The sequence below is a fragment of the Neoarius graeffei genome, chromosome 25 (assembly GCF_027579695.1).
Source record: "Neoarius graeffei isolate fNeoGra1 chromosome 25, fNeoGra1.pri, whole genome shotgun sequence".
NCBI lineage: Eukaryota > Metazoa > Chordata > Actinopteri > Siluriformes > Ariidae > Neoarius > Neoarius graeffei.
This window is the reverse complement of record NC_083593.1, coordinates 8529847-8590794: the sequence shown is the minus strand read 5'-3', so window position 1 is coordinate 8590794 and position 60948 is coordinate 8529847. Positions and strand designations below refer to the sequence as shown.

Genomic DNA, 60948 nt, shown 5'->3' with positions numbered 1-60948 from the left:
CTTGTGTGAAAATCTGATGATGTTTTAGGTCACATTTATGCAGAAATGTAGAAAATTCTAAAGGGTTCACAAACTTTCAAGCACCTTTTCAACATGGCGGCAAGCGGTACAGGACTAGCTTATGAACCAAGAAAGAAGTGGTTTTCACCTACGGAAAGCTGACTCTCACCTTTTAAACGAGTCATGTTATGTATATTATTATAATATGTATATTATAGCCTAATACAAAATATTCTGTGGCTGTCCAAAGAACGCCAGCAATGATCTAGATACTGGCTACTCTCATTGTGGCTACAGCCAAATTTCCAAAAACTGTGTGGCATTCAATGTGTTAAGAAAATCTCTACTTGTCATGATCAGGAAATATTCAGCATTATTTACCTTTTGATAACTCATATTCCTGCTGCAGCTGATGAACAAGGCAATCTATAATTGTTTTAGCCAAATAACAGGCCTGATTCTGAATCTGGTCCACCATCTTTAATTTGTCAACAACAACAAAAGCATGTGAACACAACACACTGGTAAATACCACTTCCCAACTGGAAAATATCATCTTCCCATAGCACATGAACGCAGCAAAAGTTCATCTCATCTCGGCAACTCATTCATTCTCATCTCATTATCTCTAGCCGCTTTATCCTTCTACAGGGTCGCAGGCAAGCTGGAGCCTATCCCAGCTGACTACGGGCGAAAGGCGGGGTACACCCTGGACAAGTCGCCAGGTCATCACAGGGCCGACACATAGACACAGACAACCATTCACACTCACATTCACACCTACGGTCAATTTAGGCCCAATCCCAATTCTAATTTCTACCCCTACCCCTCCCCCTTCCCCTCCGCCTTCCCCTTGGCCCTTCCCCTTGAAACTGAGCTACAAGGGATAGGGCTTGAAATTCAACCCTTACGTATTGGGATAGCCCTTCAACGATCGCATACGTCATCGCGTACCTCCGTCAGCGTTTACGTTAGCAAAACGCAACCAAATGCGTCACTGGCTGCGACCAGCCGCTACAGTCAGAGCCAGAAATCTCTGCTGGCAGGGTGTGATTTGTTAACTAACACCACTGAATGGGATATCTTTGGCGCTTCGTGCACCACATCCGACAGAATGAGGTGTCAGAACACTCATGTAAACAATAAAAGCGAGAATAACAGAACAAAACGTACGCAGTCAAGCAACCGAAAACAATACTCACTCCCAAAGCTTTTTAGCAGCAGCTTGGATTTCAGAAATCGCTGCTCATTCTCAGCTCGAAAGCGAATCAAGCGGCGTGTTTCCTCTGGATAACAACTTAAAACACGTAAATAATGGAGAAAATACATTTATGACAATCTTTCGCCGCGGGAACCGCCATCTTTATGAAATCCGCATGAAATCTCGCTGAAATCCGCATGGCATTGTGGGAAATCACTCAAACCCCTTCGTTCGGAGTCTGCTCCAGGAAAATCTCCGTTTGGAGGGGTACAGAAGCCCTCCCCCTTCCCCTACCCCTCCGCGTTAACTGGGATTGGGATACCCCTACCCCTTCACGTGAACGCGCAAAATGGAGGGGAAGGGCCAAGGGGTGAAATGGGATTCAGCCTTAGAGTCACCAGTTAACCTAACCTGCATGTCTTTGGGCTGTGGGGGAAACCGGAGCACCCAGAGGAAACCCACGCGGACACGGGGAGAACATGCAAACTCCACACAGAAAGGCCCTCGCCGGCCACTGGCTTCGAACCCAGGACCTTCTTGCTGTAAGGCGACAGCGCTAACCACTACACCACCGTGGTTTAAAATTTGGTCTCCCAGTGAAGCTGGTTTGGCATTGACCAAATGTGAAAATACAATAGGAAAGAAGAATAAAAACCAAAATAAATAAGCCCTCAGGGGCCCCAAGCAGTTCCCTGTTTACAAGCTGCGCGTCTGAACACAACACTGAGCCGAATTAAACACATTTATAGCCGAGCAGAATGGCCACAACTTTGAGTTCACTCAGAAGAGTCGTTCAAAAAGAATCGATTCTTTGGCGAGGACTCTAGCGTGTGAGCGCGCGTGGACGCACGCACGAGCCGCAGATAGGATGGCTGCGCTCTCGTGAGCCGTTAGCGCTTAAAAAAAAAAAAAACTCTGTCCCGAGAAACAGAACGGAGTGAAGCGGCGAAGGGAAAGGCGGACAAAAAGGAGAGAGAGAGAGAAACGTTCATTTCGCTACACTCATTATGCCGGCGGAGGTAAAAGAGGTGAGTTTGTTGTTTTTTTTTTCCCTCCGTTTGTTTCCCTTTCAGCTGTTTTTTCCTTCGACCTTTTTTTTTTTTTTTTCCCCTCACGCGCCGCATCGCAGCTGCTGCACATTTAAATAAGGAGCCAGCGCGCGCATCGCCGCTCTCTGGATTTTTCTCTGACACGCACGCACGCACGCACGCACGCGCGCGCTCGCGCACCTATACATTCAGATAGCCGCGCAGGGATTTGCACAATGTTCCGGAGCACGAGCTGCAGAGGCGCCTGTGCGCGAGAGCGAGATCCTCTGTAAGGAACCGCACATGCGTGCGCGCGCGCGCTCGCGCTCCAGGCTCTCCCAAGCGGAAGCCGATGCAAATATGCGGGTTTAGCGCGTGATTAACTGTCCTCGGGCTGCAGGGCGTGTGCGCGCGCACAGGAGATGCTTTTAGCTTTATGCTGAGGCGGTGCTCAGCTCTGTTGGGGTGGAGGAGGAGGAGGAGGAGGGGGGTCTGTTGGGATGATGGTTCCTGCTAAGACTAGCAGGCAATACTGCAGAGACACAAGTGTGTCCATGAACAACTGACAGCATGCAGAAAAACTTCTGACCTCATACTTAAGGAAGAAGCAGAAGACGAGATGAGCAAACATCTGGCTCATGCATCAGTTCAGGTCCTGGCTTAGACTTGAGGTGATGCAATCAGTCAGTTTTATTCATCTCAGATTTGTCATCAGCGAACGATTAATCTGCCAGACTCTGGTTTCTGACAAGACGGCGTTCCTCTGGCGTGCCCTTGAGCGGGTCGTGCCCATTAGGAACCTTGTCGTGAAACTGTTTTGTTTGATGGAGAGAAAGAGAGAAAAGGATGAGGTGATGATGGAGTTAGTGCTGCATTTACTGTTACAGTGTGTCACAAGATTGCAGGGGAGGGGGTGACAAGTGGCGCCATAAACGTGTCACATTTTGGAGTGTTCCAAAGCTTATGCAGAGGAGGATCGGGAGTTAATTCTGCAACGCGGGACTGCAGGATCACTGAGCATGCCATGGGCATGAAAGCATGCTGGCTGTACAGGGCTCTAATGCAAATCGCATGTGACAAGCTCTGACACTTCGGCTTCTTGCCTTCAGCTATTCTGTTTCAGACTTGTGTGTTTGCGTCGGATTGTGAGCGTGGACGTCCCAAGTCGGTATATCAGTTGGACAAGAATTTCCGAACAGCTTGATATTAAAGGAATTTTAAAAAACAAAGCAAGTTTTATCACTGCATTTGTAACACATGCATGACAATACTGTAACTCAAAACCTTTGTAGTAGAAGTATGTTTGGATCATGTCCGAATGTACAAGATGATTTCAAAGCTACAGCCATTGCACCGTATCATTAAAGGTTGTAAAGTAATTCCAGTCACACTTTCCTTGAAGGTTGTTTTGCGTGTTCATATTAGCCATTTATAAGCACACCTTTGTCCCTCATGCCATCAGACTGTACAACTCCTCTCTGGGGAGGGGTAACAGGAGGACCGAGGACGGGAAGGAGCAGTAGCCTAGCCTAACAATAAGCAATACCGGACAATGTGCAATAAACCCTGTTCTACAGGGTCGCAGGCGAGCTGGAGCCTATCCCAGCTGACTACGGGCGAAAGGCGGGGTACACCCTGGACAAGTCGCCAGGTCATCACAGGGACAACACATAGACACAGACAACCACTCACATTCACACCTACGGTCAATTTAGAGTCACCAGTTAACCTAACCTGCATGTCTTTGGACTGTGGGGGAAACCGGAGCACCCGGAGGAAACCCACGCGGACACGGGGAGAACATGCAAACTCCGCACAGAAAGGCCCTCGCCGGCCACGGGGCTCGAACCCGAACCTTCTTGCTGTGAGGCGACAGCGCTAACCCGCTAACCACTACACCACCATGCCGCCAATGTACAATATAAAGTGCAATATCTCTCCTGCTGCCCCTTTCCCTTTTTTCCCTCCTCTCTCTCCCTCCTTCCTCTTTTCCCCATATCTTATTCTTTTTATATTTGTATATGTAAATAATTTATTTTAATTTATCTAGAAGTTTTGTCTCTATTTCTTTTTTCTGTTTATCTGTAATGATGCTGCTGGAATCTTAATTTCCATGAGGGAACCCTCCCAAAGGGATCAATAAAGTTTTATCTAATCTAAATCTAATCTCACATATTTGTCTCGCTAAAACGAATATAAACTGAGCAGATTTAAACTTTTTTAATACTTGACTGAAGTAGTCATGAAAGTGTTGTTGAAAAATACTTGTTTTGCAAAAGCAGGATTCAACAACAGCCCTTTGACTTTTCTAAGCAAAATGCTGTGTGCGAATTCATTACAGATGCATTACAAATGAGTTGAAAAATGTAATTCGGTTCAGTTTGATATATTTTTTTTTTCTGTAGCACTTATAATAAGAGTCGTTATAACAAAGGAGATTTCCGGATTTCTTAACAGAAATCTAGACGTAGATTTATATTCATAAAGAGGCGAAAGTGGCAAGGAAAAACTCCCTGAGAACTCATGAGTAAGAAACCTTGAATCTCAAAAGAGAACACATCCTCTTCTCGGTGACGCTGGATAGTGGGATTATAAATTCACTCATCTACAAGTGTATTCTGTAAAGTGAAGCAGTACTTAATGTGTTCAGAGACGTTGCGAGCACCGGGATGAGCACGGTGAGAGTTGTGCGTAAGCTGTTTTTGGGACGGATCCACACGGGACCATCTACAGCAGCAGGTGAACCGTGAGTGTAGAACTCATGAGCTCAAGCAAAATTAGAGCATCAGGATGCATCAGGCAGGTTGAGCAAGACGAGGCACAGTAATAGAAGTGTGTCAGGATCAGGCAGTGGCACCACAGGAGTACAGGTACACGTGCGTTCCTTTAATGAGACCGCCTGTGGTGTTGATTTTCATGGAATGATGATTTGCATCATTGATGCCATATCAGTCTGTGGATCGTCAAGTCGCATTGCTTAGCGTAATACAGTATGATGATGATGGCTTGTTTCAGAGCTTGGTATGATCGAAGAGAAAGAGGATCTCATTGGCATGCTTAGTGCGCTATTGAAGAGCCGATGCTTGTTTCCAGAGCAATCAGCCGTTTGTTGCCACACTGTCATGCTGATAGTCCAGCCGTCCTTTTTATAAATGCATGGCTGCCTCCCTTAACTGTCTCATCATGGACTGTAATTTAAAAGAAATTGCTTTATGATTTGAAGATAAAGCAACTGTACTAGAAGCTACAAACAGCCCGACAGTGCAGTAATTACTCTAATAGGTGTGAGAGATCTGACTGCAGCCTAGGAACAGGCATCGAAATTGGTAGAACATCATGGATACTACTACTCTTATGGATCCTGCTTATCAGCCGAGCTACTCGAATTATTTCTTTTTCCATTAGTCTGCAAGAAAACAAAACAACCATTCATTATCTAATACTGAATGAAGCCTGTGTTTACATGCAGTGATTCTGATTGCAGCTCCCAAGTGAAGTGTTTGTATGTATCTTAAACAGGATACTCTTCATTTATATCCACGCTACATGTAATCTGATAAAAGGTATGGATGGGCATGCATCGAGAGAGGCTTTAGTGTCAGCATTAACATAAAAAATGCATGAGTCCAGTCAGCACATTCAGCCTTTTTAATTAAACTGCTTGTGTTTTTTAACAAGATTTAAATCACTTCCATTTTAGTAAGAGTGTGATTTGTATACAGACCGCATGACGATAAGTTCTTTGGTTGTTGAAAATAACATAAAATGCACACAACATTAAAAGCAACTGTCTGGAATGTGTGTATATATACTGCACGGCCACTTCAACAGGGACACTCATCCACCTGCTCTTTGTTTTACGCCGTTATCTCATCAGCCAATCCCGTGACAGCAGCACAATGCATCAAATCGTGCAGATACAAGTCAAGAGCTTCAGTTAACGTTCACGTCAAACATCAGAACGGGAAAAATCGTGATCTCTCAAATTGTGACTTTCACTGTGGCATGGGTGTTGGTTTGAGCCTGAGTATTTCAGAAACTACTGATCTCCTGGGGTTTTCACACACGACAGTCTCTAGAGTTTACGCAGGATGGTGCGGAAAACAAAAAAACATCGAGTGAGCGACAGGTCTGTGGGTGGAAACGAACGCCTTGTTGGTAAGAGAGGTCAGAGGAAAATGGACAGATTGGTTTGAGCTTTTTTGCCAGGAAGGATACAGTAATTCATAGCGACTCTTTACAACCGTGGTGAGCAGAAAAGCATCTCAGCATGCAACAGAAAAGCACGCTCCTGCAGCCAAGAATCTTAGAATCAAAAACAAGTTCGTATTAAACTGGCCAGTGAGTAGGGTTGCCACCATTCAGAAATGAAAATAAGGGACGCCCACCACGGCTCCTTGGGGCCATGACCACCACGGGCACGACTCCCATGGAGTGGGGTGCCCGCAGCAGTGGTATGTTTTATTTTGTAGGTGTTTTTTAGTAAAGGGGTGATCAAGAAAGCTAATAATATAACACACTAATAAAATAAAAATTTTAATCTAGGAAATGTATTTATTTATTTGTTACTATTATACCGTACGCCACTGAAAACCCTCGCCGACAGACTTTACAGTTTGCTCTATAGTCGTCTCCACTCACGCTGTCCAGCCAAGGATGTGCCTCTTCCCACTCGCGTTTGTATTTTTGTAAGCGTTTACGCTTTTGAGGACGTGGTGGAGTCCCGGGTGCAGCAGACATTTTTAAAAGGCCCCGGGTTTTTTGAGCAGTGCCGGTGTGTGTTGTCTGTCTCTAGGCAACCGTGACAGCGCCACACGCAGTGACGCAGGCAGCCAGGCACAGACGCACAGAGCATGACACAGAGTGGAGGGGTTTGTGTCCTGGGTAGATCCCGCAACGTAGTATTTCCTGTTTTATTTTGTTCATTATTGTTAGATTTAGTGTTGATATGTGTGAGACAGACATGTGTATTGGACATTTATGAAAATACAGAACAAATCATGTCCCGTATCGGTTCAATACGGGACACAAGATTTAATTGCCAAATAAAGGATGATTACATATTTTACGGGATGGGTGGCAATCCTACCAGTGAGCCACGTAGAAAGACCCTCACCGGCCGCTGGGCTCAAACCCAGGACCTTCTTGCTGTGAGGCAACAGTGCTAACCACTACACCACCGTGCTGCCCTAAATTCAAATCCATAATGTGTGGTATTTTTTTTTTTTAAATATATACAACCCCGATTCCAAAAAAAGTTGGGACAAAGTACAAATTGTAAATAAAAACGGAATGCAATAATTTACAAATCTCAAAAACTGATATTGTATTCACAATAGAACATAGACAACATATCAAATGTCGAAAGTGAGACATTTTGAAATTTCATGACAGCAACACATCTCAAAAAAGTTGGGACGGGGCAATAATGGCCCTTTTCCACTACCCTTTTTCAGCTCACTTCAGCTCGCTTCAGCTCACTTCAGCCCGACACGGCTCGCGTTTCGACTACCAAAAACCAGCACGACTCAGCTCGCTTCAGCCCTGCTTAGCCCCTAAAACTCGCACGGTTTTGGAGTGGGGCTGAAGCGAGCCAAGCCGTGCCGAGTGAGGTTGGGGGCGTGAGGAGACACTCCCCTGTGCACTGATTGGTGAGGAGGAGTGTCCTCACATGCCCACACACGCCCCGCGAGCACGCTGGGATCTGTAAACACCGCAAACCCGGAAGAAGAATAATTACGAATTACGAGAATTTCTGAAGCCTTATGCGCCTCGCCTCATCTATACGCTCTTGCCAGTATCTGTCCGCGTTGTCGGTGACAACAAGCCACAGCACCAAGACCAGCAACACTAACGACTCCATGTCCTCCATGTTTATTGTTTACTATTCGGGTCGTGAGACTACCGCTTAAAAGCTCACTGAATCAGTGACATACAGAGCATCGTGGACGAGTTCGCGGAGCGCAAGGCTCGTCGTATGCCCTTCAAATAATGCGCGCAGTAGGCTATTGATGTTTTATTATGAGCCATGTACAGTATGTCGCCTAATGTTTTTTTGTTTCTGAGTTACATGTTTGTTTGAAGGACTTAATGTACAAAATAACATAGTTGCACCCCGTAGTGTTGAAATTGGTAAACACAGTGCATTCAGTGAGGTTTGCACCGCCCTCCTTTTATTTCTGACTCTTCCTGTCACCATTGCAACCTCTGAGCGCTCATTCGTATGCCCTTCAGATAATGTGCGCAGTATAGGCTATTGATGTTTTATTATGAGCCATGTACAGTATCCTAATGTTTTTTGTTTCTGAGTTACATGTTCGTTTGAAGGACTTGATGTACTAAATAACATAGTTGCACCCGGTAGTGTTGAAATTGGTAAACACCGCAGTTGCGGACATTTTGTAGCCTAAAATGATGTTATGATAAGCTTTAATAAAGGGCCCGGTCATTTGCCCCGCCCCTGGCCCGGCTCTGACTTGTTCCGCCACTGTCACTGATGTCACTGTTTGCGCTGCTTAACGACATCACGTGACGTCCACCCACTTTCGCTAACTCCACCCAATGTGTCCACCCACTTCCAGCCAGCACGGTTCAGCGCGGTTGTAGTCGAAATGCAACTCCAACAGCCCCGCTCAGCCCGACTCAGCTCGACTCAGCTCGACTCAGCACGGCACGGCTCAGCCGCGTTTGTAGTGGAAAAGCGGCATAAGAGGCTGGAAAAGTTAAAGGTACAAAAAAGGAACAGCTGGAGGACCAAATTGCAACTCATTAGGTCAATTGGCAATAGGTCATTAACATGACTGGGTATAAAAAGAGCATCTTGGAGTGGCAGCGGCTCTCAGAAGTAAAGATGGGAAGAGGATCACCAATCCCCCTAATTCTGCGCCGACAAATAGTGGAGCAATATCAGAAAGGAGTTCGACAGTGTAAAATTGCAAAGAGTTTGAACATATCATCATCTACAGTGTATAATATCATCAAAAGATTCAGAGAATCTGGAAGAATCTCTGTGCGCAAGGGTCAAGGCCAGAAAACCATACCGGGTGCCCGTGATCTTCGGGCCCTTAGACGGCACTGCATCACATACAGGCATGCTTCTGTATTGGAAATCACAAAATGGGCTCAGGAATATTTCCAGAGAACATTATCTGTGAACACAATTCACCGCGCCATCCGCCGTTGCCAGCTAAAACTGTATAGTTCAAAGAAGAAGCCGTATCTAAACATGATCCAGAAGCGCAGACGTCTTCTCTGGGCCAAGGCTCATTTAAAATGGACTGTGGCAAAGTGGAAAATTGTTCTGTGGTCAGACGAATCAAAATTTGAAGTTCTTTATGGAAATCAGGGACGCCGTGTCATTCGGACTAAAGAGGAGAAGGACGACCCAAGTTGTTATCAGCGCTCAGTTCAGAAGCCTGCATCTCTGATGGTATGGGGTTGCATTAGTGCGTGTGGCATGGGCAGCTTACACATCTGGAAAGACACCATCAATGCTGAAAGGTATATCCAGGTTCTAGAGCAACATATGTCCCATCCAGACGACGTCTCTTTCAGGGAAGACCTTGCATTTTCCAACATGACAATGCCAAACCACATACTGCATCAATTACAGCATCATGGCTGCGTAGAAGAAGGGTCCGGGTACTGAACTGGCCAGCCTGCAGTCCAGATCTTTCACCCATAGAAAACATTTGGCGCATCATAAAACGGAAGATGCGACAAAAAAGACCTAAGACAGTTGAGCAACTAGAATCCTACATTAGACAAGAATGGGTTAACATTCCTATCCCTAAACTTGAGCAACTTGTCTCCTCAGTCCCCAGACGTTTACAGACTGTTGTAAAGAGAAAAGGGGATGTCTCACAGTGGGAAACATGGCCTTGTCCCAACTTTTTTGAGATGTGTTGTTGTCATGAAATTTAAAATCACCTAATTTTTCTCTTTAAATGATACATTTTCTCAGTTTAAACATTTGATATGTCATCTATGTTCTATTCTGAATAAAATATATGGAATTTTGAAACTTCCATATCATTGCATTCCGCTTTTATTTACAATTTGTACTTTGTCCCAACTGTTTTGGAATCGGGGTTGTATTCAGGATGGTTTTATTGCACAAGGAATGCCTTGTGACTCAAGCGCAGATTTCAATCATGAAAGTAATCAAACGTTTGCATGATGATTCTTCTTCTATTTAACAGATCATTAAAAAGGTTACCAGTGTCATTCAGTCAGATGGAAATTTCATTCAGATTGACCTCAGTTGGTTTACTCTATTTCTATATATATATATATATATATATATATATTTTTTTTAATTCTGATTGAGCTGTTTAATCAAGGCGTTTAGAATGCATCCGTAGCTCATGAATTATCTTCACTTCACCCCACTGTAAATCTGTTACTGGCCCAGTGAAATTAAATATTGAGATTTTTTTTTTTTTTTTAACTTGAGATTATTTCTTAGCTTTTATTTAATAGCCTATTTACAATGTCAGTATTATCCGAGCAAACTCTGTATCTATTGTTCTGGTAGTTACAGTACGTCCACAAGGTATTTTGTAACATTGCCAGTATTACCTCCAGTAATAGCAACATTAGCAGTAAAGGTTTTATTGCATTCGTGGCAAGAACATTGTCATCATGAACTCAACTTTAATGTAACCCTACTTTCGACTGCTTTGTTCTTTCCACCATTAGTGAGTGTGTAGGCGAATATCTCTCAGGTTGTTCTGTGATAGTGTATGCGTCTGAGTGCTCCGAGCACACAGAGAGAGAGAGAGAGAATATAAAAACATCATGTTTGCATTTCCATAAATTCCAATATCTTCCGTTTCTGCAGACAGAGATGTTATGACCGGCTGTATTGATCTGTACCTGTGAAGCAGCAGACACTTGGATATCCGTAATAGTTAATCCAGGGAAATGAGGCTATAATAGCCAAGTCTTAATAGCTGGAGTAGCTGCTGAATCTGCCTGTGCATTTAGTAGTAATTAAAAAAAAAGGTCATTGTAGACACAGAATTAAACACCTTTACGTTAGACTGTACTTATAAACTGGGTCGTTTCTATATTGACTGTTTTCCTGTTCAGTTTGTGGACTTTCTCAAGGACTGGCTTTACACATATACTCAATATATTTAAAGTTTGTTGTGTCTAGAAAGTTCCAGCTGAAAGAATCTCATCTCATGCATTATTCACCAGTGTACTGCAAGAAAGCCGTACTTTTTTTTTTTTTAATAATTTTTTTTTTTTTTTAAAGAATCGTACAGTGAGATGAGATGAGAATAATTTCACAACTTGCCTTGGGTCCTTTTTTTTTTTTTTTTTTTTTTTTACAAATTTATCATCATATACTCAGCGACATTTTAATTATCCGAGACTCCTTTCTTGCTTCCATCCATGTAAAGAGAAAGATAAAGCATCAAACTATCCTCTTTAAAGAGTAATCCGTATCTGCAGGCTCACGTTGGCTTTTTGGTCTGCTAAGGTCAGCGTTTTACTAGGGTTTACTTCTGTTCCTCTGGTCAGCGTCTTTTATTACTAATGCCCTTTCTACTGATCTTTTTTTTTTCTCACCGGACCAAAGGAGCAGAGCCCAGAAGATCCTGTAGCTTTGCCTTCAAAGAAACCGACCAAAGAGCCAACCGAAGAGGTGCCGTCTGCAGAAGACATACCAGACACGCCGTCCTCTGACCTGAGCACGGTCACGTCCACCAATGGAAGCTCACAGAACACAGAGACTAACGTAGGTCACTTGGCTGAGTGGTGGGTTAATGGAAGAGTTGCGATGATGGAGGTTGAGGAAAGCTTTATGTATGTTGTCCTGTGGTGACATTCCATTAGCTTAATCACTTTCTGCTGACTGAAAAGTAATAGGTGATATATACACTCACTGGACACTTTATAAGGGACACCCATACACCTGCTGTTTTATGCAGTTCTGTAATCAGCCAATCCCTTGACGGCATGTAATGCATAAACATATCATGCAGTTACAAATCAAGAGCTTCAGTTAACGTTCACTTCAAACATCAGAATGGGAAAAATCGTGATCTTTTTTTTTTTTTTTGTCACATAGGGAAGAATCCTGGGGCGGCACGGTGGTGTAGTGGTTAGCGCTGTCGCCTCACAGCAAGAAGGTCCGGGTTCGAGCCCCGTGGCCGGCGAGGGCCTTTCTGTGTGGAGTTTGCATGTTGTCTGCGTGGGGGTGCTCCGGTTTCCACCGCAGTCCAAAGACATGCAGTTTAGGTTAACTGGTGACTCTAAATTGAGTGTGAATGGTTGTCTATGTGTCAGCCCTGTGATGACCTGGCGACTTGTCCAGGGTGTACCCGGCCTTTCGCCCGTAGTCAGCTGGGATAGGCTCCAGCTTCCCTGCGACCCTGTAGAACAGGATAAAGCGGCTAGAGAGAATGAGATGAGATGTTTTAAACGACGCTATACTTCAACTCATTTCGATATTTTTAGTCTCCTTGAAAAGTGTGACCATCGAATGTTTAATAAGTTTAATGTCACAGATCATCCACTATTCAGCTTGCTGCCTAAGGTAAAAGAATTTTCTGTGCGCCTAAGGAACAGATCCAGCGTTATGCCTAGAATAAGCACAGAGCGTTTTAGGAATAGTTTTTTTTAATAGATTGATTTTCAGGGCGGCACGGTGGTGTAGTGGTTAGCGCTGTCGCCTCACAGCAAGAAGGTCCTGGGTTCGAGCCCCCGGGCCGGCGAGGGCCTTTCTGTGCGGAGTTTGCATGTTCTCCCCGTGTCCGCGTGGGTTTCCTCCGGGTGCTCCGGTTTCCCCCACAGTCCAAAGACATGCAGGTTAGGTTAACTGGTGACTCTAAATTGACCGTAGGTGTGAATGGTTGTCTGTGTCTATGTGTCAGCCCTGTGATGACCTGGCGACTTGTCCAGGGTGTACCCCGCCTTTCGCCCGTAGTCAGCTGGGATAGGCTCCAGCTTGCCTGCGACCCTGTAGAAGGATAAAGCGGCTAGAGATAATGAGATGAGATGAGATTGATTTTCAAGTACAAGTTGATGTAGGTTTTACATTAGGCATTCTGTCATTTATATTGTTACACTTGATATGTATTTTTTATCTAGTGAATAAAGACATATTTAAAAAAAAAACGCCTTGTTGATAAGAGAGGTCAGAGGAAAATGGCCAGATTGATTCAAGCTGCCAGGAAGGATCTAGTAACTCTCATAATCACTCTTTACAACCGTTATGAGCAGAAAAGCATCTCAGCATGCAACAACAGAAGACCATGTTGGGTTCCACTCCTGCAGCCAAGAACAGGAGTCTTGGAATCAAGAACAGGTTCTTATTAAAGTGTACCGGTGAGTGTATACACTTTGTATACACTGTATTAGGAACACGCATATACACTGTTCATTCATGAAATTATCCGAACAGCCAATTCTATAGCAGCAGTGCAGTGCAGACAATCGTGTAGATACAGGTCAAGAGCTGGTTTGAGTATTTCAGAAACTGCTGCCCTTGGGATTTTTACACACAACAGGCCACGGAGTTGAAACGGAATACAAGAACAGCAATCGGAGCGTACGCTGAACACAGACTCACTGAAAATGGCCAGTTGAAGCCTGTCCACCTCAAGCTTCTATGTGGTGTGCATTCTGAGATGCTGTTCTGCTCACCATGGCTGTAGAGTGGTTATTTGAGTTGCTGTAATCATCCAGTCAGTTGGAACCAATCTGGCCATTCACCTCTGAGATCATACTGTTTCCCCCATTCTGGTGTTTGATGTGAGCATTAACCTAAGCTCTTGACCCATATTTGCATTAATTTTATGCATTGCACTGCAGCCACATGATTGGCTGATTAGATAACTGCATGAATGAGCAGGTGTACAGGTGTTCCTATGAAAGTGGATGGTGAATGCGTATTATCTCAATGGTACAGCTTCGTCCATAAAACACATATAATTTGAATTTATATGGTTTGAGAACTATAACATCAGAACTTGTCATGTTAATGAAGAACGTTAATTAAGCAGTGTTGTGATTGTATATGGATACTGCTGCAGAATGATGAGAGCTCAGGCATTGGGACAGAGAAGTCCTCCAGCCCTGACACTGAACTGAACCCCCTCAGTGCCTCCAGCTCTCATGAGGAAGTTGTGTCAAAACAGCTGGAGGTGAGGATGCCAACCTACAAAACACAGATATAAAGACTCAAATTTATTTTAAACAAAAAAACTCTGTACAACTCATGTGTATGCATTGCGGATTTTGGCTTCAGTCCTTTTGACATTCTGCAAGTTCACAGTTGCCCCTTTTCCACCAAAGCAGTTCCAGGGCTGGTTCGGGGCCAGTGCTTAGTTTGGAACCGGGTTTTCTGTTTCCACTGACAAAGAACTGGCTCTGGGGCCAGAAAAACCGGTTCCAGGCTAGCACCAACTCTCTGCTGGGCCAGAGGAAAGAACCGCTTACGTCAGCGGGGGGGCGGAGTTGTTAAGACCAACAACAATAACAAGACCGCGAAAGATCGCCATTTTTAAGCGACGAGAAGCAGCAGCTGTACAAACGTGGAGTCATCCATTATTATTATTATTGTTGTTGCTGCTGCTGCTTCTTCCGCGTTGTTTTTGCTTTGATATTCGCGCCAAGGTTTATGCAAACGTAGCGACGTAACTGACGTATACAGTGACGTAATGACGTGGTTTCCTTTAGCACCGCGAGCTATGGAAAAGCAAACTGGTTCTCAGCTGGCTGGCAAGTTGAACGACTTGTGAACCAGCACTGGCTCCGAACCAGCCCTGGAACTGATTTGGTGGAAAAGGGGTAAGTGTGTGCTTGTATGTGCAATGAGGTCTTTTTTTTTTTTAAATTCACATCGCATGCTTTGTCAGGATATTGTGGTACACTGGGATATCTTAAGATATGGACATAACACTACAGATTTGATCAAATTTTCTCACTGGTTATATAGGATCCACTTCATTGCATCAAACCGCCCTGCTTTTGGCAGTTTCCCAAGCTCAATATGAGTGCCTCTGAATCTCATTTCAAAGTCCACATTAAACTAATTTTCAGCTGAGTGAAAGTGTTTCTGTGTAAGTTGTGCATGTCAAGTACTCAGCTAAATATAAATTCAGGCCTTGTTGCCAGCAAAGCAGAAAATCATTACAGAATTAACAGTATAACAGAGAGAATCCATTTTTTTTTTTAGGTTAGGTTTGTATTTAGAAACCTACCCTTTAAATTGTTAGATTTAAGAGTAGTCAAAATGGTGGATGAATCGATGGTTATAGTTTTGATGGAAAAAATATTGAGAGAATAACTCTTTCATGATCCCGTTCTTCCTCCTTAGGAAAGTATCACTGATGCACCAGAGACATTTCAGACAGTGTGTGAGGGCTCCCAAGATTCAGAGGGCATTTCTGCTTCCAATGCCTCAATGGAGAAAGATGATGAATGTAGTTCATCTCAGGCTGCTACAGTAACCCCCAGCTCTGACACCAACACGTTGTCTGACACTCCGGCTGAAAACATCAAAGACCAGGCTGTCCGGCATAGCACTCTTCAAAGTCCTCGGATAGACCTCAGCCATCATGGCACCATTCCACATGGTTTCCCATACCCCCCTTCTTACACAAACCTACCAACCAGGAACTACTTAGAGAACTGCTATACCCTCCCACTTCACAGAGACAGCTTTGGTCGAATTGGGGGACCAGTGTGCAACGGCGCAGCCAAAGCAGATCAGGATGGTAGTGATCTGAGGTCAGGAATCCCTGCGATCAGCCATCCTATGATGGGAGGGACCCTCCCCTTGAGACCTATGTTGGATCTTGCGGTTGACGATCACCTTGGTCCATTACCACATCCCTTCCTGCAGGATCTGTACAGGATGCAGACTCTGATTCCTCATAAACGTGCCAGCATGGTCAGCCTGGACACCATTCGCAAGGACCCTCGGTGGAGGGACCCCAACTTGCGGGAGGTCATTGCCATGCTTAGCCACCCAATGGACCCTGTCAAGTCTAATGCCGCTGCCTATCTGCAGCATCTCTGTTACGAGAATGATAAGGTGAAGCAAGATGTTAGGCAACTCCATGGTATTCCCATACTGGTAGGGTTGCTGGACCACCCCAAAGCCGAGGTGTACCGCAAGGCCTGTGGAGCTTTGAGGAATATTTCCTTTGGCAGGGATCACTTCAACAAGGTGGCTATCAAGAACAGTGATGGCATTCTCACACTTCTGAGGCTGCTGAGAAAAACCAGTGACATGGAGGTCCGAGAGTTAGTTACAGGTTTGTTGTATTTGGCATAGAGCCATCATTCGATGTCAATTGGTTGAGCTGCTTGGCCTGATTTGAGGATCTGATAGTCTGTTGGTAATGGTGTACATACAATTACGCTTGTTGAGTATGGTTGATTGTTCCGTTATTCAAACATGAAAGCCATACATCTACCCTCCCAGGAACACTGTGGAACCTCTCATCTCATGAACCCCTGAAGATGGTCATCATCAACCATGGGCTTCAGACACTGACTGATGAGATCATCATCCCACACTCGGGTTTAAGAGGAGATCCCAATGACCCATCCAGACCAGGAGCTCCAGAATGGACCACGGTTTTCAAGAACACATCTGGATGTTTAAGGTACTTTTTGGTGTGTGTGTGTGTCTGTGTGTGTGTGTGTTATATATTTTGCTGTGTCAAGCCTCGATTTCCTGGCTTAATAGTTCCAGAAATGTGGTTGGAGTTTTATCCAACCACATGCAAAAATATTTAAGCGGTTACTGTGACCTGGTTTTGAGATTTTTCCCTTTTTAATCTTCCAGTGTAGCTCTGTAGTTTACAAGAGCACTTTCCCCTGCAGGAATGTGAGTTCAGATGGGGCTGAGGCTCGTCAGCAGATGCGTGAGTGTGAAGGACTTGTGGATGCTCTGCTCCATGCCCTTTACTCTGCTGTGGCTAGGAGGGATATGAATAACAAGGTAAAATAACGAGAAGCCCAATAAAAGAAGAATAGATTAAAAGCGAAAACAACCCACAAAGACATGGTGAAAATCTATACTGAAATCTATCCACCTAGACCTGGATATTGTGTGTAATATTACTGTCTTATTGCCCTGCAAGATAAAGTCTGTACTCCCATGAGAACCCTTCGTGCAATACAAAATGAGATCGGAAATCAGAAAGGGTTGTCTCTCTATCTATCTTGTTGTTGTTTTTTCCAGCCTGCTTACATTGTTCAGTCTCTTTTGTGCTTTCCGCAGTCTGTCGAGAACTGCGTCTGCATTCTACGTAATCTATCGTACCACGTGCACAAAGAGGTACCAGGGGCAGAGAAATTTTACAGCACTCCATCTATTCAGACCGCAAAACCAAGGAGCCACCAGAAGAAAAAGGATGTGCCTGATTGTTTTGGTGGACGTAGTACCAAAGGTTAGGTATTTAATGGAAATGTCTAAACGTCTTTGAATATCAATTCCAGCAATCTCCATATGTGTTCTGTGAGGAGAGCAAATGATCCACAGGAGGTCACAGAACATTTCCTTCTACTCTGTACTTGTAAATGGCTAGAATGACAATCAAGCTCTCTTCTTTACAGCATGTATCATGGACAATTTGAATAACGGATGTTTTGTAATTATGCATTGAAGCAGGATCAGGGTAATCTCAGTCGTTCTAATGTCACACTTCTTCTTCAGCATATATTCCGCCATTGTGAATGTGTCTTTTTTTTTTTTTTTTATGTGTTTGCTTTCACACTGTTGGTCCGACTGTCTTCATCTGCAGAGGAGTGGTTCAATCAGTGTGAGTGTGCTTCTGTTCCTGATTTGCTTTGAGTGTTCAGTAGACAGTGCTGCAAAACCTTGTTGCTTTATTTCCAGTCATGTCACATACACTTTTTTTTTTTTTCAGCACACCCACTCCAACACCCACATTGCCTCCTACACATATACTCAAGCTTTGGACAATGTGAAATGCTTGAGATTTTTTGAAACACAGCACCTTTGCAATACTTATAGTCATTTGCCTTTTCAGGCCGGAAACACGGAACGAGCGACAAAACAAACACCACTTTGGACATGCCCAAGCGCACACTCCCGACGAAAGGTGCACATTTAGCTTCGTTTCACCCTCGAATTATAAATTCTATTCAACCATCCATATCCATATTCCATTTGGATCCTTTCACCGCAAGAAGATTGAATCCATCCTGTTATCTTGTGGATTATAAAATGTTTCGAAAGTAAAACATTTTTTAAAGAGCAGGCATTAATATAATGCATGTGGACTGCCAACAGACAGACCCGAAGGTTAAGCAGCGTGTTAAATTCAGGACCAACTTTTTGGAGATGTAGGCAGCATATGTAACTTACTAGCCTGCATTCAGCCTGAAGTCAAATGTGTGTTAAGTTGGCAAATGGAGAGAGTGTGGGAGCAGCTTTGCTGAGGAGAGCAGGCAGGTCACAGGAAGACGACAAAGCTTCTGAGGGAGGCCTTGAGGGAGGCGAACCAGGGAAACACAGATAAGCTAAGACGAGTGTTCCGCACCAAGTGGAGATGAAGACCAAGCCAAGACAGCATTCGTTGTGTGTAGGAGGATAATTAAGTGTTTTTTAGCTGCTGTGTCAAGTATGAGGAGAAAGGTATTTTTAAGACAAGAGAAATAGTGATGCCCTGATACACTTGTTACGCTTTTGTGGCTTTTTTTTTTTGTTTGTTTCAACACGTCAAGCTGGATTTTGCCTCTGCATGGAAACATAATAGATTAATGAGATAAGTGCTTTTTACATAGATGAAGAAAGGATCGCTTTGTATTTAAGGAGTGCATCTTATAATTTTATGTAACTGGGTCACCGAGTACAAGAGTGACTATCTCCGGTGCACTCGAATAACTGAACACACTGTTATCTAAATCCTTTCTGATACTATCCCAGCGAAAATGGTATCAGGCAATCACTAAAGGTCTGTTATCGCGTTCAGTGGAGCGTTATCTGCGTACATGTATTTGCCATCCTGTCAACATGCTGACAGTCCTTTATTTCATATCCCTGTTTTCATGATTTGCCTGAGCTATTAAAGTGTCTTGGTGTCAGATTTGTCAGGAATCCAAGATAACGTCAGACGGGTTCTTGAAGAAAATAAATAAATATGTACAGTATGTCGGTTGCACAGTGGAACTTGAGAACATGAACAAGGCAAAGCACAACTTAACATATTTGTTATATGTTTTATTGATTCATTGGGACCATCAGAAGGGTTGAGTGGATGTTGTCGGAGGTAAATAGCATTTTTATTTCTTTACCAGTAGAGGCTCTGGTCCCTTGAGTCACCCTTCTATGTTTTATGGAAAGTTTCAGTGGCGATAAGGATAAGTAGGTTTGGTTCAGAGGATCAGAAACGAGTGCTGGGTGAATCGTTAAAGACTCTTGAGGGCTTGTAAGAGAGAAAAAAAAAAGAGTTCTTAAGAGTTTCATCTCTGGATTCATCTGTAGTTGTGGGAACATTCCTTGGGTCATCACTTGCCACTGTGCTGTGTCTTTTGGATCTTCCCTATGCGCTCTGGAGCATCTTCTGAAGCTTCTGTAGAGCAGGAAGACTTTAAACAGGGCTCACATCGCATATGAATACTGTAGCAATATTAACTTCGTAAGCCTTGAAATTGCATCTGTTTTTTGCTGTATGCTTTACTGTCCTGCTAAATTGTCATATACTGTCGTTACTGCACATGCTCACTGTCTCTCACATCCATTTCATACAAAGGTTCATTTCTTGGATTTATGAGTCACTCGTGCCAGCATTCTGTGCTGTTTGATGTAGTGTCCGCGTGTATATCTGTGCAGGTCTGGAGCTGCTCTACCAGCCGGAAGTTGTGAGGCTGTATTTGTCACTCCTTAAGCTGAGCCATAACCAGAACACTCTGGAGGCGGCCGCAGGGGCCCTCCAAAACCTGTCTGCAGGACTTTGGGCTGTGAGTAGGATGCTTTAAAAAAAAAACAGAGAATGATATACAGGATGTCCCAAAAAAAAAATTACTCACTCAGGATCGTCTTCATTTAGAGTGTGGATTAATGTTGGAATGTAACATTTCCAATGAACTCGCTTCAAAATGCGACGGGGCACTTGATTTTGGGATTCCTGTCTCACGAGCCGTTTGTCGTACGGATTTCTGTGGGGATCGGTTGAGGGTTTCCAGCAATTTATTTTCCTTTGCGGGGCTGATTGATGACCGTGGTCTTCCTGAACGCTCCCTATGGATGTCATGCACAGTTCCATCTGATTTCAAACTTACCTCGGATGCGAGCTATGGTGCGTTGCGTTGGTGGATCTTTGTGAAAATGTCTTCTAAATTGTCTTTGCACTTCCATGATGTTTTCGTGCTTCCAATAGCACTTTATGATAAATTTTCTTTCTTCAAAACTTAGTCGTACTTCTGCCGTTATTAGGATTAATTTGATCTGAAAAGAAATGAAAAATCCAATGAGTTACGAGGAGTCAAAATGTGAGTGTGTTTTTTGGGACACCCTGTATGTGTGTGTGAGATGTATACTGTATATAAACCAGCCGTTTTATTAGGTGCATCCATACAAACCTGCTGTATTCTGCAGTTCTCTAATCAGCCAATCCCTTAACAGCAGCACGCACAATGCATCAAATCATGCAGATACAAATCAAGAGCTTCCGTTAACGTTCACTTCAAACATCAGAATGGGAAAATCGTGATCTTTCAAATTGTGACTTTTACTGTGGCATGGGTGTTGGTTTGAGCCAGATGGACTGGTTTGAGTATTTCAGAAACTGCTAATGTCCTGGGGTTTTCACACACAACAGTCTCTCGAGTTTACACAGAATGGCGCGAAAAACAAAAAACATCAAGTGAGTGACAGTTCTGTGGGTGGAAACAAACGCCTTGTTGATAAGAGAGGTCTGAGGAAAATGGCCAGATTGGTTGGAGCTGCCAGGAAGGATATAGTAACTCATAGCAACTCTTTACAACCGTGGTGAGCAGAAAAGCATCTCCGCATGCAACAGCAGAAGACCACATTGGGTTCCACTCCTGCAGCCAAGAACAGGAATCTTAGGGTGTTTTCACACTTGGTCCCTTTCAGCCATCTAACCGAACTCAGATCGATGACTCAGCATTTTTTTGTGCATATGTGAACACTCCAGGGCGGCACGGTGGTGTAGTGGTTAGCGCTGTCGCCTCACAGCAAGAAGGTCCTGGGTTCGAGCCCCGGGGCCGGCGAGGGCCTTTCTGTGTGGAGTTTGCATGTTCTCCCCGTGTCCGCGTGGGTTTCCTCCGGGTGCTCCGGTTTCCCCCACAGTCCAAAGACATGCAGGTTAGGTTAACTGGTGACTCTAAATTGAGCGTAGGTGTGAATGTGAGTGTGAATGGTTGTCTGTGTCTATGTGTCAGCCCTGTGATGACCTGGCGACTTGTCCAGGGTGTACCCCGCCTTTCGCCCGTAGTCAGCTGGGATAGGCTCCAGCTTGCCTGCGACCCTGTAGAACAGGATAAAGCGGCTAGAGATAATGAGATGAGATGAGATGTGAACACTCCAACCGTACCCAGACCCCTTTAAAGCGAACCGAACTGAGACCACCTCAGGAGGTGGTCTCAGTAGGGTTCGCTAAAAATCAACGGTACGGTTTGCCTAACCTGCGCATTGTGAACAAAAAACGCACCGGGTTCACTTCGCCTTTTTCACTGTAGTTTAACCTTCTTCGTTTGCCGTAGTTGGTCACGTGACTGTAGCAGGGAAACTCAACTTCCTTTTGGAACTTACCACAGCCGCTTTACAGTTCTCTGAACTTACTGACTGATGAGTCGGCCACAATAATATAACTATAATTTATATATATATATATATATATATATATATATATATATATATATATATATATATATATATAATTTATTTTCCTTAATCCGCACTATTTTGATCAAAGAATACAGCAGGGCAAGCATGGCAGTAGACATTTTGATTCAAGAGAAAATTACCCAGAATTCCGTGCACTGGGGGTCTGAGGGCTCTAGAGGACCTGGTGTGAACGGAAAGAGGACTGAGGCCCCATCAAAGCTTAACTGGACCAGAAAGAGAACCCAGTCCTCTTTGTAATAAATTCACAGTGTGAACACAAAAAGAACTGAGTTCTTTTTCTGTTGGTCCACTTTTTGGTCCACTTAAAGAGGACTGAGTCTGGTTCCTTTAAAGGGGACCAGGTGTGAAAACACCCTTAGAATCAAGAACAGGCTCCTAATAAAGTGGCCAGCAAGTGTATATAAACCCATGGCTGATTTTAAGAAACTGTGTTCCTACAGAATGAAATTATCTTCTACGAACCACACATGTAAATGAGACTTGCTCTGTAGTTTTAAATGTTTTTAATACCTCATTTTTCTCTCTCTCATTTCTCAGTGGTCTAATTACATCCGAGCAACTGTACGTAAAGAGAAAGGCCTGCCTATTCTGGTCGAGCTGCTTCATTCAGATGCAGATAAAGTGGTGAGGGCTATTGCTATTGCCCTCCGTAACCTTGCCATTGACCACAAAAACAAAGATCTAATTGGTAAGAATGCAGTCAGGTATCTTTTTTTATCTTCTATCTGCAATTTGCATCCACTATCTAGGTTCCCTTTACGGTACAATAGCTGCTCTGAAAATCACAACCTTATAGGAAAGCTGCATAGAAAATGCACAATCAGTTCTAAGAGATGCGCATAATTGCCGACAGTCGTTCTTGATAGGAAGAAAGGATCTTTTGTATTTTAATTATCATTTGTTGTAATTTACAAAAAGCATTTATGAATTCATTCAGACCTTCTGTACAGACATTGAAACCAGTGCTGTTGGATGGTATGATTGATGCTTTTCAATATTCTTGCTGGTCGCTTTTATTAGGGAGCTACGCCATGAGGGACCTGGTCAGCAATCTGCCCAGCGGCCAGCAGCGTCCTGCCAAAAACCTGGAAGAGGACACAGTGGTGGCGATCCTCAATACCATACACGAGATCATCACGGACAACCTGGAGAATGCTCGCTTCCTTATTCAGGGTCAGGGGATCCAGAAGCTCGTGGCCATAAACAAGACAAGGTAGATGTAATGTTGAATGTATTTGATCAGCTGAGGCAAGTTTGGTGTCCAGAATCCTTTTTTTTTTTTTGAGTGACATAGGCATCCGTTATTAGTGCATTGATCTTGAAGATCAAGGAGCACCCTTTTTGGTTTAGCAATACAGTAGACAGAGACATTAATATAATGGAAGGAGTCTCCAGTGTCAGTACTTTGTTTTCCACCACAGGAAAGTCTTCATGATGGTTTCTCTGTAGTATGACAAGCTGCTTTTTTTCATACTTTTGACACAATTTAATTTCATGTATTAAGGTCAGGGCGGCATGGTGGTGTAGTGGTTAGCGCTGTTGCCTCACAGCAAGAAGGTCCGGGTTCGAGTCCCGTGGCCGGCGAGGGCCTTTCTGTGCGGAGTTTGCATGTTCTCCCCGTGTCCGCGTGGGTTTCCTCCGGGTGCTCTGGTTTCCCCAACAGTCCAAAGACATGCAGGTTAGGTTAACTGGTGACTCTAAATTGAGCGTAGGTGTGAATGTGAGTGTGAATGGTTGTCTGTGTCTATGTGTCAGCCCTGTGATGACCTGGCGACTTGTCCAGGGTGTACCCCGCCTTTCGCCCGTAGTCAGCTGGGATAGGCTCCAGCTTGCCTGCGACCCTGTAGAACAGGATAAAGCGGCTAGAGATGATGAGATATTAAGTTCAAGAGATTAAAAAAAAAATGTGCTGATGGAACAGCTGTTTACAGCTGCTTTAACGTAAGCGATAACAGGAATTTAACTTGTCTCACGGATGTTCTACAACGTTAAATGCAATCATATAACTGAAAGAGGAATAAAACACTTAGGAACATGCTCTTCTCCGAAAATATTTAACTTCTGTGTGGGAATGGCGTCACTGATTGTTTTCCTGTGACACCGTGCTTTGTTACATTTCCAAGGCATGTATGTAATAATGAATACATCTCAGTATGGAGGGCGGCATGGTGGTGTAGTGGTTAGCACTGTCATCTCACAGCAAGAAGGTCCGGGTTCGAGCCCCGTGGCCGGCGAGGGCCTTTCTGTGTGGAGTTTGCATGTTCTCCCCGTGTCCGCGTGGGTTTCCTCCGGGTGCTCCGGTTTCCCCTACAGTCCAAAGACATGCAGGTTAGGCTAACTGGTGACTCTAAATTGACCGTAGGTGTGAATGTGAGTGTGAATGGTTGTCTGTGTCTATGTGTCAGCCCTGTGATGACCTGGCGACTCGTCCAGGGTGTACCCCGCCTTTCGCCCGTAGTCAGCTGGGATAGGCTCCAGCTTGCCCGCGACCCTGCACAGGATAAGCGCTTACGGATAATAGATGGATGGATCTCAGTATGGATAGAGCAGCAGTGTATATATAGAGTTGCCATTTATTAGGTAGTCTATCCAAATATTGATGTATAAAAATCACATAAAAATATTGTTCATGAGTAAATCAATTTATTAAAAAGTGTAATCGTTGGCCATTTGCTGTGGTATAAAAGAAATAAAATGCATCACGATGAGCTGTTATAAGACAACATGGTATCAGGCCACCGTGTTGTGAATTATTGTTCTATAACAGCATGCCCATCCTGTTTTATTTCTAACCCATTGAACTGACATACATTAGATTCTGCTATACAGATGAACGTTATCACCTTAGAAACTGGTACAATCCTGTCATTGATTTGCGTTTTCAATTCTACAGCCAGTCTGTGAGAGAGAACAAAGCAGCATCACATGTACTCCAGACTGTGTGGGCCTACAAAGATTTAAGGCACACACTGACCAAGGGAGGCTGGAATAAATCTCACTTTAAGGTATCGCAGTAATATAAAGAAGCCAAACCAAACCTTCAACAGAAAATAAAGAGCTGGTCAAGTACAACTGTAAACTGAATGACAAATAATTGAATTTGTGTTCAGTTTGGATTGTGAGGTTGGATTTGATTTTATATTTTTAGCCAGCAGTGTCTGGAATTCCCAAAAAGCAGAAGAATGTAAAGTTAGGCAACGATGACATCACACTGCCCTTAATGGAAAAAAACCAAGGTCAGTGCTATCCTTGGGCTTTGTCCTGATTGCACACTCATGATGACCTACTTACAAGTAAAGTGTGTGTGTGTGCTTTCATTCATTATTTTTATATTAAGGACATGTAACATTTATAAGGCAAATGCTTGTGCTTGATTACATGCATCTCTTCTGTAGATGGATACTGCAGCACTGATCAGAGTGACCGAGTTGGAGACGGACCATGCCATATGATAGAGCGGGAAACCTTCCAGGTAACCTTACATTCATGATATAGTAATAGTAATAAGACGCTATTTGTGACCATTCATCTCGGGTCAGACAATAGAAGTATTTTCCAGATCAGCTCTCAGAATGAATATACGGCATGACATACTGAAGGGGGCTTACGACTATGGGGAATCTGTAGCCGTGTTACATTTGTGCCACATTTTCTTGGTTTTGCAGGGGGTGAACGATAAGCGACATTTCATTAGGACTAGTAGGCCAGCTGTTGGCTTAGTGGAGCGTACGCCTCAACCCTTGGACTCTTGGGTCTGATGCCCCATCTGGTGAGCTCTGTTGCCAAATTTGAGGCTAAAGTGGACACTTTTTTTTGTTTGTTTGTTTTTCCATTCATTTTCTCACCAAGGACAGGCATTATTAATTCTGTCCTTGGACCCCACACAAAATTCTTGACAAATCAGTACAACATAGATATCCAATGAAACCTAAGATATTAAAGGGGACCTGAAGGCAATTTTTTTTATTATCAAAATTCTATTTCTCATTTTATTAAATATAGGAATGCATTTTTGATCGCTATTTTGTCACCGCTATAGCAAGTTATGAGTGTTTGAATATATCAGTCCATATGTCAAAGCAATGGCCGTAAACGAGACTCGTTGAGACCTGTGCGAGACATCGTAGGACGGAAGCAAAACGTACAGCGGAAATCAAAGCGACCGACATCTGCCAACGTTGTCAAAAGACGCGCGCGCCCTCTTTCGAATGCTGACGTGATCAAGCCGGAAGTTTTGTTTGTTTTGATAGCAATCAGGAAAGTTTGAAAAAAGTAGGCAGTAATCGTCATTTAAACTCGTTTTTGTGCAATATTTTGTTTGGAAAAAAGTTTTCAAAATGGCGGCACTGACACCTGGCTGACAGTTCACGTTTCGAAGTCTTGCACAAGTCTCGTGAAGATCGCGCGGATAAGTGACGCCTGCCGTGGACCAAACGAACTAAATTCAACATGGCTAAAAACCGAATAGGCCGATAAGTATAATATTTAATTGCAATTAGTTGCCAATACAAGTCACGATATAAGGTTACTAAAACCGAAAACGTCATTGAATAACACGTTAATTAAGAAATAAAGCAAGTTTAAAGGGATAGTTCGGGATTTTTGACATGAATCTGTATGGCATCCCCATCAATAGTGTCGTGCAAACACACTGACTTACCCCTGACAGCATCCTGTGAGTCCAGTTCTTGTCCAGTTTTGGTCCAGACGAAAGTAGTCCGGCAAGTTTGTTGGGGTCACGAAAGTAAAACGTTTTTCGTCTCAAAACAGTATGTGTTCAAAAGAGTGATATATTTGCATCACAAAACCGTTGTCAAATAAAAAGTCAGACCTCGAAATCACTTGGCACTATTTTCTCTCCCTTCTTATCACTGCGCGCTGCCGGCTTCATCCAGCTGCGGCTCCAGCTTCAAGGATAAGCTGGAGCCGCATAAGTAGGAGTCCCGGCGGGTGGTTTGTATTCGATTCGTTTATATCCCGACCTTGTTAGCTGTCAGATTTATGTTCATGGACCCGGTAAGCTGGTAAATAATATATATATATATATATATATATATATATATTTTTTTTTTCTTTACCAAATTCTAACAGAAAACGAGAGCGCCCAAAAGGGAAAGCTGAGCCGAGCCGCCTCACGGCTGTAATGCAAATTGCTTTCCTCCTCAGTATACAAGTGCGCTTCCATGTCAGGGAAAAAGAAACTACCACTGTAGCCTATGTAGTGCCCTATTTATACAAATAGGAGTCATTCAGGATTCAGCCATGACACGGAGCAAAAACATGGCTGAATCCTGAATGACTCCTATTTGTATAAATAGGGCACTACATAGGCTACAGTGGTAGTTTCTTTTTCCCTGACATGGAAGCGCACTTGTATACTGAGGAGGAAAGCAATTTGCATTACAGCCGTGAGGCGGCTCGGCTCAGCTTTCCCTTTCGGGCGCTCTCGTTTTCTGTTAGAATTTGGTAAAGAAAAAAAATATATATATTATTTACCAGCTTACCAGGTCAATGAACATAAATCTGACAGCTAACAAGGTCGGGATATAAACGAATCGAATACAAACCACCCGCCGGGACTCCTACTTATGTGGCTCCAGCTTATCCTTGAAGCTGGAGCCGCAGCTGGATGAAGCCGGCAGTGCGCAGTGATAAGAAGGGAGAGAAAATAGTGCCAAGCGATTTCGAGGTCTGACTTTTTATTTGACAACGGTTTTTTGATGCAAATATATCACTCTTTTGAACACATACTGTTTTGAGACGAAAAACGTTTTACTTTCGTGACCCCAACAAACTTGCCGGACTACTTTCGTCTGGACCAAAACCGGACAAGAACTGGACTCACAGGATGCCGTCAGGGGTAAGGTCAGTGTATTTGCACGACACTATTGATGGGGATGCCATACAGATTCATGTCAAAAATCCCGAACTATCCCTTTAAAAATGACTCCAGTTCTCCTTTAATTCTTCTTTCAACACATGAAAGACATTTGTAGCAATCTTTAGCCAAACTTTAGTTCCAGTTCATATTTATTGTATAATGTCTCTGAAGTGCAGTTTATTCTTTTTTCCCCCTCTCTGCTTATAGATGGACAGACAACAACAATAACATTGGTGTGATTATTGGCATCGCTGGATCTGCACTGGTGCTAGATTCAGCTGAAGTCATGGTTTGTGAGAGAGAAGGAAGTAAAGCATACCACAGATTTTATTCCAGCATCTTTAGAAAGCAGAAAATTGACTCTTGAGGGTTTTTTGTTTGTTTGTTTGTTTGTTTGTTTGTTTTTGGAGAGCTTGACTGGTTGTGACTGTGGTATTTTTTTGTTTGTTTGTTTGTTTGTTTGTTTTCTTTCTATGCAGTGTTTTGCTCTCTTGCTAAAAATATTTTCTGTTTTTTTGCACCCCCGGCTCCATTATTCCCTAATAACATACAGATATTACATGATCTCAGTACTGATTAATATTTGATTACAAACAATATCCTTGTATTTCATTTTTGTCAACAAGACATATTGTATAATAGTGCTAATATTCTTTAACTGTATGCAACATAGACCAGTATTCTATCTTGTTTTTTTTTATGTACAGCAAAGAGATGCAACCAGCGTATATTATGGATATTAAATGTGACTAGCAGTCTATGAAATCACAGACAAAAGTCATTGTGCCATATTAGTCAATCAAGTAATTCTTATTTGATTGAATTGCTTCTTCATTGTCAGTGTTTTAACTGCTTGACAATAAAAGGCTTTTTATCATTTTCTTTTTTTTGTCTTTTCGAAGCAAAAGGACCACTAGAAAATTAGCTTCAGAACAGAGTGAGCGCTATTAGCAATACACAGGCTTATTGAAACCATTTAAGTGGGAAATTGAATGAAGGGATCATTTTGTCCTTAAGGGTCTACAGCATACATATTCCATAAGCTCTAATTCAGTATCTCATTACTTGATGAGCCATAACCCATAATGCTTTAATCCATCCTACAATAAATAGATTGTCTAACTGAAACATATTAATATGGGGAATTAAGTGTGGAAGGCATAGAATAAAGAAATTATGTCTTTATGGCCATATGAGATGCGTATCCCATGAACTCTAACTTGCTGTTATTAATGCTCCTTATATAGGGGAAAAAAAAGACTGGCTAAATTAATAATGGAATCGAACGAATCATGAGAAAAATGGGATTATTCCTTTGCATTTAATGCAGTCAAGAAGGACATGATGATTTTTTTTTTTTCCTCCAGATTATCCATGAGTATCATAGATACATTTCAATACATCCAGAGCTTGGAAATCTTAACGTCTTTGCAGATTACGATTAAGGGCGTATTCACACCTACGTTGTTTGGTCCGGACCAAACGAACCAAATTTCCCTTGGTCCGGACCTTTTGGGTTGGTCTGAATACAAACCACCGAACTCTGGTCTGGACCAAGCAAGCGGACCGAGACCGAGCTGCAAGGTCGGACTCGGTCCGGACCAAAGGAACCCTGGTGCGGACCTTTTGGAGGTGTGAAAGCAGACCGGACCTAATCTGACAGTTTTGCTTTTTTGTACCTCGGGAGCTTCCGTCGTTTGTCGAGCATTATGGGAAACAGAGTCTTGACACTCCACCACAAAGTGCAAACACTGTTTTGGTTGTCAAGGGAACCTTACAACAGTTGTTCAGTCATTCAGACCAGTGGGAGGCTAGACTACAGAGTACAAAAAATGAGTAGGGGGCAAACGTGGGCCGAGGAAGAAACGCGCACCCTTGTGGATATATGGGCAGATGTCCACATATCTGAGCTTTTGGAGAGAACACACAAAAATGCCAACGTGTTTGCTGTATTCAGTGAGAAAATGAAGGAGAAGGGGTTCACGCACTCCCCAGAACAATGTCGGCTAAAAGTGAATAAACTCCATCAGACCTACATTAAAATCAGGGACATTCTTTCAAAAAGTGGCAGTACTAGCGATGCAAAAAAGAAATTAATCTATTACGATGGATAAGGCGAATATCCCGACATATACCTCCTCCGTCTTGCGTAAAGAGCCAGAACTGTCACAACATGATGTGCGCTCATCAGCGCTATCCTCCGTAGCCGCCTTGCCCTTTGAAGTCGTCGTTGATAAATTACTTGTACAACAGCATAGTAATTGCACAATTGTGAAAACAGTAAAAACTGGAAAAAACATATAGCTTTGATGACATTAAAAAGAATAACAGCACGGAAAGCCTCCATGACTACTTTTGAACTTAACGGTTTGTGCCCGTGTCGTCTCTGACCAATAGCTGAACGACCTCAGGGCGCGTGGCTTTGTTGACAGATTTTGGTCCGCTTACTAAAAATGTACAGTGTGAAAGCGAACCGCACCAAAATGAAAAAATAAAAAAAACATTTGGTTCGGACCAAAGCAAGTGAACTATCGAACTATCCTGGTCTGAATACACCCTAAGACTGATTCATGTGATTTCAGTGGATTTCTATGAAATTTATGCTTCCTTGACTGGAAAACCTGTTTGCACAGATTAATTAGTGTGTTTGCTCAAAGGCAAGCACACTATTGTTCTTGAGTTTACTTATTCTGCCTTATTCCAACACGTTTTTTGGATCCACTACTCCTAGGGCGTTCAAGATAGAGACACCGTTCCAACTCTGAGATGTCTAGCCCGAAGTGGTGTAGTGTGCTTATATACAGCTTTTGGATCAACGCGCCCATTCTCTTGTTCTTGTCGTTTTTCTTTTGTTTTTTTCCCATAGAGAATGAATAGGGCTCATGAATCGAATCGTCCTACTCGGACACACTCCATCGCAGATGCACCAAACCTCATGTGATACTTCAGGCCAACTCCCCCGACACATACATGCAATCGGTTCTGACCCGCACTCATATTTTACCTTTCTTTTTGCTCATCCCTTTTTCCTCCATAGGCTTCCATTGATTTTTGGCCCCATTCAAATGAATGGAGTTTTGCTCAGTAACACTTCACCACACATCCACCACACTTCATACGGCACCTCAGGCCAAATCACCCATCACGCACATGATATCGGTTCTGACCCGCACTCGTCTTTGTCTTGCCTTTCATCTGTCCATTTTTTTCTCCATTTTGCCGCTAATCAATGGAAGCTTGACTGAGTCATTCCTCCCTTCCCCCATAGGTGATGATGCATTTGGCAAGGATCTGCTCATTTGAGACTTTAACAGCAAATCAACTTCAACTCAATGGCCACTTTATTAGGAATACTTACATGCACACGATAGCAATTAGCATATAAACATTCACGTGTTACCATGCTAGCTGTTAGCATGTTACCCATTACGATATCATGCCTGCTGTTAGCTCGCGAGTTGTTAGCATGTTCACCATTAGCATGTTATCATGAGAGCTGTTAACATGTTAGGATTGAGAACATGGTAGCATGCAGAGTTCACATGTTTGCTGTTAGCAAGTTCGCCTGAACATGTTAGCATGCTAACTGTTAGCATGTTAGCTGTTAGCATGTCACCCTCAGCGTGTTAGCATGCTAAAAGTTAACATACTAGCCATTAATATGTTAGCCTGTTAGCTGTTAGCATGATAGCTGTCAGCATATTAGCCTTAAAGTGTTAGAACTTTAACAAATAGCATGTTAATCATTAGCATGTTAGAATGTTAGCTGTTAGCATGTTATCTATTAGCATGTTAGCATTAACATGTTAACATGCTAGCTTTTAGCATGTTAACATGCTAGCTTTTAGTATGTTAACTGTTAGCATGTTAGTATGTTAACTGTTAGCATGCTAGTTGTTAGCATGTTGGCATGATAGCTTTTAGCATGATAGCTGTTCTGCTACAGCTCAGCAAGCACACTTTGCATTTTCTCTGCGGAAATGCAGTCTAGTTTTTTTTTTTTGCACCTCTGATGCATCATTGTAAAATAGAAGCATAAAAAAGCAAATATAAAAACAAACAAACAATTCAGACGTGGTTGTTATAATAACAACACACTGCCACATAGTACTTCAAGCCCATAAATACCAGAATCCTCTCCATACTACAAGGAAATCTGACTAGCTAGTTGACTCAAGGAATTCAGATATTTCTGGACATCAAATTAAGAAGTTTATATTCAATGATACTCTTTAATTGAGCAAAAGAAATATGGTAGATAATTACCTTGATGGGGAAATTGAACAAAATACTAGTTTTGTCACTCGGGACCTATATGATCCTGTTGACCATGATACCTGAATTCACCCAAGAATATGAATCAGACAATAGTGGAAACGTTAGAAGAGTCTTGTTTGTTTTTCATGGGAAAATTAATAACACTTTGTCTACCAGCCTATCATCTTCCATCATTTCCTACTTTTATGTGGGATTGATGTGGATAGGTTGAGCTGGTAGGGTTAAGATCTTTGCCCAAGGTCCCAACAGTGCCAACTTGGCAGTACTGGGGCTTGAACCCCCGATGCTCTAATCAGTAACCCAGAGTCTATCTCATGACTTACTATCTCATAATTATGAGCCATGTTCTCATCATGATTATGACGTACAGTGTGATTTCATTTTTTTTAATGGGTTTCCATAGAGGGCAGCATGGTGGTGTAGTGGTTAGCATGGTCGCCTCACAGCAAGAAGGTCCTGGGTTCGAGCCCAGCAGCTGGCGAGGGCCTTTCTGTGTGGAGTTTGCATGTTCTCCCCATGTCTGCGTGGGTTTCCTCTGGGTGCTCCGGTTTCCTCCACAGTCCAAAGACATGCAGGTTAGGTTAACTGGTGACTCTAAATTGACCGTAGGTGTGAATGTTTGTCTGTGTCTATGTGTCAGCCCTGTGATGACCTGACAACTTGTCCAGGGTGTACCCTGCTATGGTCAGCCCATAGTCAGCTGGGATAGGCTCCAGCCCGCCTGCAACCCTGTAGAACAGGATAAGCGGCTACAGACAATGAATGGATGGGCTTCCATAGAGTTGTCCTATCTGACCTTACCTTAAAGGGGCTTTGTGTAAGAATTTGTAATAATTTTAGTTTGAAATATTAATTAACTACAATTATCAACAGACTGTGAAGAATTCACGGCTTTGGCGTTATGTCAAATATGTCTATGTATTGCGTTGTAGAGATCTCTACTGAAGTTAGCATGCCAATCAGTTTGCCTCGAGACAGGATGGTTCATTTGTCTCATTATACCACTTTGTACCTCAGGAGGCGATAGCGAGTCACTCTAGCATCCATTCTGCCCTCAGTCCAAAGTGAGAGGAGGTGTTGTTCATCACTGGCAGATACATACATGATAGCCTCAGATCTCAGACTGCTGAAAACTAAAGAAAAGAGAAGCAAATGGGTCACTGCAAATCACAGAAACTTCTGGAATCCAGGCACCACAACTTGGATTTATGGTTACTATTTTGTGTGTTGGTGTAACAGTTTGCTATGTGTGGGTGGAGCACAGAGGATGGCAGGACAGAGATCAGGTTCGAAAAAGGGCTTTATTGTCACACTTTTCAGTGAACAATCTTTCATTGACCACACACACACAACCAGCGTCTAGTCCGGGGGTGAGCTCCTCTGCTCTCTGCTCTCCCTCCTTAAGTAGGGCGCGGTCACTGGGAAGACACACAAACACAGGTTAATTGCTCTCAGGTGTAGTGATTCTGCCACTTACCTTCCCTGACTCCGCCCTCCTGTCACAGAGCGGCGCTTGACCAGGCCCCCGCTGCCACATACCCCGACTGCCCGACTCAGGCCGGGCAGCTGTCCGGCCTGCAGCCGACTCCCCCCCCCCCCCCCCCCCCCCCCCGCCCTTGACGGGAGAGGAAGTCCGCCACGACCATCTGTGCCCCCGGCCTGTGGACCACCTTGAAATTAAAGGGTTGGAGTGCCAGATACCAACGGGTGATCCGCACGTTGGCATCCTTCATGCGGTGGAGCCACTGGAGGGGCGCGTGGTCCGAACAGAGGGTGAAAGGGCGCCCCAGCAGGTAGTAACAGAGGGTGAGGACCGCCCACTTGATGGCCAGACATTCTTTCTCTATGGTGCTGTAGCGCCCCTCACGCACCGACAGCTTCCTGCTGATGTACAGGACGGGGCGGTCCTCCCCCTCCACCTCCTGGGACAAAACCACCCCCAGCTCTCTGTCTGACGCATCGGTCTGCAACATAAAGGGGAGAGAAAAGTCAGGGGAGTGTAAAAGTGGCCCCCCACACAGTGCAGCCTTTACCTCAGAAAAAGCCCGCTGGCATTGCTCCGTCCACTGGACCAGATCTGGTGCCCCCTTTTTAGTGAGATCAGTCAGTGGGCTGGTGACGTCCGAATAATTAGGTATAAACCTACGATAATAGCCAGCCAGCCCCAGGAACTGTCTCACCCCCTTTTTGGTCTTGGGCCTCGGGCAGGCCGCAATTGCTGCGGTCTTGTTAATTTGGGGATGCACCTGCCCGTTGCCCAAGTGGAAGCCCAGATACCGTACTTCCACCCACCCAATCGCACACTTCTTTGGGTTGGCTGTGAGACCCGCTCGCCTCAGCGACCTAAGGACGGCCCTTAGGTGTTCGAGGTGCCTCGGCCAGTCATTACTATAGACGATGATGTCGTCGAGGTAGGTGGCCGCATAGGTGGCGTGGGGGCGGAGGACCCTGTCCATCAGCTGCTGAAACGTAGCGGGCGCCCCAAACAGCCCAAACGGAAGTGTGACGAATTGGTGTAAACCAAACGGTGTGGAAAAGGCCGTTTTCTCTCGGGATAGCGGAGTCAAGGGGATCTGCCAATATCCCTTCGTCAAATCCAGTGTTGAATAAAAGCGAGCAGTGCCGAGTCAATCGAGCAACTCATCAATATGAGGCATTAGGTACGCGTCGAATTTAGACACCGCGTTGACTTTCCTATAGTCCACACAGAACCAGACCGACCTGTTGGCCTTGGGTACCAAGACCACCGGGCTGCTCCAGTCACTGTGGGACTCCTCGACGATGCCCATTTCGAGCATGGCCTTGAGTTCTTCCCGAACCACTTTTTTTTGTGTTCGGGTAGTCTGTAAGGGTGGCTACGCACTACCACCCCTGGGGGTGTCTCAATGTGGTGCTCTATGAGGTCGGTGCGACCGGGCAGGGGCGAGAACACATCCGAAAACTCGGTCTGCAACTGGGCGATCTCTGTGAGTTGGGTCGGGGAGAGGTGGTCTCCACAGGGGACCAGAGAGGTACGTGATGCCAATGCCCTTTTTTGAACCTCCGGCCCCAGCTCCGCCTTCTCCGGAACCACCGACACCAACGCCACGGGGACCTCCTCATTCAAGAGTTTAAGCAGATTGAGGTGGTAAATCTGTAGCGCCCCACCCCTGTCCGTTTGCCTCACCTCGTAGTCGACATCCCCGACTCGCCGTGTGACCTCAAAGGGTCCTTGCCACTTGGCGATCAATTTGGAGCTCGATGTGGGCAACAGTACGAGTACCTTATCTCCCGGTGTGAACTCCCTAAGGCACGTACCCTTGTTGTACAGGCGGGCTTGCCATTCTTGGGCCTGCCGCAAATTCTCCTTGGTTAGGTGGGTGAGCGTGTGGAGTTCTGCGCGCAGGTCCATAACGTATTGAATTTTGCTTTTACTTTGTGAAGGTCCCTCCTCCCAATTTTCCCGCAGCACGTCTAGAATGCCGCGCAGCTTACGCCCATATAATAATTCGAATGGGGAGAGCCCCGTGGAGGCTTGGGGGACCTCTCGCACTGAAAACAACAAGGGCTCGAGCCACTTATCCCAATTACGGGCGTCCTCACTTACGAATTTTTTAATGATATTTTTGAGGGTGCGATTGAACCGTTCCACTAAACCGTCTGTTTGTGGGTGATACACGCTGGTGCGGATTGGCTTAATTCCCAATAACCCATACAGTTCGCGTAGTGCCCGTGACATAAACGTGGTGCCTTGATCAGTCAGAATCTCTTTCGGGATTCCAACTCGGGAGATGACGCGGAAGAGCGCCTCCGCAATACTGTGTGCTGAGATATTGCACAGGGGCACTGCTTCCGGGTATCGCGTTGCATAGTCCACCAGAACTAATATAAAGTGGTACCCTCGTGCTGACCGATCTAATGGCCCGACGAGATCCATCCCAATTCTTTCAAACAGGGTCTCGATTAATGGTAGAGGGCGCAAAGGCGCTTTTGGAATGGCCGCTGGATTTACTAACTGGCATTCGCGGCATGCCGTACACCACCTACGGACATCGGCGCGAATCCCCGGTCAATAGAATTGGGCCATTATTCGGGCTAGTGTCTTATCCTGCCCTAAGTGTCCAGCCATGGGATTAAAGTGAGCCGCCTGGAATACCAATTCCCGGCAGCTCTTCGGAATTAAAAGCTGCATGACTCGCTCTTTAGTTTGAGTGTCCTGCGTCACTCGGTATAACCTATCCTTCATAATCGCGAAGTAGGGGAAGGACGGGGTGGCGTTCGGCTGGAGCGTTTGACCATCAATTACTCTCACTTGGTCAAACGCATGCCGCAGAGTTTTGTCTCGCGACTGCTCTAATGGGAAATCGGTGAGGGATTCCCCAACAGAGAGAGGAGGGGCCGGTGGCTCCTCACTCTGATGCGGAGATGACGTAGACGGCTCTGTGACAGCTGCTCCCACCAAAGCGACACCGGGACCTCCCCCTGATAAATGGCAGGACCCACTCTTTACTAAGTGTGTCATTAATCCCGAAATCCCGGCCAATCAGTCCCCAAAATCAAAGAGTGGGTAAGGCCAGGATTAACCGCCGCCTTCACTATAACTTTTTCCCCTCGGAAAAAAATGTGGACCGACACCAAAGGGTAGCTGTGAACGTCCCCATGCACACACAACACCTTCACCCCCTGTGCTCCCCCCAATGCCTCATTTTGCACCAGGCTTTGGTGAATTGAGGTCTGATTACAACGAGAATCCACCAACGCCTGATATGTATCCCCTTGGATACTCACCGGTATGCGATACGCTCTGGCCCGATCAAGGGCGGCCTCTGGCACGTCGGGGATCCAAACCACCGTGCCCACCTCCATTGCTGTGCACTGCTGTTGAAGGTGGCCCGGCTCCCCGCAGCGCCAGCAAACCGGCCCGAGCTTCCCCTCTGCACCGGTGTTCTGTGGCTCACTCGCCTGAGGGGGGGAGAGACCGACACAGAAGGGAGAAACGGGAGGGCACCGCGGGTGCGGCGGGCCGGCTGGGGTGGCGCTGGCCCCTGCCTCCGCGGTGGGGGAATGGGGTGAGGACGGGACACAGGAGGAGAGAGAGAGAGAGAAGAGGAGAGGAGAGAAGAGAAGATGCCGTCTGCTGTCCTGCTGCCGGAACAGCTGCCAAATGGTCCTCCGCCAGCTCGACTGCCTGATCCAGCGATGCCGGGCGGTGGCACTGGACCCACTCCGCGGTTCCTACTGGCAAGCGAGCGATGAATTGCTCCAGCACCACCTGGTCGATGATCCCCTCGGCATCGCGGTTGTCAGCCCTCAACCACCACCAGCAGGCGTCCCGGAGCTGCTGGCCAAATGTGAACGGCCGGCCTACTTCCTCCAAGCGCAAGGTGAAGAAGCGCTGGCGCTGCTGCTCCGGGTTGCGCCCCACGCACTGGAGGACGGCCCAGCGGAGGTCCCCGTAGGCCAGCCGGCGGTCGGCGGGGAGCTGTAGCGCGGCCAGCTGCGCCTCTCCCGTTAGCAGGGGGAGGAGGCGCGCCATGCGCTGCTCCATCGGCCACCCCGAGGCCTCTGTGACTTGCTCAAAGAGCGTGATAAAAGCCTCGGGGTCGTCCTGCGGACCCATCTTGGTTAAGGTGAGGGGGGACGGGCCCACGGTGGGAGCGCTGGTGGACCCCGCCGACGCGAGGAGTTGCCGGAACGCCTCCCGATCTTCCTGCTGGGCCAGCACCAGGGCCTCGAAGCACCATTCTTGTTCCTTGCGGAGGGTGACTAGCACCTGGTGCTGGCTTTGCTGGGCCGTGGTGAGGGCGTGGACCAGATCAGCGAACGGGGAGGACTCCATGGGGCTGATCAGCTACTGTGCTCCACTATTCCTGGGTTTCGGCACCACTGTAACAGTTCGCTATGCGTAGGTGGAGCACAGAGGACGGCAGGACAGAGATCAGGTTCGAAATAGGGCTTTATTGTCACACTTTTCAATGAACAATCTTTCATTGACCACACACACACAACCAGCGTCTAGTCCGGGGGTGAGCTCCTCCGCTCTCTGCTCTCCCTCCTTAAGTAGGGCGCGGTCACTGGGAAGACACACAAACACAGGTTAATTGCTCTCAGGTGCCACTTACCTTCCCTGACTCCGCCCTCCTGTCACAGACCGGTGCTTGACCACGCCCCCGCTGCCACAGTTGGTTTGTTGTATTTTTGTCATCTGGAGAAAAGAAAGAAAAGGACCATACTGGGAGAAACTGAATCGCACTGTCGAACAGTAAAAAACAGTGAAAGACTTGATTACAGAGCCTCCACATTTGGAATCGCATTTTTGAACTAAACGCATACATTTTGTGTGAGTTAAAAGTGACAGATCCATAGGAGCTCATGAAGCCTTTTTTTTAGAGGCTGTGTGGAAGATCTGCTAATTCACAAGCCGGCAACTGCAAGAGCACACTCTCGTAAAGGTAAGGTGACACTCCTCTTTTTGGCCCGATTATGAAACCAAACATATCATTCAAAAACATTCAAGTTTGTGATAATGTTATCTTGTAGTAGTGTTTAATCAATCATGTAATAAATAAAAAAAGGTTACATATCTGCTGTAGAGATCTATTGATGTGCAAGTTGATGTGGCTGTTTCCTTGCTAAAAACTGAGCTAAGCAAGCTATAATGTAAACTATAGCCTGAAAGCACACATGAAGGTTATAAGATCAGCAGCGTTATCTTAACCTGCACTAAGTTTCAGCATTTGGACTGAATTTTGTGTATTCTTGCCCTGCTGTTAGTTAGGAGTTGGCTTTTTTTTATGATTGATAACTCTAAAGATAGATTGTATAAACTGCGTTGTGGATCAGCAAAAAACAGCTTTACTCAAGATTCAGTGAGTGATAATTCTATGAGATTATTAATGATGCGTTGAGGACTGAGGGACTGTGTATTTCCTTGTTTCTTAAGATAGGGGTGGACACCCTAACTTTTTGGTGATTTACTATAGTATTTGTATGGTCAATTCTTACATATTGCACCTTTAACCTTCCTTTGACAATCCTACCACATTGTACATTACAATAAAATACCCCAAATATTGTATGCTATTTTGTTACTGTAACCTTATCAGAAAATATCTCTAACAGAAAAGGTAGTGTACAGAAATTTGGTAGGCACAAAATGCCTCAAGTATTAAAATATATGAAGAAACATGCAAAAGTGAATTGCACATGTGCAGCAATGCTTGGTTGGACAATTTGAAAGCAGCAATAAAGTCATTCCCTCACCAGCTTTTTATCCATCCTAATTACACACATGGTACAAATGGAGTGAGGAGCGTTTAGGTTTGAAAAACAGTTGTGTATTCCTTTAAGTTTCGCTATATATATCGTCCCATTATCTCTAGCCACTTTATCCTGTTCTACAGGGTTGCAGGCAAGCTGGAGCCTATCCCAGCTGACTACAGGCGAAAGGCGGGGTACACCCTGGACAAGTCTCCAGGTCATCACAGGGCTGACACATAGACACAGACAACCATTCACACTCACATTCACACCTACTGTCAATTTAGAGTCACCAGTTAACCTAACCTGCATGTCTTTGGACTGTGGGGGAAACCAGAGTACCTGGAGGAAACCCATGCGGACACGGGGAGAACATGCAAACTCCGCACAGCCGGCCACGGGGCTCGAACCCGGACCTTCTTGCTGTGAGGCGACAGCGCTAACCACTACACCAACGTGCCGCCCTTCATTATATATAGGTCAGGTAAATTGATTTGCTTTTAAATATATCCGGCTTAATGTGATGGATGAAATAAATGAGTAATTCATCCATAAAAAATGGATACCCAAGGAAAACTATTCAAATATTAATAGTTTATTAATTCAATGGAAGGCTGAAAAGTCAAGTCTGGATATGGCATATTCATTTCTGCAAAACCAAAAAAACACATAATATGGAGTATTTGAATATGAATGTTGCATATTTGAATTGTATACACGTCAACCTTTTTTTTTTTTTTGCCAGTGTTTTTTCTTTAAATCTCACTGCCAATATTTTTGCTTTGAACATCATCGGGGTACAATTTGTCTTGTAAAAAACCCCAGCAACATATAATCTGAAATTACAGATTATGATTTTGAAATTTGTTTGCTTTTTGTCCAAAACAAGCTGCATAGTCTCCTGCAGGTTCCTCTTCTGTTAAAGGTTGCTCTATTCAAATGTTTTTTTCAATGGCCCAAGATAATATTTTGTCGTTTAAGCTTCACTGTGAAACTTTATTTGCGGTTGGTCTGTTTTAGCATTAAGGTCACCATGTGTATTGTTTTGATTTATACAGGCACCAGGGGATGGCAGTATAATCTCTTTTTTTCAACCGATCAAAGAAAGAAAAGAGAGAAATTTTCCTCAGCCCAGAAGCATTCAGAAAGGAAGTTTCTGGGAAAGACTAATCACAGATTGTTGCATCGTCAGCTAGACAGGAGCAGCACCACTGTTACCAGCAGCAACACTGTTCGTGTTGTAGCCAAGACCACCTAAACCGAGACCAAATCAAGACCAAGACCAAGGCAGGGCGAGACTGAGTCAAGACCAGGACCTGACCAGTGGGTGGGGAGGGGTGACAGTTGTTAAGAGGAAGAAAAATTTAAAATTAGCAATGAGTCAAATTATTGATGGCATTTGAAGCAGGAAATTTTACATCCTATCACAGTAACGATGTTAACAAATAAATCAAACAATGCATAGGCAATTTAGTGAAATCCCCACAGTTGTGGTCTTGATTGGTCTCGAAACAAAATCCCGAGTACACTATGTCTGAGAATGATACAAGACCGAGTAACAATGCATTCGATTCCGAGACGAGACCAAGACGTTCAAAAAGTGATCTCTAGACCAAGACCAGTCCCAAGTCCTACAACACTAACCCCAGTATCTATCTGCTGTTCATCTTTTGGTAATCCAGACACTCAGACCCTCACCTCCTTCCAGACTACTCCATCAAACAAATGAGACTGTGCTGAAGCCAAGACTCTTGCAGCTCCAGATGAATGTGTGAATAATAACAGCACATATACACTTGACCAATATCTGCCTAAACACTGTCGAGAAAACAGCACTACATCTTCAGATTCAGAAGTACAGAAGAACTCAAAGTCAGGAAACCACACACATATTAATAAGTAACAATTTTAACAGAGGATACAATGAAATCATCTTCAGAAAGTCTGAAATCTGAGAAATTTTAAGTTTTGTCCACTTCTAGTGTATCAGCCAGTCAGATATCAGATCTGGTCAGCAAGTCAGACTCTAGTGTATCTTCACAAAACCAGTCAAAATGCACAAGCACTCCATATGTCTGTACCATAAATCCAACAAGAAACTGACAAGATATCCCAGAAGTATATGCTTCAGTGTGAAAACTTGAACGACCTTGAGACAAATGGGGAGCGTTAACACACACCACAGATATGATGCCAAAAATATCCCTATGTGCCTCAAGAACTCAAAGTAATACAATTTCTCATGAAACCAAACAAAGTTTCAAACAAATCAGCTAGACAGTTTCAGACAGTTCTTTCCAAACAGAAATAAGATCAGAGACTTCTCCCTAAGTCCTCTTTAAGACGCCATCACCCAAAAAAGATCAGTGAAGCCTCTTGCTTTCAAAAGAACACTGAGGACTTTCAAATGCCTGGATAGTTATGCAAGTCTGGACAATCTGAAGACTCTAGCCGAGACACCTTTTCAAAGATCAGATATGCTGAGACCAAAAAGCTGAACTGAATCTCTAAAATGAAAGAAAGCAAAGATCCACAAATAAAATTCCTGGTGTTGTAGGCATATCTAACTGTCAAACATGGAACAGACCCTCTCAACTCTCCTCCCTTCACTGACATGTAGAATCTCCAAGGTTTGAACCTTTTCTTGAGCAAAGCTTAAATTTCTGCAAAGATATCCAGCCACAAGTTCACACAAAAGTCCTTTCATGAAAACAAACCTTATAGCGAATATGGAATCACAGACACACAGGACTCCAAGCATGCCTAGTCCAGTTGATAGGATCAAACAACAGAAACCCACCATACCACTTTCCCATGCCTCTCCAGAAGAGCACCTCCAGCACAGAGATGACCCAGGCCATATTCGTTACATGACATTACAGGCATTTAGCAAAGCTGCTTCTCTAACCTTTAAACCATGGCTTCCCATGGCATCAGAACCATGAGCTTCTTCATGGGTATACAGCCAGTAATTTCTGAGGCCAGTTCCATCAGCATCAAATGCTTATCCAAGTCCTAACTCTGACTCTTCGTTTTTTGGCTTGCAAACCAGTCAGACCAGCAAACAGGGGGCAACCATTTCAGGACACCAGCGTTATACTATCAACCTCAACCCAGTGGAACCCATTCAGGAACCACAAACTCAACCCAAATCCACTTTGCCAGATCATCTTAGATGAGTTTAATCTCGTGATTATACCTATACTTAAAGGTCAGATAACTAAAGAAGAATAAAACATGATAGGATGTTCGAATTACCATTCTGAAGTTGATTGTTTTCTTCTAACTGCATGTTCTGAAGTGTTTTAAGTGCAACAAAGTGCCACGATTGCATTTTTCCAATTAAAAAATAACACATCATATATTTTATTGGTTTATATTTAAGTTTAATGTTGTGGAATGTCCACAAAACAAGTTATTTTCTGTTATCACTTACATCAAGTCAAGTTTATTTTTATAGCGCTTTTAACATTAGACATTGTCGCAAAGCAGCTTCACAGAAAATTAAAGGCTTTAAACGTGAGCTAATTTTATCCCTGATTTATCCTCAATGAGCAAGCCTGTGGCGATGGTGGCAAGGAAAAACTCCCTCAGACGACATGAGGAAGAAACCTCTAGAGGAACCAGACTCAAAAGGGAACCCATCCTCATTTGGGCCATAACAGATAACGTGATTATAAAGAACTTGCTTCTATAACAGTGTCCTATAGAGTCACAAAGTATAACTGTGTAACCAGGAAATTCATTATAGTTTTAACATGAAGTCTGTTTTGTTGAAGTTATAAACTGTTCATTGATGGAAACTTGAGTGCAAAACTGTTCATGACAACTGCAGTCCTAAAGTTAGTACAACCCCGATTCCAAAAAAGTTGGGACAAAGTACAAATTGTAAATAAAAACGGAATGCAATGATGTGGAAGTTTCAAAATTCCATATTTTATTCAGAATAGAACATAGATGACATCAAATGTTTAAACTGAGAAAATGTATCATTTAAAGAGAAAAATTAGGTGATTTTAAATTTCATGACAACAACACATCTCAAAAAAGTTGGGACAAGGCCATGTTTACCACTGTGAGACATCCCCTTTTCTCTTTACAACAGTCTGTAAACGTCTGGGGACTGAGGAGACAAGTTGCTCAAGTTTAGGGATAGGAATGTTAACCCATTCTTGTCTAATGTAGGATTCTAGTTGCTCAACTGTCTTAGGTCTTTTTTGTCGTATCTTCCGTTTTATGATGCGCCAAATGTTTTCTATGGGTGAAAGATCTGGACTGCAGGCTAGCCAGTTCAGTACCCGGACCCTTCTTCTACGCAGCCATGATGCTGTAATTGATGCAGTATGTGGTTTGGCATTGTCATGTTGGAAAATGCAAAGTCTTCCCTGAAAGAGACGTCGTCTGGATGGGAGCATATGTTGCTCTAGAACCTGGATATACCTTTCAGCATTGATGGTGTCTTTCCAGATGTGTAAGCTGCCCATGCCACATGCACTAATGCAACCCCATACCATCAGAGATGCAGGCTTCTGAACTGAGCGCTGATAACAACTTGAGTTGTCCTTCTCCTCTTTAGTCCGAATGACACGGCGTCCCTGATTTCCATAAAGAACTTCAAATTTTGATTCGTCTGACCACAGAACAATTTTCCACTTTGCCACAGTCCATTTTAAATGAGCCTTGGCCCAGAGAAGACGTCTGTGCTTCTGGATCATGTTTAGCTACAGCTTCTTCTTTGAACTATAGAGTTTTAGCTGGCAACGGCGGATGGCACGGTGAATTGTGTTCACAGATAATGTTCTCTGGAAATATTCCTGAGCCCATTTTGTGATTTCCAATACAGAAGCATGCCTGTATGTGATGCAGTGCCATCTAAGGGCCCGAAGATCACGGGCCCCCAGTATGGTTTTCCGGCCTTGACCCTTACGCACAGAGATTCTTCCAGATTCTCTGAATCTTTTGATGATCTTATGCACTGTAGATGATGATATGTTCAAACTCTTTGCAATTTTACACTGTCGAACTCCTTTCTGATATTGCTCCACTATTTGTCGGCGCAGAATTAGGGGGATTGGTGATCCTCTTCCCATCTTTACTTCTGAGAGCCACTGCCACTCCAAGATGCTCTTTTTATACCCAGTCATGTTAATGACCTATTGCCAATTGACCTAATGAGTTGCAATTTGGTCCTCCAGCTGTTCCTTTTTTGTACCTTTAACTTTTCCAGCCTCTTATTGCCCCTGTCCCAACTTTTTACGCGAAAACATAAAATAAGCGTTTTTTGGCAAAAAATGAACCTCATGGTGCCACCATTAGACTTTTGAATATGGTCAAAAAATTTTATAGGATGTCTTTATTGGTGAAAAGGAACACCAAACAAAAATGCATCAGATTTTATGAAAGCGAGGGCAACTGATGCACCCTAATATACACACACACACACACATATATATATATATATATATATATATATATATATATATATATATATATATATAAAAGTATGCATAAAATAGTTTAAGGCCTATATTATTGCACATAATAATTGCATCGATGAGAGATGGCAGAAGTAGTAGTGGTGAAGTAGTGCAAATATAACGACAAACAGGTTATTGTTGCTACATTACAAGTTAATAATAATAATAATAATTATTATTATTATTATTTATTTATTTAAAACGCATATTCACATAGAAATCTTAATGCTTTTTACAGTAAAAATCATGAAAAATACTCAAAAAAATGATAAATATAAAGAATTATCCCCCACCCCCAAAAAAATAACTATTTATGGCAAGAAGAAAAAGATGATAAAATAATACTAGTAGCTAGTAGTTGTGGGTGTTATACAGTCTGACAGCAGCAGGTATGAATGACCTGCGGTATCTCTCCTTCTTACACCGTGGGTGTAGCAGTCTACTACTAAACGAGCTGCTTAAAGCCCCCACAGCCTCATGTAGGGGGTGAGAGGGGTTATCCATGATTGAGGTCAGCTTGGCTAACATCCTCCTCTCACCCACCACCTCAATGGTGTCCAGAGGACAGTCCAAGACTGAGCCAGCCCTTCTGACCAGTTTATTAAGTTTCTTCCTGTCCCTCTCTGAACTTGCACAGCCCCAGCAGACCACAGTGTAGAAAATCACTGATGCTACCACAGAGTCATAAAATGTCCTAAGCAGTGTCCTGCACACACCAAAAGACCTCAGTCTTCTCAAGAGGTGGAGACGACTTTGGCCCTTCTTGTACAGGACATCTGTGTTGTTAGTCCAGTCCAGTTTATTGTTGAGGTGGACACCCAGATATTTGTACTCCTCCACGATCTCAATGCAGGCCCGGCGCCAGGAACAGTTTACTAAGGGGGCAATTAGAAATCGCAAGGGGGCAAATATTTTTTCATATAGTGTGTAGTAGTGATGGCGGTCTAACAATGTGTTTCAAACAATTAACTGCGCCAACCACAAAACCACGGCCCCGAAGGTTGCTTTAGTCCGGGAAAATCATGTGACATATTAGCAGGGCAGTTGCGCTTTATCAACCCCCGTGCCCACCTGTTAACCCTCCCCTCCAATTTTCTCACAGACACGCGTTACAACCGGAAAGATGCCAAACATAAAACAACACACACAAACCTACAGGCAAATCCTTTACATTTAAAATACATACAAATAGCTCCGCGGCATGAAAACAAAACGTCAATGCAAGTCTAAGGTACTTGGCTCGGCGGCCAAAATCATAATTTAAAAAAATCAACAGACCCCGCGGCTGCACCAGTAATAGCCTTCCTGACTCGCACCGAGTCAACGCTAACCATTTAATCCGCGATCCCAGTTTAGGCGTGTAGGGGACTAAACACTCTGAAGTGATGAATTTTCACCCCCGCTGCATGGGGGGTGACGTCAACGACACATATTCTTACGCTATTTGCGCACAAAGCGGCCCATATATGAACACATACACCAACATAAACGGAGATAAACTTAGCCTACAAAGAAAGAAAATGGATTCACAATATTGTGATTGAATTCGTTTAATTCGGTGGGGGAAAGACTACTCCCGTAAACTGACTGCATATTGCAGGATATTGCAGAGACAGTGCACTTGTAAGTGTACATGTAAAACCCCCGCCCGCACGACCCTTGTCCTTATCACAGGTCTGTGTGTGCGCGGCAGCATTTCACACATACACCCACAATAACTAGCAGTCCCCAGTAGTTAGGATTGATACATATGTCTAAAACAGGGTTAATATTAAATTCAGGCTTTTTGAAATAATCCTACCTTAATACAGTTGAATTCTACGATTGCAATGTAAGAATCATAACAACCAATCAGATTTGTTCTACCGTGCCAGTTTTAGTAGTGATTTATGTGAAATGTATTTTTGTGCAATGCGCAACCACTTAATATTTCGTATTTGAAAATGCAAATTATTAATACGTCTATAATACATTATATTTTCATAAGAAAACAATTAAGTGATCTGAGTCTCTGTTGAGGGGGTGGGGCTGTAGCCATGAGGGGGCGACGCCCCCTTTCGCCCCCCCATGGTGCCGGGCCTGTCTCAATGTCCAAACCCTGGATGTTTACTGGTGCAATTTGAGGAACCGTCCTTCTGAAATCGATCACCACCTCCTTTGTCTTGCTGGCGTTGATGCACAGGTGGTTCAGTTCGCACCAGGCGACAAAGTTGGTGATGACCTCTCTGTACTCCAGATCGTCCCCCCCTGACACACACCCAACGATGGCTGTATCATCTGAGAACTTCTGGAGGTGGCAGCTGTCCATGTTGTAGCTGAAGTCAGATGTGTAAAGTGTAAAGAGGAAAGGAGAGAGCACTGTACCCTGTGGAGCCCCCGTGCTGCAGACTACCACATCAGACACACAGTCGCGGAGCCTCACATACTGCGGTCTGTTAATGAGATAGTCGATGATCCATGCAGCCAGGTGGCAGTCGACACCAGCTACCTCCAGCTTCCCGTTAAGCAGTTATGGCTGGATTGTGTTGAAAGCACTGTTGAAGTCAAAGAACATGATTCTCACAGTGCTTCCAGTGCCCTCCAGGTGCAAAAGTGACCGGTGTAGCAGGTAAATGACAGCGTCATCCACACCAATGCCCGGCCGATATGCGAACTGCAGGGGGTCCATCTCGCTGTTCACCAGGTGTCGGAGGTGGGAGAGAACAATCCTCTCCATGATCTTCATTAGGTGAGACGTTAAAGCTACTGGCCGAAAGTGGTTGAGCTCCCTGGGGTGCACGGTCTTGGGAACTGGAACCACACATGATGTTTTCCACAGAAGTGGAACTTTCTCCAGACTAAGGCTCAGGTTGAAAATGTACAGAAGAATCCCACAGAGCTGATCTGCACAGTCCTTAAGCAGTCTGGAGTTGATACCATCAGGGCCAGCAGCTTTCCTTGTCTTGATCCTCCTCAGCTCCTTCAACACCTGATCAGCTGTTATGGAGAGGCGAGGCATGTAGCCGAGGTGTGAGTCCTGTAGAGTGAGGTCAGGGGTGGAGTGTGTGGATTGGTCTGGCAGGGAGTGGAAGGGGGTGATGTGGTGTGAGGAGGGAGCTGTTGGTGTCAGAGGTATTATGAGGGGAGAAGGGTGGTGGTGGAGTGATATCACAGACAGGTCAGGACTATGGTGAGTGGGGGAAGGTGGGGTGGCACAGTCAAATCTGTTGAAAAAGAGATTCAACTCATTTGCCCAGTCCTGGCCCCCAGATACAGGGCCCCTCCCACTGTCCTTTTTGTGGCCAGAGATGATTTTCAGGCCTCTCCATACCTCTCCAGTGTTGCTCCCCTTGAGGCGCTCCTCCAGCTTCCTCCTGTAGCTGTTCTTGCCTCTCCTTATGCCCCCTTCAGCTCTCTCTGCACTCTCCTCATCTCCTCTTTGTTGCCAGATTTAAAAACCCTCTTCTTCTCGTTTAATAGGGCTTTTAGTTCAGAGGTCACCCAGGGTTTATTGTTGGGAAAACACCGCACCTTCCTGACTGGCACAGTGTTTTCAACACAGAAATTAATTTAATCCCCACATTTGTGGTCTTGACTGGTCTTGAAATAAAATCCCGAGTCCTCTTTGTCCGAGACCGAGACAAGACCGAGTAAAAATGCAGTCGATTCTGAGACGAGACCGAGACCTTCAAAAAGTGGTCTCGAGACCGGTCTCGAGTACTACAACACTGGTAACACATGTTATAACAGCTGTCTGACCTGAGCAGTTCTGCCATGCAAAGGCAAACTGCAGTATCTGCATATTTTGTCAGTGGGAAAAAAAATGGTCCAATAGCGAATAGGTGACGCTATTGGACCGTCTTTTGCCACCGAAACAATATGCAGATACTGCAGTTTGTCTTTGCATGGCAGAATTTCCCCATGTGGGAAAACTTAAAGTGCATATCATGGGTAAATTCAGGAGCAAGATCAATGATCAATGAGCAAGATCTCCTATTTTATATTAAACTTTGGTCAAATATCTGTCACATTTTGCATTTTGTGCAATTTTTTTACCTTGCGCAATACCAGAAAAATTCAGTTGAAATCAAGCCATTTGAGGTGAATTGGTCCGCCTCTGAAAAAACTTGGCATTTGGATTTCCCGGCAAACATTGATTTTCATGACGTCACGTGCGGGACGCCTCCCTCTGAATCCTACATCAGCGCTGGTTTGTTTATGAGAAAACGACCTGGTGGTTTTCTGCAAATTTCTTCGACGTTATCGTGTAATTATTAAAATGGTTAACAGATGTATCATAGGAGGGTGTAGCAACACCAATCTTGATGGGATTAGTACTCATCGTTTCCCAAAAGACCGGACAATGAGAGAGAAATGGGAGCGCTTGGTCTACACAGGCTGTGCACTGAAACCGTGCAAAGCTCATGCAGCCTGCTGGCGGATCCGCAGGTGACGTCACGAATCTGGCTCCAGACTCCCTTGGGATTTTTCCAGACGCGTTTTGTTATTTTATTTTTTTCTGCTGTAGACAGATGGCCTTGTGCAAAATTACCCTTCTGGATGAGTGTGTAAAGGGACAGACTTTCATATTAAAAAAAAAAATGAAATTGGTCCAGGATATGCACTTTAAAGTTACAACTTTATCTCTGACTGTTACAAAGCGCTGACACTGGAGACTCCTTCCAAAAAAGAAAAAGTTAAGTAAACAACTCTTACAGAAACATCCATAACAATTACACATGCTATTTTAAACCTGTTTATCTGTCTTATAAGTTCCTGTGTTAGTTGTTGCTATAGAAATGTAAAAGTATTAGAACGAGCATGTTAATGAATCAACACCTTCTGGCCAATCAGAATGGAGCATTCAGCAGCACTGTGGTATAAGAAAGGTAACGTTAACATTTGTTTGCTTAGAATTATCAAAAAATTATTGCGCTATCTGTTTGTCCCTAAGGAGGAGGAGACAGGTACACACCCCGACTCCATGACTAAGCAATGGACAGGATGATGGCTGAGATACCTAATCACACAGAAATTGTATGTATAAATTAATACTGGAGATATAAACCATAAACCTGTGCACTATATGTAAAAGATTTACGTTTGACTTAAGAGTGGACAGTGTTGTGATGTATTTGCTGGAAGTGACCATAGGATGGCAATGTTGTATAAAGGTGGATACTCTACTGTAGTTTGTTTAGTTTCACAGAATGTGTGAGAATCTAGTTGGTAATTTAATTAAAGAAGATATCTGCGGTGTTACCTGGTCTCTGAAAGAATATCAAAGAACATGCGGCGAAAGGTTTAGAGCAGTGGTGTCCGTTTTATAACCATTAGCATCATCAGAAGTAGAATTTAACTGGATTGAAGTTCTTACTGTTTGAAACTTTTGTTCGGTGTGTGAACAGGAGACAGTTTAATTTTGAGAAAGAATATGAACAATCTCAGAAATGTTAACAGCTTAGAAGTCTGCAACCTTCTGGCACAGACATATTAAACATGCTTTATGCCTTGGATGATCCATTCTACAGCCATCATTGTAGTTGCCATAACAACAGTAGTATCAAGGACTTTTTAACTCCATCATGTTGTCAGCTCGCCTTCATATTAATTTTATTCCTCTATTAATACACACTAAATTTGACAATACTCTTGGTCAGGAAAAAGTGTGTTCAGAGAAATGTTGATTTATTGACTTTTTGTATGTTTTCATCATTAGGTGTGGACAAGGTTTAAATTGGGGGTAATAAAGCAGGTACATTTCACATTCACTAGTGCCATGCGTCTATCCATTGTTTATCTACACTGCTTAATCATCACAATCGCAGGGGAAAGTGGAGCCAATCCCAGCCAACTTCCAGTGAGAGGCGGGGTACATCCTGGGCAGGTCGCCAGTCTATAGCAGGGCTAACACAGACATGAACAACAGTGGTGCTGACCTCTTCTACTCCTCAGACCTGCCTGATCCATCCTGATGCCCTACGTCTGGCTGGAGTCTCGTCTCATCGCTCCTGTGGAGGACAGCCCCATATGGACAATCGAAAGTCACACTTGGAAGATGACTCTGGACACTTATAGTTTTGCTATAATGGCTGAGGACTACAATTGCGATGATAACTTTAGGACTGCAGTTGTCATGAACAGTTTGCACTCAAGTCTTCATCAATGAACAGTTGATCCATCCATCCATCCATCAATCTATCATCTGTAGCTGTTTATCCTGTGTAGGGTCGCAGGCAAGCTGGAGCTTATCCCAGCTGACTATAGGCGAGAGGCGAGGTACACCCTGGACAAGTCGCCAGGTCATCACAGGGCTGACACATAGAGACAAACAACCATTCACACTCACATTCACACCTACGGTCAATTTAGAGCCACCAATTGGCCTAACCTGCATGTCTTTGGACTGTGGGGGAAACCGGAGCACCCGGAGGAAACCCACGCTGACATGGGGAGAACATGCAAACTCCACACAGGAAGGCCCTCGTCGGCCGCTGGGCTCGAACCCAGGACCTTCTTGCTGTGAGGTGACAGTGCTAACCACTACACCACCGTGCCGCCCTGAACAGTTGATAACGTCAACAAAATAGACTTCTTGCTAAAACTATAATGATTTTCCTAGTTACACAGTTATACTTTGTGACTCTATAGGACACAGTTATAGAATCATGATTTATAATCATGCTATCTGTTATCACCCAAATGAGGATGGGTTCCCTTTAGATTCTGGTTCCTCTCAAGGTTTCTTCCTCATGCCATTCGAGGGAATTTTTCCTTGCCATAATCGCCACAGGCTTGCTCATCAGGGATAAATTAAGGATAAAATTAGCTCATGTTTAAAGTCTTTAATTTTCTGTAAAGCTGCCTTGTGACAATGTCTGTTAAAAGTGCGTTGTTAAAAGCATGCCTTTGGACTGTGGAGGAAACCAGAGCAACTGGAGTAAACCTATGCAGGCAGATGGAGAACATGAAACTCCACCCCAGTCAGCCGTAAGGTTAAAACCCAGAACCTGATCTTGCTGTGAGGTTACAGTGCTAACCATGGCACCACTGTGCCACCCTCACTGGTGCCAACAATTTAGTCTCTACAATATAGAACTATTTAGTCACTTATAACTGATTTTTTTTAACATAATCATGTGCCATTCTTAATTCTATTGTAATTATCTAACACTTCCTACCTACTTACTCTGAGGGAAGTCCTCTACATTTTGACTGTACACATTCATCCTTCCATAATTCCTTCAAGTTATGGACTTGCTTAACAAGCCCCTAACTGAACTTAGACCATCAATGCATGGTGGCTGTAGCAGTTGCCCTCTGTTGCTAGTGGTAAAGCTCAAATTTCCATCAGGTGTCCAGCGCTATCTATGAGTTTGTCACATGTTTCAAGATTTGGGATTTTAAGCAGATTTTTTGACATTTATTTTTGGATGCCTACTATATGAGTTATGCCAAATGTACTACAAAAACATCCTACAGGTTGATGAGCAAGATGCCATTTTTGAAAGGATTTTTATACTGAAAGTTATGCAGGTGCAAGTCCAGCGTAAGGAGAAGTCATTATGCTCAATTAATTACTCACCAGGGGCGGCACGGTGGTGTAGGGATTAGTGCTGTCGCCTCACAGCAAGAAGGTCCGCGTTCGAGCCCCGTGGCCGGCGAGGGCCTTTCTGTGCGGAGTTTGCATGTTCTCCCCGTGTCCGCGTGGGTTTCCTCCGGGTGCTCCGGTTTCCCCCACAGTCCAAAGACATGCAGGTTAGGTTAACTGGTGACTCTAAATTGACCGTAGGTGTGAATGTGAGTGTGAATGGTTGTCTGTGTCTATGTGTCAGCCCTGTGATGACCTGGCGACTTGTCCAGGGTGTACCCCGCCTTTCGCCCGTAGTCAGCTGGGATAGGCTCCAGCTTGCCTGCGACCCTGTAGAACAGGATAAAGCGGCTAGAGATAATGAGATGAGATAAGATGAGATGAGATGAGATGGGTTTGTACACATGGTGTATGTAGCAGCAAAGATTTCTTTGCTTTTATGTCCTGAAAGCAAAGAATGTGCAAATGGAGCAACCTATGGCGCTGACTTCTTTAATTTAGAGTGATTGGTGGAATGTAAGATTAACAAGGAGACATTCATAAATCACTGCAACTAATGCTTGGTTCACACATTGGGGTTTCAGCCTTGTGTATATATGGCGTATCAGGATATGTGGGAGTAAGAAAGGAACATCACAGCATCGCCAGCTTACATAGCTAATACTGTAGGATGCGTAACACGATCTTCTTGTACACCAGGGTGTGGCGTATTTTTAAGTCCGCACTTAAAAATCCGTAGCACATACATGGCAGCTTTGATACGTCACACATACGTCACGTATACGCCATAAAAATGAAAGCTACACAGCAGTGACTCAGCGGGAACGTTGCTCGAACACCTGTTATGTTGTGCGAATGCTTTAGTAGACTGGGTTTTTGGCTCAGGCTGTGGCTGGCTCTCTGGATTGACTTCAGTGTCTGATGAAGGTGGCTCCAGGGCTAGCTGGGTGGATGCGGCTGATGTCTTCCCTCTTCCCTTGCCCTTCTTGGGTCCTGACTTCTTCGCTGGCATGATGCTTTCTTGACTGTGATGAATGACAACAAACACAGCATGGGGCCCCCTTTTATACCCACATGTGAACACCGCAGATACGCCGTAGGTACGCAGCAGCAACATCACATGTAAGAACGAAACACCACGCCAACGAAAGCAACAAAATGGTTATGCCGTGGCAATGCATCATACGCCACACGTACGCCTCAGTACGGCATAACTTTACGTCCCTTGAACCCCATATAAACCCCAGATATGCCACAGGAATGCCACAGAAACATCACACATACACCGTGTACATCACAGGACTTTAATTTTGGACAAAATACACCTCGTTTCTTGGCATTTGACCCACACGCCGCTTACGTGGCAAGATACAAGACAGTATGATAGTAGCCTAAAGAACCAGTTTCTGGTTGATACTGGCTACATGGCCCACAAGCTGGCCTAGTGGTAATGGTGTCCACCTCTTGACTGGGAGATTGCGAGTTCTACTTGCAGTCGGGTCATACCAAAGACCATTAAGTGCCATCTGGCGAGGCACACCTCAATACAAATGCGAGTAGGGAGTCAAACTCTTGTAGGTATCAAAGGATTGGACCCTCCACTGTAATCCTACACTCTCAGAAAATAAAGTGCATTATTGTACCTTTAGGAGTACAATGGCTTGTCACTGGGTCAGTACCCTCTAAGGTACTTGGCTGTACCTTTTTATATACTGCTTGGGAACATGTGTACCTTTTTGGCCCTGAAAAGGTACATATTATTACCTTGAGGTCCAATAATGAACCCCAGTGGGTGCATTAGTGTAGATTGTACCCTGGGGGATAGAAATGGACTCCTACTGTACCCCTATTTCTGACAGTGTAGCTATGTAATAGACAAGAGGCTGAGGGCTATGGAAACGGAGATTGGTGTTGCTCAATGTGCCTTAAGGGCCTGGTTAGTACTAGGATGGGAGGCTGCTTGGGAAGACCAAGTCCTGTCTTTGACTTTTACTTTCTTCCTATATGAGGAAGAATAGCTGGAGTAATGAAATTAAATAGCTTCTAACTTCCCTCTCACAGGGTTCTAGCTCAATGCTATTCTAAAACCCTGACCTGCTAAACTTGCATGAGGACATGTTTTTTCGTAGACACTACAAAGCAGGTCTGTACGCTGCTCTGCATAAAGACATCTGCTAAATGCGCTAAATGAGACTGATCAGATGGTCGGGTCCGTCCAATTACATTAACATCAATATGGTTAAGGCTCATTCTTTCTCTTCCCGACTTCTTTCTTCTAACAGTGGACTGATGAAGAATCGATCACATATTTAAGTAGCATTCTTATGCTTGTTTATAATCTAATCTCACCCTTGTTATTGAAGCTACTCCAGTAATGCTATGTCAGTTACCTTTTAAGACAAATGGTGCTTTATGGACAAGAGCTTTGTTCCAGGTTTGATGGTGTCCCAGAAAACTGCAAACAGAAGCCTAAAACAAGTCGAGCCGGATTCATTGCAATGTCTTTCAATGGTATCTTTAAAATCATATGATTACTGTAGGTTCAGGAACATTTATAAATTACAAGCTGCACCTTTAATGCCCAGCTTCCGAGGGAGGCGGGGGACATTGAGTCTGAGTGGACCATGTTCTCTACCTCCATTGTGGACGCAGCTGTTCGGAGCTGTGGCCGCAAGGTCTCCGGTGCCTGTCGTGGCGGCAATCCCCGAACCCGGTGGTGGACACCAGAAGTAAGGGATGCCGTCAAGCTGAAGAAGGAGTCCTATCGGGCCATGTTAACCTCCAGGACTCCCGAGGCAGCTGACGGGTATCGGCAGGCCAGGCGTGCTGCAGCTCGGGCAGTTGCGGAGGCAAAAACTCGGAACTGGGAGGAGTTCGGGGAGGCCATGGAGAAGGACTATCGGTCGGCCTCGAAGAAATTCTGGCAAACCGTCCGGCGCCTCAGGAGGGGGAAGCAGTACTCTGCCAACACTGTTTACAGTGCGGGTGGGGAGCTGTTGACCTCGACTGGGGACATTGTCGGGCGGTGGAAGGAATACTTTGAGGATCTCCTCAATCCCACCGTCATGTCTTCCACTGAGGAGAATGAGGCTGATGACTCAGAGGTGGACTCGTCCATTACCCAAGCCGAAGTCACTGAGGTGGTTTGCAAGCTCCTCGGTGGCAAGGCACCGGGGGTGGATGAGATCCGCCCTGAGTATCTCAAGTCTCTGGATGTTGTGGGGCTGTCTTGGTTGACACGCCTCTGCAACATCGCGTGGCGGTCAGGGACAGTGCCTCTGGAGTGGCAGACTGGGGTGGTGGTCCCTCTTTTTAAGAAAGGGGACCGGAGAGTGTGCCCCAATTATAGGGGAATCACACTTCTCAGCCTCCCAGGGAAGGTTTACTCCAGGGTACTGGAGAGGAGAATTCGACCAATAGTCGAACCTCGGATCCAGGAGGAACAATGCGGTTTTCGTCCTGGTCGCGGAACACTGGACCAGCTCTATACCCTTCATAGGGTGCTCGAGGGTTCATGGGAGTTTGCCCAACCAGTCCACATGTGCTTTGTGGATCTGGAGAAGGCATTCGACCGTGTCCCCCGTAGTATTCTGTGGGGGGTGCTTCGGGAGTATGGGGTTCGGGGCTCTTTGCTAAGGGCTGTCCGGTCCCTGTACGAACGGAGCAGGAGTCTGGTTCGCATTGCCGGCAGTAAGTCAGACCTGTTCCCAGTGCATGTTGGACTCCGGCAGGGCTGCCCTTTGTCACCGGTTCTGTTCATAATTTTTATGGACAGAATTTCTAGGCGCAGCCAGGGGCCAGAAGGAATCCTGTTTGGGAACCACAGGATTTCATCTCTGCTTTTTGCGGATGATGTTGTCCTGTTGGCTTCTTCAAACCAGGACCTTCAGCATGCACTGGGGCGGTTTGCAGTCGAGTGTGAAGCGGCTGGGATGAGAATCAGCACCTCCAAGTCCGAGGCCATGGTTCTCGACCGGAAAAGGGTGGCTTGCCCTCTCCAGGTTGGTGGAGAAGTTCTGCCTCAAGTGGAGGAGTTTAAGCATCTCGGGATCTTGTTCACGAGTGAGGGAAGGATGGAGCGTGAGATCGACAGGCGGATCGGTGCAGCCTCCGCAGTGATGCGGTCGCTTTACCGGTCCGTTGTGGTGAAGAAGGAGCTGAGCCAAAAGACGAAGCTCTCAATTTACCGGTCGATCTACGTTCCGACTCTCACCTATGGTCATGAGCTTTGGGTAATGACCGAAAGGACAAGATCGCGGATACAAGCGGCCGAAATGAGTTTCCTTCGCAGGGTGGCTGGGCGCTCCCTTAGAGATAGGGTGAGAAGCACAGTCACTCGGGAGGAGCTCGGAGTAGAGCCGCTGCTGCTCCACATCGAGAGGAATCAGCTGAGGTGGCTCGGGCATCTTTTTCGGATGCCTCCTGGACGCCTCCCTGGGGAGGTGTTCCAGGCATGTCCCCCCGGGAGGAGGCCCCGGGGAAGACCCAGGACACGCTGGAGGGACTATGTCTCTCGGCTGGCCTGGGAACGCCTCGGTGTTCTTCCCGAGGAGCTGGCCGAGGTGTCTGGGGAAAGGGAAGTTTGGGCTTCCCTGCTTAGACTGCTGCCTCCGCGACCCGGTCCCGGATAAAGCGGAAGAAGACGAGACGAGACGAGACGAGACCTTTAATGCCATTGTGTGTCCAACTGGGTTAGTGTTTAGTGTTTATTTAACACTAGCGATTTTGAATGTTGTCTGTCACCGTGATAAAATACGATAGTTAAGTTATGATTGATTGTACACTAAGAGTAGACTGAAAGAGATGTCTTGTGAGGGAATGACCACTAAGGACCATACAATGGTGCTTGAAAGTTTGTGAACCCTTTAGAATTTTCTATATTTCTGCATAAATATGACCTAAAACATCATCAGATTTTCACACAAGTCCTAAAAGTAGATAAAGAGAACCCAGTTAAACAAATGAGACACAAATATTATACTTGGTCATTTATTTATTGAGGAAAATGATCCAATATTACATATCTGTGAGTGGCAAAAGTATGTGAACCTTTGCTTTCAGTATCTGGTGTGACCCCCTTGTGCAGCAATAACTGCAACTAAACGTTTCTGGTAACTGTTGATCAGTCCTGCACACCGGCTTGGAGGAATTTTAGCCCATTCCTCCGTACAGAACAGCTTCAACTCTGGGATGTTGGTGGGTTTCCTCACATGAACTGCTCACTTCAGGTCCTTCCACAACATTTCCATTGGATTAAGGTCAGGACTTTGACTTGGCCATTCCAAAACATTAACTTTATTCTTCTTTAATCATTCCTTGGTAGAATGACTTGTGTGCTTGGGGTCGTTGTCTTGCTGCATGACCCACCTTCTCTTGAGATTCAGTTCATGGACAGATGTCCTGACATTTTCCTTTAGAATTCGCTGGTATAATTCAGAATTCATTGTTCCATCAATGATGGCAAGCCGTCCTGGCCCAGATGCAGCAAAACAGGCCCAAACCATGATACTACCACCACCATGTTTCACAGATGGGATAAGGTTCTTATGCTGGAATGTAGTGTTTTCCTTTCTCCAAACATAACGCTTCTCATTTAAACAGAAAATTTCTATTTTGGTCTCATCCATCCACAAAACAGTTTTCCAATAGCCTTCTGGCTTGTCCACATGATCTTAAGCAAACTGCAAATGAGCAGCAATGTTCTTTTTGGAGAGCAGTGGCTTTCTCCTTGCAACCCTGCCATGCACACCATTGTTGTTCAGTGTTCTCCTGATGGTGGACTCATGAACATTAACATTAGCCAATGTGAGAGAGGCCTTCAGTTGCTTAGAAGTTACCCTGGGGTCCTTTGTGACCTCGCCGACTATTACATGCCTTGCTCTTGGAGTGATGTTTGTTGGTCCACCAATCCTGAGGAGGGTAACAATGGTCTTGAATTTCCTCCATTTGTACACAATCTGTCTGACTGAGGATTGGTGGAGTCCAAACTCTTTAGAGATGGTTTTGTAACCTTTTCCAGCCTAATGAGCATCAACAACATTTTTTCTGAGGTCCTCAGAAATCTCGTTTGTTCGTGCCATGATACACTTCCACAAACATGTGTTGTGTAGATCAGACTTTGATAGATCCCTGTTCTTTAAATAAAACAGGGTGCCCACTCACACCTGATTGTCATCCCATTGATTGAAAACACCTGACTCTAATTTCACCTTCAAATGAACTGCTAATCCGAGAGGTTCACATACTTTTGCCACTCACAGAAATGTAATATTGGATCATTTTCCTCAATAAATAAATGACCAAGTATACTATTTTTGTCTCATTTGTTTAACTGGGTTCTTGTTATCTACTTTTAGGACTTGTGTGAAAATCTGATGATGTTTTAGGTCATATTTATGCAGAAATATAGAAAATTCTAAAGGGTTCACAAACTTTCAAGCACCACTGTAAATAGCTGCTTTAACATAAGTGATAACAGGAATGAACTTATCTTGCAGGTGTTCCACTATAATTGGTTAAAAATCACCCCAATCATTTAAAAATGATGACATGAGAGGGAGTTTTGTTGTACTGAATATCACTAAGTATAATATTGCTTTGTACAACAGTTCGATAAACAAGAAATTAATGTCAAGTAAATGACATTTTGGACACAGTATGGACAAATGTTGTTTATTTGTGCTTCTTGAGTGGACGTACATCCTGAAGAAGCCACACTCACTTTACAGCATGCCAGCTAGTTAGCTCTCATTGATTTGTACGTTCGCATTAAAGGTGCTTCTGGTAACATTAGCGTCCCGTTTACGTGCAGGATACAGCTGAGTGGAGTGGAGTGATACACACAGTGAAACATCTCAGTGCTGTTATGCAAAATAGCACACTTGGAATTGAAACGCCATTCGACCAATCAAATTAGCGGACCAGACCTACAGTAAATGTACAATAATAATTAATGAAAAATTGTATCATGGTATAAGAGGAATAAAACACATTGAGGCATGCTGTCCTATTCCAGCACTGTCTGTGATTATTTATCTATAAGAACATGCCACAGGTTTTATTCCTGACTTAAATTAGCACTTAATTAAAAAGTGAAAAAAATTGATTTGTACTGTACTGCTGTACTAATTTGATGGAGTAACACCTCTCTAACAGGGTTTTCGATTGATAGTATTCTTAGATGCTTGCAGTAGCACGAGGATATGTTTTTAAAGCTGCAAATGTAACAATTATTATTATTATTATTATTATGTGGGTGGGTGGCACGGTGGTGTAGTGGTTAGCACTGTCACCTCACAGCAAGAAGGTTCTGGGTTCGAGCCCAGCAATCGATGAGGGCCTTTCTGTGTGGAGTTTGCATGTTCTCCCCGTGTCCGCGTGGGTTTCCTCCGGGTGCTCCGGTTTCCCCCACAGTCCAAAGACATGCAGGTTAGGCTAATTGGTGACTCTAAATTGACCGTAGGTGTGAATGTGAGTGTGAATGGTTGTCTGTGTCTATGTGTCAGCCCTGTGATGACCTGGCGACTTGTCCAGGGTGTACCCCGCCTTTCGCCCGTAGTCAGCTGGGATAGGCTCCAGCTTGCCTGCGACCCTGTAGGACAATGGATGGATGGATATTCAATTAATTTATTATTATTATTACTCACTCACATTCACACCTACGGTCAATTTAGAGTCACCAGTTAACCTAACCTGCATGTCTTTGGACTGTGGGGGAAACCGGAGCACCCGGAGGAAACCCACGGGGACACGGGGAGAACATGCAAACTCCGCACAGAAAGGCCCTTGTCGGCCGCTAGGCTCGAACCCAGAGCCTTCTTGCTGTGAGGTGGCAGTGCTAAGCACTAGACTTCCATGCCACCACTTATTATTGTTGTTGTTGTTGTTTACAATAACCATCATCATCAGAAGGAGCAAGATCCTTATCTTCATCAAAATCTTTATTAGTGCTGATCTTTACTGGTATAAACGACAACTCTGTTGTGCCGCTTGTGTGGGCGTGGTCAGGACAGAAGTAGGCGGGGTTAACGCAACGCGCACTGCACTGCCTGAACAGGCGCTGTGACGGAGCGCGCGCAGTCTGAGATCTCTGATTGCATCAACATCAGTGTTTACAGGATCCATTCTTTCCCTTTAACATCTCACCGAGTATTTTTACTCCTCTATTTCAAAGCTCCCAGGTAGGAATCTATATTTTATTTACCCTCAGAATAGAAATGTTTCACATATTAGGCTAAAGCAATAGTTTTATACTTGTTTATCATTTACATCACTGATGTACAGTAGTTTTCTTGTTGGCTTTGTTTATTTCTGTCATTCAAAATAAAGCAGTTTTAAAAACTGCATCAACTTGCAAAAATGTTGTGCTGGTATTTACTGACATCTAGAAACTTAATTCATTTAAAAA

At 44.4% G+C, this 60948-nt stretch overlaps 1 protein-coding gene across 1 annotated transcript; it reads left to right on the top strand.

The window, feature by feature from the left end:
- Nucleotides 1–2208: 2208 nt before the first annotated feature.
- On the top strand, nt 2209–28245 carry arvcfa (ARVCF delta catenin family member a). Its single transcript, XM_060909348.1, has 17 exons — nt 2209–2229; nt 11819–11977; nt 14277–14387; nt 15563–16505; nt 16676–16859; nt 17080–17197; nt 17480–17648; nt 18003–18020; nt 18252–18323; nt 20057–20184; nt 22634–22784; nt 23117–23309; nt 24990–25101; nt 25245–25332; nt 25492–25568; nt 25762–25865; nt 28185–28245. Exons 1-16 carry the CDS (start codon nt 2209–2211, stop codon nt 25852–25854), a joined length of 2637 nt encoding a protein of 878 aa, XP_060765331.1. The 3' UTR covers nt 25855–25865; nt 28185–28245.
- The last annotated feature ends 32703 nt before the right edge of the window (nt 28246–60948 follow it).

What these genes read in the sequence shown, in the direction of transcription:
- arvcfa (XM_060909348.1), top strand. Translation starts at nt 2,209, where the DNA reads ATGCCGGCGGAGGTAAAAGAG. An exon ending in TTGTGTCAAAACAGCTGGAG is followed by an intron (nt 14,388 to 15,562) that starts GTGAGGATGCCA and finishes CTTCCTCCTTAG; the next exon opens with GAAAGTATCACTGATGCACC. An exon ending in CAAAAACAAAGATCTAATTG is followed by an intron (nt 22,785 to 23,116) that starts GTAAGAATGCAG and finishes CGCTTTTATTAG; the next exon opens with GGAGCTACGCCATGAGGGAC.